The 72,089-nt window shown below is 38.4% G+C and overlaps 1 protein-coding gene and 1 long non-coding RNA gene across 3 annotated transcripts; both read left to right on the top strand.

Moving 5' to 3' along the window:
* Positions 1–23,265: 23,265 nt before the first annotated feature.
* LOC104111203 (uncharacterized) lies at positions 23,266–41,631 on the top strand. 2 transcript variants are annotated; one of them, XM_009620849.4, is made up of 5 exons: positions 23,266–23,596; positions 23,685–23,788; positions 23,853–23,966; positions 41,253–41,336; positions 41,418–41,631. In XM_009620849.4, the coding sequence occupies exons 1-5, from the start codon at positions 23,341–23,343 to the stop codon at positions 41,472–41,474; spliced, it is 615 nt and encodes a 204-aa protein (XP_009619144.1). In that variant the 5' UTR covers positions 23,266–23,340; the 3' UTR covers positions 41,475–41,631. The 2 variants fall into 2 exon arrangements, with proteins under 2 accessions (XP_009619144.1, XP_009619145.1); XM_009620850.4 differs by having other exon boundaries at positions 23,271–23,596; positions 23,688–23,788.
* Positions 36,994–39,656, top strand: LOC138903578 (uncharacterized). Its single transcript, XR_011412863.1, has 2 exons — positions 36,994–37,287; positions 37,753–39,656. It is a non-coding gene; the product is annotated as an uncharacterized lncRNA (long non-coding RNA).
* Positions 41,632–72,089: the final 30,458 nt, after the last annotated feature.

A 72,089-nucleotide genomic window follows, 5' to 3' on the forward strand; every position in this document is an offset into this window, starting at 1 on the left:
GTAGCATGTGCCCTTCCTCGGTCTCTACCTCAGCCCCGGCCTCCCGCGGCTTTAGCAGGGGGTGCTGGTGTCTGCTCAACTGATCCCGTAGCGTGTGTCCTCACCATCTGTGAGAGAATAGAAGAGTAAAGGTTCAGACTTTGGAATATCAAATTGACATGATTGAGAATGAATGAAACTGATGTTTCCTAACAGCTCGGTAATCTCTCAAAGATAAGTACAGACGTCTCTGTACCGATCTGCAAGACTCTACTAAACTTGCTCGGACTCGTAGAACATATGAACCTAGAGCTACGATACCAACTTGTCACGACCTAGTAAGTATCAAGACTAACCTCGGTGAAGTAGTGATGAGGTTCAAGTCATGTGATACTCACTAGTCAAAATAACCTGTGCAAAAAAACAAAAGATTGGCAACAAAAAGTATAACGGAAATAACAATAATAATCTCAATGGAACAAATGATAACAGTTAAAAGCAAGAAAACGACTCAGCTTCAACAACAAGTCATTAAATAGAAATACACACATATGGCCCCACATACCCATATTATCAGTCACACTCGCACGAAAAAGACCTCGTGCCACATTATCAATCGCATTTGCGTGACAAAGACCTCATACTAATATCACTCACCCTCGCACGGAAAAGACTTCATTCTCACACGACAAAGACCTTGTCCTACAACATAATCACACTCAAACGGAAGAGACCTCATGCGCATATGGAAAATACCTCATGCCAATATCAATCACACTCGCACGAAAGAGAACTCTTTCTCGCATGACAAAGACCTTGTGCTCGCACAGAAAAGAGCTCGTGCCAATATCAATCACACTCACATAAAAAAGACCTCGTGCTCGCATGACAAATACCTCGTGCCAATATCAAACACACTCGCATGGAAGAGACCTCGTGCTCGCACAACAAATACCTCGTGCCAATGCCCAAACAATCCATTCAATATGTCCATATGTGCCACAAAATCACAAACAATAGTGCCAAAGTTTTTACATGGATATGAGTTCATAATTTATCAATAGTACACAAGGACATGAAAAATAGTAAAAATGCGGATGGGTATTTAACGAATAAAGTACTACTACGGCTAAAAACAAGTGCAGTGATCATGTTCACATAGCCAGAAAGTGATTAAGCATGGTTAATATACAATACATCCTCAAATTAAGACATATTAATAGCCTAAGGTCTTTTTCTGTCACAAACCACAAATAGCACCCGTGTGCACACTCGTCACCTCGTGTACACGACGCATTTCACATAACACAAATAAGCAATTACGGCCAAATCCTAACGGGTATTCCCCCACATAAGGTTAGGCAAGATGTTTATCTCAAACAAGCCAAATCAATACTCTAGAAAGCCCTTGCCTCTCGAATTGGCCTCCGAATGGGTTAACTCTAGCCCAAAACAACTCAATAATATCAAATACGGCTATGAAAATCGATTCCAATTAATAGAGCTCCAACCTTTATCAAAAATAAAAAATTCAACTAAAAAGTCAACCCGGGCTCGCCTCATGAAACTCGATAAAAGTCATAAATTCCGAACACCCATTCGAATACGAGCCCAACGATACAAGTTTTATCCAAGTCCGACTTGAAATTGGGGTTCAAATCTCCATTTTTTATTTTAGAAAGGTTTTGCCAAAATCCCTAATTTTCTTCACCAAGATTCATCATTCAAATGCTAAAGATCAAGGATGGAATCATGAATAATAACCAAATCCGAGTCAAAAACACTTACCCCAATTCAAATCGTGAACCCCCCCCCCCCCAACCACCAAATTGCCCTAATCCGAGCTCCTAATCTCAAAATATGGTTTTGATGACGTCCAAATCCACTACTAAAAGGTAAATGGACACGGTCGCATGCAATATAATTTACCCAACTATGAGTCGGGGTCGAATCCCACAGAGAACAATATGTAGGCGATTAGACATGTAAACGAATTATCACTTATTATGCTAAGCGAAACACTTAAAAATATTTTAAGAAAATATTTATAACTAATTGCAAAAATATAAACTACCCTAGAAAGCAAGTAAAATGATCAATGGCGATAAGCATGGATGCATTGGGAATTACACTCAAGTAACGATCCAATATATTTCACAATTTTATAAACATGAAACATATTTTGAATTGCAATATATGGGTATGTGTGTATTTTATTAATTAACCTCGAGTAATAATTCTATATTAGCTTCTCTCGAAGACTAACACGACTTCCTAATTGAATTATCCCTACAACAATTAAGAGATTAAGCACACCCGAATATGGCTATAAGTAGTTCATCCTATCCCTAGGTAGAATCTATAAAATGAGGGTTAACGCCTCAAGTTCTTGTTAATTAATCTTTCCCAACCCCGAATTATCTTTTCAAAAATTAATTCGAAGTGAATGGGTGAGTCCTAGGGTTAGCTAATCCCTTTGGAAATATTTAATAACAAGAATAATTAAAGAAATAATAACTCACTTCACAATAAGTAAAAATCGTTCAATACATACCCACACTTTAAATATGAATATTCCCATAAATAAGATTTAAATGCTGGAAAAAATACTACACACTTAGATATTTAATACAAAGTAAGGAAATGAAGAATTGAAAATAAATGGGTAAGAAATTCTCAACCAAAAGCTCCAAGTCTTCAAGACCCAAGTGTGTGTGCAAGACCCCTAACTCCAAAAATGCCACAAGCTGCCAAGGCTGCTTCCAGATGCCAAAAGATACCTTACAAATGAGCTAGGTCGTGTATTAGATGGTTTGGGGGTAAAATATGTGAAATTCTAGAACTGCCCAGTTTTTTTCCGCCTATTTGTTCTTCGCATTCGTGATTATACCTTCGCGTTCGCGAAGGTTTGTTGCCTTCATCTTCGCGTTCGCAATTATACCTTCGCGTTCGCGAAGGTTTGTTGCCTTCATCTTCACGTTCGCGACTTACCCTTCGCGTTCGCGAAGGTTTGTTTTCTCCAGCTTCGCGTTCGCGATGGTTTGTTTCCTCAAGTTTCGCGTTCGCGTACAATACTTCGTGTTCGCGAAGGTTTTTTTTCCTGAAGCTATGCGTTTGCGTTTATCCCTTCGCGTTAATGAATAGTAATTTACTGGGCAGTTTTCCTGTTTGCATTTTAGCTCCTTTTTGACTCGTTTTCACTTGGTTTCTTCACAATCACTTCTAAATCACATAAAACCTGTAAAATGAATGTAAACGACATTAACCACGCGATTTACTCAATCAAACATAGCAAAAATCTAAGATTAACGACGATACCAATTTATCAGGTTTAAAAACTCAACCCTCGAAATAGAGTATTTAATATATCTGCCCAGTTATACACTTTACGATCGCGGGATCCACATCGCGATCGATAAGGCCAAACTCTAGCCCAACTGCTGCCCCTTCTTCGCGAACGCACCTGTTGAGACTACGTGAATGCGATAGCTTACACGCAAACGCGATGGGCAAGCGCATGACACCATCCAACCACCCTTCTTCTACGTGAACGCGACACCCATGCCACGAATGCGAAGGCCACTGCCCACCATTCTCCACGAACGAGATACACCCATTGCGAACGCATTGAGAAAATATCACTGGTCACCAAAACACACTCCGCGATCACGGTGCTTTTTCTGCGATCTCGATGAACATCAGAGCATCGGAAAAATCAGCAACTTCAAACATGAGAGAAATGGTTCGAAACTCATCACAAACACATCCGAGGCCCCCAGTACCCCATCCAGTCACACCAGCCAATCCCAAAATATAACATGGACCTATTCGAGGCCTCAAATCACATAAAATAACATCAAAACCATGAATCACGCCTCAATTCAAACTTAATGAACTAATCCAAATTTTCGAATTCCAAATCTACGCTGAATATGCCTAAACAACTCGGAATGACTCCAAATTTTACACATAAGTCATCAATCACCACACAAACCTATTCCAAGGCTCGGAATCCCAAATGGACATGGATAACCATAAAGTCAACTATGTGTCAAACCTATAAACTTCTAAACCTTCAAATTGTCAACTTTCGCCAATTAGAACCAAATCAACCTAGGAACCTCCAAATCTAAATCCGTACATATGCCTAAGTCCAAAATCACCATCCGTACATAACGTAACTATCAAAACTTTGATCCGAGGTCAAATACACAAAAGTCAAACTTGGTCAACACTTCCAACTTAAGCTTCTAAACTAGGAACTAACAATGCAACATGCCAAATTATCATCAAAAGATATATGCTCAGAATTCATCAACAAAGTGCACAAGGACATAATAATAATAATAATAATAATAATAATAATAATAATAATAATAATAAAATACGGATAGTGTTCGATATATAAAGCACTATTACGGCAAAATAAATTGTAGCAACCAAGTTCACGTAGTCATAAAATTATTATGCACATTTCATATAAGGCATTATAAGGTATATTAGAAGCCTAAAGTCTAATACGGTCATAAAACACACATAGCACCCATTTACACGCTTGTCATCTCGCGTACGCATCACTTTTCACATATCACAATTAGGCAAATAAGGCCAAATCTTAAGGGTTATTCCCGCACAAAAGATTAGACAATATACTTACCTCAACAAATCCAAATCAAACTTCTAAAATAGCTTTCCCTTAGAAATCAGCTCCGACCAGTTCGAATCTAGCCATAAACAACTCAATAACATAAAACAATGCTATAGGAACAATTTCAAATAATAAAGCTCCAATCTTTATCCAATTCCCAAAAAGTCAATAAAATTCAATCCCAGGCTCACATGGTCAAAACCTAAGTCAAGGGGTAGAGATCCCGACTTAGGGTTCAAAATATGATATAATGAGCTATAATCCTGAAATGGCTCTTAATAACTAGCTGCAGAAGGCGCAAATGAGACCAAGATGTTCGCACATGCGACATTCGCAAATGTGAACAAAGGCCCTCAAATGCAAACTGGTTCCCTGAGCAACGGACCTCGCAATTGTGACCAGAAACCTCGCAAAAGATACCAAGTGCATAAATGCTAAGCTCCCTTCGCAAAAGCGGATGTTGCAATTGCGACACCAGCTTCGTAAATACGAAGCTGGCCTTCAGTACTACACATCGCAAATGCGATCAAGAGTCCACATGCAGACCTAGAAGATGCGAGCAGAACATTGCAAATGCAATGTCTGCAGCACCAACAATATGCGATCTTCCAAAATCAATCCACAACTCATCTGAAACTCACCCGAGCTCAGGCCCACATCAAATATCCACACAAGTATATAAATGACATACGAACTAGCGTGTAAGGTCAAAACATCAAAATAATATCCACAACCACAAATCAAACGCCAAAACACATGATGCATGCCTTCAAGGTCATGAACTTCAAATATTCACAACCAAGAGTCTGATTCATGCCTAACCAACTCGGAATGCAACCAAACTTTGCACACAAGTTTCAAATGACAAAAAGACCTACTCCAAGTCTTGGAACAACACTCTGACCATGATAGCATCAAAGTCAACTCCCTCTCAAACTCTTGAACTTTCCAAACCTTCAAATTGCCACCTTTCAACAAATAAAGCCATAACATCTTAGGAACCTCCAAATCCAAATTCCTACATGAGCCTAAGTCTAAAATCACCATACGAATGTATTGGAACTATCAAATCACAAATCGGAGGTCGTTTACACAAAAAACAAAACTTTTTAAATCTTACAACTTAAGCTCCAACAATGTAACTATAAATGTTCCAATTCACTTCAAAACCTTTCCAGAACCAAACCAACTATTCCCACAAGTTATAAAATATCAACCAAGCATACGAGAAACAGAAAATGAGGAAATGAGGCGTAAATACATAAAATGACCGGCGGGTTTTTACATTCTCCCCCTCTTAAATAAATGTTCGTCCTCGAACGAGTTTAGAGTCTTACCTGAAATGTCAAAAAGGTGAGGATATATGCTCCGTATATCATGCTCGGTCTCCCAAGTATCCTCCTCGACTAGTTGACCTCTCCATTGCACCTTCACTAACGCGATCTCCTTAGATCTGAGCTTCTGAACCTGCCGATCCAAAATGGCCACCGACTCCTCCTCATAAACCAGATTCTCATCCAACTGCACTGTGCTGAAGTCCCAAATATGTGACTTATCTTCATGATACTTCTGAATCATAGAAACATGGAACACCGGATGAATTCCCAAAAGACTAAGAGGCAAAGCAAGTCTATAAGCAACCTCACCAACTCTCTCCAACACCTCAAAAGAACAAATAAACCTTGAACTCATCTTTCCCTTCTTCCCAAATCTCATCATGCCCTTCATAGGTGAAACTCTAAGAAGAATCTTCTCGCCTTCCATGAAAGCTACATCACGAACCTTTCGATCAACATAAATCTTCTGCATGGACTGAGCTATGAAAAGTCTCTCCTGAATCAACTTCACCTCCTCCAAAGCATCACGAACCAAGTCTGCACCTAATAACCTACCCTCGTTGGGCTAATCGACCAACCTCAGAATAATATCTCCTCCCATATAAGGCCTTATATGGAGCCATCTTGATGCTTCACTGGTAGCTGTTGTTGTAAGCAAACTCCGCTAATTATGGAAACTAGTTCCACTGGCCTCCGAAGTTAATAGTACATGCCCTCACATATCCTCCAAAGCTCTGAATGGTCTGCTTAGATTGCCCATCCGTCTAAGGGTGAAATGTAGTACTCCACTTGACTACATGCCCAACTCACGTTGAATGACTCTCTAAAAGTGCAAAGTAAACTGGATTTCACGGTCTGAGATGATAGAGACAGGTACACCATTAAAGTGATCAATCTCCCTATGTCACGACCCCAAAATCCCACCTTAGGTAGTCGTGATGGCATCTAGTCTCTAAGACTAGGTAAGCCTAACACACATTGAGAATTTAACATAAATAATGACTAAGATATTAAATTAAGTTGATAAATGACATAATAACCATAAGTGAACAACAATAGTATAATCTCCAAAATTCGGTGGTACAAAGTCATAAGCTCTACTGAATATACTAGGAATCTCTAATACAATACAGTAGAAAAGACAATAACAGAAGGCGACTCCGAGGCCTGTGAACATCAAAAAGGTATACCTTGAAGTCTCCAAAATATATGGGTCAACTCACTTATGTCCAGTACAAGCAGAAGTACCTGGATCTGCACAAAAATATAAAAAAATATAGCATGAGTATACCACAACGGTACCTAGTAAGTATCAAGCCTATCCTCGGCATTGTAGTGACGAGGTCAGGTCAAGACATCTACTAGACATAGAAACTAGTGCAAAATATCTATATAATCTAACAACAGGGAAGTAAAGGCAATTAAATGACAATAAGGAAATTTATCAATACAACGCTAGCAACGGAGTTAAAAGCAATAAATGACAACAAGCGAGTACATATACTAAATACATCAAATAAACAATCACAATCAAAATACAAATGGAATGAATTAAGGAAACAAAAACAATAACCGTTCACATCAACAAGCCTTTCCAATATAGAACGTACAACATCACAACCGAGGTATCACACCTCATAATCATATTTCACAAGTCACAATCACAATCTTCCATATATCGCCGTGTGAGCCTTGTATATATATTTAAAAAAAATATTTTTTTCCGAAATAGCTTCACGCGCTTTAGCCCCCTTATCTCACTGCGTTGCTTCAAGTAATTTCCTTACTAGCAACATGCGTATAGATCCCACCTTACCTCACCGCATGCGTTTCAATACCCACCCTTATACCACCACATGCGTATCAATATCACTACATAATAACCAACTCGTACCACACATTCCCATATGCCACAACATTGCCAAAATCAACAATATCAATGTCACCACAACACATAGCCCACGTCTCAACCACAATATGCACACGAATTTCAATAACAACGAAATGAATGAGAAATAACTCAACAAGGAAAGGTATTTCAATAACCAACAACTTCAACCACAACATGTTAATATCTCTCAATAACTACAACTTCAATAACTCAATAATAAAGGTATTTCTATGAAATGGCATCTTCAATTTCTATTGCATACCATAAGCCTAACAATGAAAGAGGTAGCATGAAATAGCAACTACGACTAAATGCATGAGAATAACTCAACAATGGAAAGAATAACATGTAACAACAACTACTAATAAATGCATATAAGGGAAAACTCGACAAAGAAAACTAGAACATGTAATAATAACTTCAATTAAAGCATGTAAGAATAAACTTGACAATGAAAGATAGAACAAGTATCAAAAACTTCAATTAAATGCTTAGAAGAGACCTAAGAGCCTAAACTGGTCAAATACCATATTTAAGCTCATGTACACACTCGTCACCTCATGCACACATCTTCCACAAAAATCAAGTAGTAAAATCAAATCCAATCCTAAGAGGTAGTTCCCATACACAAAGTTAGGCAAGATACTTACCTCAACTAGGCCAAATCAACACTCAAAAATAGATTTTCCCTTAAAGTTCGCCTCCACATGGTCAAATCTAACAAAAAATGACTTAATATCATCAAACAATGCAAGAGAAACCAATTACGATTCATAAAGCTATGACCTTTATTCAATTCCCTAAAAGTACAAAAGTCAACCCCGGGCCCGCCCGGTCAAAACCCGAGTCCCAAGCTAGATCTAGACTACCCATAATCCTATGACTCTATATATGTATTTTGTTTTAAAATCCGAGTCCAATTCGACTCTCAAATCCCAAATTTTTATTTTTCAAAACATAGACAAAAATCCCCAAAATTTCTCTTATATTTTCATCAATTTGATACTAAATCTTATATGTAATCATTTAATATAATTGAAAATTGATCAAAATCACTTACCTAATAGTTGTATGTGAAAATCCCTCTACAAAATTGCCTCTTACAGAGTCTAGCATTCTAAAATATGAAAATGAGACTAAAATCCCGTTTTCCAGCCCTTTTGTTCAGCTGCAGATGCCGCAAATGCGACCTTGGGTTCGCATTTGCGAACCCTCTCTATGCGGAACAGGGATCGCAAAAGAGAACCATGACAGCCCACACAGATGTAGCAATTACGATGGCAGCCTCCTTCGTAAAAGCGACACAATGGTCGCAAATGCGATCCAATCCTATATCGTCTTCGCAAATGTGAAGAGGGAGTTGCATTTGTGTGACATCTGGACCTCCCCTGCCCTCTTTGCAATTGCGATGTCGGTGCTCGCAATTACGACAACTGCAGCACAAGCACACCAACAACCTATAACCAACTCAATCCAATCTGAACCATCATACAAACTCGATCGCGTGATGAAAATACCAAAATAACATCCGGAACTATGAATCAGACATCAAAACACATGAAATTCAAAAAGAAAACTCAAGAACCTCTAGAATCACAACCAAGCGTCTGAATCCTATCAAACAAACTCTGAATCACACCAAATTTTGTAGACAAGACACAAATAGCAAAATGGACCATTCCAAAACCAAAATCCGAACACGATAGCCATAAAGTCAACTGAAGGTCAAACTTAAGGAAATTTCTAAACCTCAAATTGCCAACTTTCGGCAAAACATGACAAATCAACCTAGGGACCTCCAAATAAAATTTCGGGCATACACCCAAGTCCAAAATTACGATACGAACCTATTAGAGCCATAAAAATACCATTCCGGGGTCGTTTTCATAAAAGTCAAACTTAGGTCAATATTTCCAACTTAAGATTCTAAACTAAAACCAAAGGGTCCAAATAATTCCAAAACTTCTCCGAAATGAAACCAACTATCCCCACAAGTCATAAAACTACAAATACACATATGTGGAGCATCAAAATGGAAAACGGGGCTTAAATACACAAAACATCTGATCGAGCCGTTACATACACCCTAATGTAGATTTTAGCCAACTGCTCTGAGGTGTAGGAAGTCATGACCGGAATGAAATGCGCCGACTTTGCCAACCGATCAAGAATGATGTAAATGGAATCAAACTTCCTAAAATCCCATGGCAACCCTTCCAAAAAATCCATAGTAATGCGCTCCTAGTTCCCCTCTGGTATATCAATCTTCTGAAGCAACACAAGCAAGGATCCTACTCAGCTCTGAAATACCCAATCTCACCAATATGTTGTCCAACGCCTGAACATCCATAACTAAAGGCCTTTCCACAGCTGGAACAAATGCTAAACTCCCCATAATATCTGCATTTCTACTCAAGGAGTCTGCTACCACATTAACCTTCCCAAAATGATAGAGAATAATGATATCATAATCTTTCAACAACTCTAACCACCTCCGCTACCTCAAATTTAAATCTTCCTATTTAAACAGATGATGAAGACTCTGATAATCTGTATACACCTCACAAGACACGCCACTGGATAGTTCCTCTCATGGAGATTCAACTGGCGCGATGCATAGTTAATCACCCTACTTTATATGTGTTTAGTGGTAACACTTTTGGGGTTTAACAGTCTGCATGACTTGGTTGATTTAAAGGGGTTTAGTTATAATATCTTGGTTATATGTATATAGATTTCGAAGAGTTTGCAATGATTTTGACCACGACTTGTAGTTGGTGTCTTCTACATGCATGGGAAGTTATTGCGTGTTGTGATTTCCCATGAATTGATCTAAGAGGAATGTTTCTGGTCAATAGAGTGTGTATCCTATTCGTGATTCAAAGTTGATAATGAGATCCTTGTATTTTTGTATAATAGCATGATAAATGCGACGAGTTGTGTTGAATTGGGATTTAATGGGCAATGTGGTAATAAATGGTGATTTTACCACTTATTCTAGCCCCTTTGATTTAGTTTTGTATCATTTAATTATAATATGAGGTTATTTATGATGTGCATCGCTAGTATTTTAGGTACAATGAGCATGAACTGAACTGAAATCAAATAAAGTGTAATTGAGCAAAAAGAGTTGAAGACGTGAAAATGCACCAAGTGATCTCGCATTTACAGGGTAATCATTGCATCTACGAACTCGCATTTGCGAGGAGGAGCCCGTATCTACAAAAAGGTAGATGTTCCACTGAGATCGCATCTGTGACAACCCTTCTGCATTTGCGAAGGCATTTCTGTGCTAGAATGTGTGCATCTGCGATCATGCTTCTACGTTGTAAAGTCTGAATATGCAGAGTAACAATATCCCACAAGACTCGCATATGCGAGCAGGTTTCCGTATTTGCGAAACCACACCTGCAATGATTCTTCTGCAGGTGCGACCAATGGATTTCAGTTCTGGACAAACTTGACATTTCATATTTGTTTTATCCCAAACCCAAAACTACTCGGCCTAACCTTTTAGAAACATATCTTTGGCTGAAAATATAATATTTGGAGCTAGGGTTCTTGCACCACACTTGGGGGTTGAAGATTTGAAGACTTTGAATAAATTTCTTACTCTTTTTCTCATTTCTTCAATTCTTTATTATGTATTGAATATCTAAGTGTGTAGCATTTTATTTCAATACTTGAACCTTGTTTATGAAAATATTCATTGTTAAAGTTTGGATTAAAACTCTTGTTATGCTTATGTATTGAATAATTTTTATTAATTATTAAGTGAGTTAATTTTTTCTTTACTCTTTTTTTTAATATTTTCAAAGGGATTAGCTAACCCTAAGATTTGCCCATTAACTTCGAATTAATCTTGGAAAAGGCAAAATCGGGGTTGGAAAAGATTAATTAATAAGAACTTGAGACGTTAACCCTCATTTTATAGATTCTACCTAGGGATAGGATTGAACTACTTGTAGCTACATTCGGGTGTACTTAATTCTCTTAATTGTCTTAGCGATAATTCAATTAGAAAGTCTTGTTAGTTTTTGAAAGAAGCTAATATAGAATTATTATCCAATCCTGATTGACATAAACTCGTTCATATTTGTAAAATCATGAAATACATTGAATTGTTACTTGAGAGTGATTTCCCTTGTATCCACGCTTGTAGCCATTGATCATTTTACTTGATTTCTAGGTTATTTTACATTTCCGCATTAGTGATAATTCTCTTACTTGCTTAATCACCTACATAGTGTTCCCCGTGGGATTCGACCTTGACTCATAGTTGGATAAATTGTATTGCATGTGTTCGTGTACACTTACTCTTTGAGGAGTGGATTTAGACGTTATCAATTTTGGCGCCGTTGTCGGGGAACAATTTGATGCATTTATGTTATTTGGGAAGTAAACGTACATACTTTGGTCCAAACTTATGAATATTTGTGTAGTTATTTTTCTTTTCTTAATTGTTCTCTTGTTTATTTTCTTAGTTTTTGTGAATGACATCACATAATGAAAATTGGTGGGATGATAGTTTTTCACACTTTGATGACCCTTGGCCTTATTATGGAGGATTACACTCATGAAAAAATTATTTAAATTCTCCCGGGGAGAATTGTGTGCACAATTTCAAACCCATGAATGAGGTATATCTGATAGGTATGGAAGTCAAACTGGCATTGGGCTAGTTGTGCTTATTTGTCCTTCCCTTCCCTGAACCCCCGCTATGCGATTCTGCTTTTTGTGGTGATAATTATAGGGATATGGAAGTAGAGGAAATAGATCATGGTCAAAATAGAGAGTTCAAACTCACGATAGAATGCCTACTTGAAGGAGGAAATGAAAAGCAAAAAGTCTTGGAGGAGTACTTGGAAAACGGTCTCCAAAATGGCTTGACACTTGAAAATGAAAATCCTTCTTGGGAACATGAACAAAACCAAGAAAAAGTCTCAAATGTTCAAAGTGAGAGGATAATGCTCATGTTGGAGGCCATTCTTGAAAATAGGAGAAGCGAAATATGGCAGTCGAGGACTTAACAAGCATTAAATAAGAATGATGAGACTATCCGCACCTTTGGAATATCAAATGAACCATTGGTTGAGACTCAAAATGCTTACCAAGTCAAGAGTGTGGAAAGAGGTCAGGAAAAGTCTAACTTTGTGGAAGAAAGCAAGCTTCATTTTGAGGAATAAAAAATTAAGCATCCGCCAACCGACTCCATGCTTATTGGTGATACTGAAAAAGAAATGGAATTAGAGTCCACTGACGTCATTGAAATTATGGTTGACATTGACTCTAGTTTGAGGGAAAAGAGGATGTAAAAATTCGGGCAAATTTGCAATTTCGGAGGTTGATGTCTCATTCCAAGCATTCCAAGTTAGGTGTCCAATACATATCCTCCAAGTGAAGATAAAAGTGGTAAAGTTGACTCGCATCGTGCCACAACATTAATTGCGACGCTTGGTGGGAGGAAACCTATCATTTTCAAAAATTTGAGATGTATTTGATTTTTTTTTAGAATAGTATATTGTATTATTTTTTGACTAATTTGCAAAGTCTTATAATTTTTGGAGTTGGATTGGGCAGGTTGAGATGTTGGAGACAAGCCAAAATAGTGGTTGCCTAGTTTTTTTCTATCAGATAACTAGTGCATCAGCACCTACAAAAATTAATGTGGAGATACGAAACCGTAGAAGTCATGCACCATATCGCAGATGCGCATTTTACGCAGAAGCGAATTTAAAACCGCAGAAGAGGTCGCGTAGAAGCGATTAATTTTCGCAGGTGCGGCGGATTTGTTAAAGGGGAAAACTTCTCCTTCATCAGGTAACATCCCTCTAATACGCTTCCTGTAAAATCAACGCACACGCACAATCCACTTTCATATTTTGTTCCCCGTTCAAGAAACAGTCAAGGGTCTCGAGTCTAAGATTCTCAAGTATACTCCTCTTCTCTCTCTTCGCAGTTGAATTCACTCGCTTACTCTTCTTCACCTCTGTCGTATCCCCTATCTCCCCTATCCTTTGCTGAGATGAGTAAGGTGGTTTCTAATTGTTGTTTGGTTACCGTTGAATTCTATTCCTATGAGTACGACTTTGTGGGATAGGGCCTAGAAACTTGAAGGCCAGAATTTTAGTTATAATTGTCCACCAAGTGTTTGTGAAAATGCCCAACCGATCTTTGAATGTTAGTTGCCGTAAAATCATGTGTAATGTTACGCGGCGCCTTCCTGAAGTTCCTTGGAAGGGCAACGTAAGGCTAAGCAACTGATGTCAGTGCGATTGTTGTCCGCCAACTAAGGTCCCCTTCGTACGCTAGACTAGATTGTCAGTGCCGTACGGGAAAACCAATGTCGTGATCAATTGAAGGAGAGAGCGAAAAAGAGAATTGAGAATGAAAGAAAGCTTGATTGCATTGAATGAAAGCTATTACAGAAAAATGTGTCGGGGGGGGGGGGGGGGGGGAGACACCAGTACAGAGAATTGTTTGCTTGCTTGAAAGTTTGATTGCTTGGTCCCCCTTAATAATGCTTAAAAAAAATAAACCAAAGTTACATCACTAGACCTGTGAAAGCTGGAAAATCACACTTAAAGAAAATACAGTAAAACTACTCTATATTTACAATGAAAATGACTTAGTCTTCTACAAAGCAGAAACAAGTCCGTTGGCAGCAACTTTGTCTTTAGCATCAGGGTCTGCGCGCGCGACGCTGTTGGCATCTGCCTGTGGCTGGGCGCTGGCGATGGCTATTGGTGGGGCGACAGAGGCACATGCGCGCTTGTCACTTGGAGCTGCCGAGACCACGGGGCCGACCGTGGCGACAGGCGTTGGGAAGCTGGCCAAGACGCCACGGGGTGCGTCCAAAGGGTCATGGGGCATAGTTGGAAAGTCGCCCATGACATTCTCCCCCACCTGAGTGGGCGACGTCCTTTACGCCTTCCTTGCAAGGTAATCATTAATCAGGCTCTTGTAGGCTTTGAGGTTTGTTCCCCTCTCCCAAGTATTCTCCTCTGCATCACATCCCTGCCATTTCACTAAGAACTCCTGGTGATCTCTTCTTGAGGCGTGAATCACTCGATCATCAAGAATAGCTTCAGCACGCCTTTTCCCGGTTGAATTGGGACCTTGAATACTTGGTATTGAGAATTGTCTTCGTGAAGGATCCTCCATATCTTCCCGAAAAGGTTTCAAGAGAATGACATGGAAAACAGGATGGATTTTCCACCAAACTGGGGTATCCACCCGGTATGCAACTTTCCCAATGCGCCTTTCAATGGACAAGGGTCCAATATATTTTTGCAATAGGCGAGGGTCATGGACCCCTGCAAACAAGTACCGCTTTGGGATTTTGACCATCACTTTGTCTCCCACTTGGTATTCAACAAAGCGGAGATTCTGATCAGCATGCCTCTTCATCCGCTTTTGGGCTTTGACAAGATAGCTCCGCACTATCTCCAAATTTTGATTCCATTCTTTTGAGAAGCTAGCATCCCGAGGAGATTTTGACATGTTTGGTGCATTCACTGTGTGTGGGAGTAGCGATTGCTATCCGGTAACAATTTCAAAAGCGCTTTTGTTGGTACTTGAGCTCTTTTGTAAAATGAAACATAGTTGAGCAGCATCCAGAAGCTTCACCCAGTTCTTCTACGATCCGGTCACAAAGTGCCGGAGATATTCCTCTAGCATGCCATTGAATTGCTCCGTCTGGCCATCAGATTGTGGATGAAAACTTGAGCTATGACTCAATTTTGACCCGAGACACTTAAAGAGTTGGATCCAAAAATTGCTAGTGAAGCGTGAGTCGCGATCACTAACAATGTCTTTAGGTAGGCCCCAATATTTGACGACATGAGAGAAGAATAGTCGAGCTGTATCTTATGCTGATATATATTGTGGGGCTGCTATAAAGGTAGCATACTTGGAAAACTGATCCACCACAACCAAGATAGTTGTGAAATCTCCGACCTTGGGCAATCCGGTGATGAAGTCCAGGGAAACGCTTTCCCAAGGTCCTTTTGGGACAAATAGTGGTTCCAAGAGCCCTGCCTATGTCATGCGGTCTGACTTATCCTTCTGGCATACTAGACAAGTCTTCACATACTGAGCGACGTCATCGACCATTTGAGGCCAATAATATGCACTGCGAAGCAATACCATGGTGCGTTCCTTACCGGGATGACCGGCCCACAAAGTATCATGGCATTCCGCCAGAAGAGCCCTTCGTAGATCTCCTCCTTTAGGAACATAAAGTCGGTTCCCTTTCACTTTCAGGAAACCATCTTCGGTGTAGAACTGACAAGTCTTGCCTTGTCCTACCAAATCAACCAAATACTGTATAGCAGGATCCTTGATGAGTAGATCTTGTATCTGGTCTTTTATGGTGGAGGTTACTTCGCTTCCCTTTAGGGAGGCGAGTACACACACCGATGCTAGATCAGCTCTCCGACTGAGTGCATCAGCAACATGATTGGTCTTCCCACTTCGATACTCTAGGTTGAAGTGAAATTCCGCTAGGAGTTCCTGCCACCTAGCTTGTCGACCATTCAGCTTTGGCTGGGTCATGAAATGGCTAACGACTGTGTTGTCTGTCTTGACCACGAATAGGGCTCCTAGTAGGTAATGCCTCCAAAGGCGTAAGCAATGAACGACAGCTAATAATTCTTTCTCATGGGCGGCATAGCGCCGCTCTGCATCCTTCAGTTTTCGGCTCTCGTACGCTACGGGATGCCCTTCTTGTAGCAATACTCCACTAAGTGCATAGTCGGAGGCATCCGTTTGCACTTCGAATGTCTTGGCCAAGTCAGGGAGGGCCAATACTGGGCTAGTAGACATAGCCATTTTCAATGCGTCGAAGGCCTCTGCCCGTTTGGGGCCCCAATCCCTAATATGACCTTCTTGAGAAGTTCTGTCAGCGGCACTGCAATAAGGGAGTAACTTTTCACAAAACTCCGATAGAAGTTGCATAGGCCAAGGAACGACCTCAAGGCGTGTATATCCTTAGGAGGCGGCCATTCTATGATGGCCTGAATCTTCTGCTGGTCCATCTTGATCCGTCCTTCCTTGATGACATGTCCGAGGAAGTCAATTTGTTTCTGAGCAAATGAGCACTTGGATAGCTTGGCATATAATTCGTGCTCCCGCAATCGGGCTAGGACCTTCCGCAAATGCTCCAAGTGTTCTTCCAGTGTCTGGCTATATACCACAATGTCATCCAAATAAACCATGACGAATTCATCAATGTATTCTCGGAAGACTTGGTTCATCAAGGTGCAAAATGTGGCTGGCGCGTTAGTCAAGCCAAAAGGCATAACTAGGAAGTCGTACGACCCATATCTTGTCACACAGGTCGTCTTGTGCTCATCACCCTATGCAATCCAAACTTGCCAATAACCTGTCCTCAGGTCTATTTTGGTGAATACCGTCGCACCACCCAGTCTATCAAACAAGTCTGCCATTAGCAGAATAGGGTACTTGTTTTTCACGGTTATTTTGTTTAGAGCCCGGTAATCCACACAGAGTCGTAAACTACCATCATGTTTCTTTTGGAATAACACAGGGGACCCATATGAGGACTTGGAGGGCACGATGATCCATGTGTCTAGCATTTCCGTCAATTGTCTCCGAAGCTCGGTGAGTTCGGGTTGTGACATTCTGTACGGCGCCCGGGCAGGTGGCTTCACACCCGGCACTAACTCAATCTCATGGTCCACAGTTCGCCTAGGCGGAAGATGCTTTGGCATGTCTTATGGCATGATGTCTTCAAATTCCAGAAGCAACTCCTTCACGGGTGCTGGAATGGGACCCGAGGAGCGTTCTATATCTTCCATGTAGAGGGTAGCCAGGAACGTGGGTTCATGTCTTTTTACCCCTTCTTTAACTGCAAGGCCGAGATATTCTTGGCGTCCATCTTCATGGGAATGCACAGAATAATGCAGGGCTTAGATCCATTTTCTCCCATCATCAGTAGCAAGTCTGCATATGGTGCGGGCATGGTATTGGTCTGTCTCAGGAATTCCAACCCCACTATCAACTCGAAGTCATCTATAATCACCACGCGCAGGTTGAACTTTCCTTCATAAGGGCCAAGTTTCACCGGTACTTCTTTGGCTATTCCATCCACTGGCTGAGGTGGTGAGTTGATAGCCTTGACACGACCTTTGCCCTTTCCTACAACTAGGACAAGGCACTCCACTTGAGTCGAGGCTAAGTAGTTGTGGGTAGCACCCGTGTCTATTATCGCCCGAATGGGCTTGCCATTTACCTTCATGTCAACAATGTTCAGCATAAGCGCAGAGAATTCCCGCACGTAATATCGCACTGATTTGGTCTGGCGAAGCTCCCGTAACTTCCTCCTAGCATTGTACTCAACATTTTCGGGGAAGAACTGTAGGCGAATGGCTGCCTTCAGTTCTGCCCATGTCTAGAGGGCATCTTCACCAGCCTTGATGGCTTCGTATTTCACTCGCCACCAGAGTTTGGCATCACCCTGAAGATACATGGCAGCAGTTGCTACCTTCTTAGCTTCTTCTAGGCCCCCCACAATATTGAAGTATTGTTCGATGTCGAAGATTTTTCCACTTCTTTGGCATTCCGAGCTCCACTATATGGCTTTGTATCAGGAATTTTTAGTTTTTGGGCCACATGGGTGAGGTTAACAATACCCCCGATTTGGTTTCCACCTCCTCGAAGCAGGCCTTGTAAAGCAGCATTGACAACGTTGAGCTGGCCTGTCAAGTTGTCTATAGTTTGTTGCATGGCAGTCACCCTGTATGCCTCTTGTTCCATGTTGGCTAAATCCTCGGCGCGCTCCTGTTGGAGGACCTCAAATTTACCAAAAGTTTCAGCTGCCTTTGTGGCTGCCGTTTGCCGGTCTCCTTCAGAGTCGCGACTGATGTTTTCTATATCAACTTCGGCCTGGATCAGTCTATAGTCCAGGTCATCCAACCTTTGCACTAGGATGGTCTTTAGGTCAGGCACCATTTCCACGATGGGCCGTAATGCGTCAATCGTTCCCTCAAGGGTCGTGATGCGATCCCCATAATTCACCATGGTCAGAAATGGTGGTAATTGCAATATAATCCCTCGTCCGATGTCGAGCCTAGGCTCTGATACCAACTGTTACGCGGCGCCTTCTTGAAGTTCCTTGGAAGGGCGACGTAAGGCTAAGCAACCGATGTCAGTGCGATTGCTGTTCGCAAACTGAGGTCCCCTCCGTACGCTAGACTAGATTGTCAGTGCCGTACGGGAAAACCAATGTCGTGATCAATTGAAAGAGAGAGCAGAAAAGAGAATTGAGAATGAAAGAAAGCTTGATTGCATTGAATAAACGCTATTACAGAAAAACAACACGGTGTCGGGGGGAGAGACACTAGTACAAAGAATTGTTTGCTTGCTTGGTCCCCCCTAATATTGCTTAAAAAAAATAAACCAAAATTACATCACTAGACCTATGAAAGCTGGAAAATCACACTTAAAGAAAATACAATAAAACTACTCTATATTTACAATGAAAATGACTTAGTCTTCTACAAAGCAGAAACAAGTTCGTTGGCAGCAACTTTGTCTTTAGCATTAGGGTCTGCGCGCACGGCGCTGTTAGCATCTGCCTGTGGCTGGGCGCTGGCGATGGCTATCGTTGGGCGACAGAGGCACATGCGCGCTTGTCACTTGGAGCTACCGAGATCACGGGGCCGACCATGGTGACGGGCGTTGGGAAGCTGGCCAAGATGCCACGGAGCGCGTCGAAGGGGTCATGGGGCATAGTTGGAAGGCCGCCCATGACAGTAATCAAGTCTCTTATTCATGTATGCACAAGTTTATAAGTCTTGAGTATAAATTTGTTCCAAAATCATGATTGAGGTGGAAACAAAATCGGCAGTTTTCTGGGATTTTAAAAACTTGAAGAACATTGCTTCTGCAAAAAAAAAAAATGCCTTAGATGTGACACCGCACCTACGTTGATAATTATGCAGGTGCAAAACTCTGTTGAACAATGAAGCATCGCAGAAGCGGAACTTTTTCCGCAGAAGTATTTCTGCACCTGCGCTTGTTTTTCTGCAAGTGCAATGGCTGTGTAAAAATTCTGCAAAATAGTAGATTTGAAACTAAGGCTTGCTGGGCCTATTCCGTTTGATTCTTTGACTAAGTTGCAGTGTTTTAAATTGCTTAATACGATTTTAAAGCTCGGCTAATTTGGTTTTTATTTTTTAGGTACTTTGAGCCTTGAAAATGATTCCTAACATGAATGAAAATACGACACATGGCCATGAAAATGAAGAAGAGTTTGCAGAAGAGCAATATAATACTGTTAGATTCATGTACGCTAATTGCCATCGCCAGTACCATGACAACCTTCTTATAAAGAGGGTCCTACTTGAAAAGGAAATTTTCGAGGAAAGATTGGCCGAGCTACTCCTAGACTTCTATGGCCATCTAGAGACCACAAGTTAGATGTTGGTTCCCTAAGTACACGCAAGTATACGTGGCCGTCAAGTAATAAAGTGACTTGAAAGTTGGATGTCGAACTCACAGAGACTTAGATCAATCGTTAACTCAGCAAACTAAAATTAGTTAATTGTCCAAGATAATCAAGAGTGATGTTATTCTATTAATCTACTATTGCAGAAATTAAACAAGTAACAACTAATTTATCAAGAATGCAAATGTGTATGATGAGATTTTAATTCAGAGGAGATGAAAATTCCAGGGTTGTGGTTGGTTTATCAATCCTATTAAGTTCAATAATTCCAGATTATGTATGGTTGCTAATTAACCGGATCGTTTATATGAATAACATGTTCCCACAATTCTACTCGCCTGCCCACAATATATCAATCCTATATTCCTATGGTATTGAGTTTATCATGAACGAATATAATACGATATTCAACTAAGCAAGACTGCTAGGTATATTCCTATCCTAAATGCGAAATTTTTTTCCGAGCCACGGGTTCAGAAACAAGCTCTATTTAATTCTACTATAATCTAAACACGACTTTCCCAAGCATAGCATAGATAGTAGAGTGAATTGGTAGCTACAACAATTCACAAGTTGAAACTAGAATTAAAAAAACAACGACAAGATGATAATCCGAGTTAACGAAGATATAATTAATAAACGTTAATAATCATGTCAACCACAACACTAGAAACTAGAGTGCTTAGCCACTTATGTTCGTAGTAACAACTTTTCAAGTATTTTGCATAAACAAATTATAAAGAAAAGATGAAGGACTGAAGAACTCGATGATTTTCTCCTCCAAAGAATGTTTCCAACGTCTTCTCTCCTTCCAAAATAGTCTCCTTAGGTCTAAGGTATGTCAAAAGTCTCTCAAAATAACGTTTTTACATGTATTTATACCAAGTTGGGTTGGGCCTAGACGAAATCTCCCTTTCCTAGCCGAAATAGAAAAACTTGCACACTTATTACTTTTCATGCGTCGCACTAGTGCTTTTTCATGTCAGACCAAAAAGCTCAGTCTCTGAACTTTGGAAAATTCTGACATAAAATTACACTAATGCGTCGCACTGTGCGACCCTCGCACTAGTGCATTTCTTCAGCAGTTGCTTCTTCCTTGAATTTTGACGTCCAGAATTGATCCTCGACCCCCGAACACGATCCCGGCTTAATCCCTTGGGCTTTTACTCGCACTTCAAAGCTCCAAATAACTTGAATTAGCTCCATAACATCTACATAAGTCGGAATTGCTCCTACAAGGCATAAAATACACAATAAGTGCAAAACACTAACAATTAAAGTTCAAACACAATTAAAGTGTAGCAAATACGCAATTATAGCCTATCATCATTGGACGTGCTTCATGACCACTCCGTGCGTTGCTAATGAGGAATGGGTTAGAGGGTTTTATGCCTACCTTAAGCATACAAACTTCGACAACCTAGAACTTACCATAAGGGGCAAGATAATGAGATTTGGATGGGAGCAGATAAATGATATCTATGGGCTTGCAAGCCATCCGCTCGAGCCAATGCGAGAAAAAGATATATGCTCAAATGGAGGTTGGCTAGTATCTAATCTTTGTCTCGCATGCAAGAACATGAGATGGGCCAACAAGAGGAAACGCATAAAATATATTGATTTCATAGCTGAGGTTCATTGCGACTTAGTCAATATGTCAATATAAGTGCTTTTGTTAACGAGAAGACTACCTGATATGTTGCTTCCTTCCACTAATGATTTGGTAAGCTCTGCTTTTGACCGTTGATTTTTCCTTCCTTATTATTCAGGAAGTTAGTTATTTTATTTAGTATTTATTTTGAGGATTAGCCAGGAACTCTATGCCTGAGCAGCACACAAAGTACTTTTGTAGAGAATTCATAGACTTGGTTTAGTTGGATTATGGATTATCACAGTACTCAAACTTTATTTTTAGTCTTTTCAGTTATCCGAAGATTGTTAATTTTGATTAACTAAGAATTTTTTAAGTTAAGTTGCTTATTATAAATGCAAAATGGAAAATTTAATAAGAAAGTGCAGGTTAGAATAGTCATGTTGGTTTGCTCAGTCAAGTTAGGGCACCGTATGCCGATGGTAACTTGATCAGAAACGGGTCGAGACACTTTTTAGTTTCTATTGTGTCCATAAGATGGTAATAATAAGAAGCAGCATGAAACAAAACAGTCTGAAGGCAAAGATACAGCCTCAACCAATCTTGAAGTAGAAATTTTAATTTGTAGGCTTAACTTTTGTGTTTGTCTCATAACAAGAGCGCATAAACATTAATGTTAGTAAAGCTTTGCCCAGAACTGAAGGTTTAAAATATGAGTAGTTAAAACCAAGACAGTCTAAAGTTTTGATTTTAAGTTTAGGTCTTCAAACTTCAAACCTTCATATTTGAAGTTGTCATCTGGCATAGGATGGTCTAAAGTTATTGGTGTTAAGTTAGGGTTATGTTTATCCAAAAATTCTACATAGTGACGACTAAGGGTGACAAAATGGTTAAAAGAAAATAGTTATCCACTCATATTATCCATTAAAAAGTGAGTTGGATAATGAACTTTTTAAAAACGGATCGAATATGGATAAGAACCATATTATCCACTTAAAAAATGAATAACTAATGGGTTTAGCTTTTACATTTGTAAAGCCTCAAATTGGGGTTCCTCAAGTTTGGGAGATTAGGAATTCTCCCAAACGTACTCATATTCAAGAAGCCATGGATAATATGATATCCATATTATCCGCCGGATAACCCGTTTTTATCCGTTTTAAATACGGATCGGGTTGGATAACTTATTCGTTTTTAAATTACCCATTTTCGACCTGTTCATGCCCGACCCGACTCGACCCGTTTGACACCCCTATAGTAGTGTGTCACTGATGACTAAATTTTAAATAGTTTTTAAAAAGCGGCTATGCTTTAAACGTGCCAGAACAAGCCGTTATGTGGTGTCATTTCTTTGCAACACAGAGAATAAAGCTCTCAGATATATAGTATATATCAAGATAAGAGACAAAGACCACCAACAAAATGGCGTGTGGGAATCTCGGAAGCATTTTCCTGACGGAAACATGGAGACCTCTTCCCCGGAAATCAACTTGGGCATTTTTTCATACTCAGAAATGCACCAAAACCAATTTAATAAGATGTGGCTGTAATTTCATCAATTCCCAAAATTATAAAAGAAGTCAGTATCTGAAGTGCTCTAACAATAAAAGCCCATTGGCATCTGAGGGTGACTCTGAACAAGGTCCTCCTCAAGAAGCTGTCCTTAAGGCCATCTCAGGTCAACCCAAATTCTATCTTTTTTCTTTTAATTTAGTAATACAAGATAGATGTTTAACTTACATTGAAATTATTTTTGAATTTATTAGAAGTGTCCAAGAGTGAAGGGAGGGTTGGACAAACAACGAATGTCATAATTGGAGGCACAGTGCAGGATGATGCTACTAATGAGTGGCTTGCTCTCGATAAAAAGGTGCGTTTTCCTAAATGGATACAACCCTTTCTTCATTTTGCAATATTTATTTTTTACTTGACAGGTGAATTCTTACCCTACTGAAAGAGGATTTACAGCTATTGGTACTGGAGGTGATGATTTTGTGCAGGCTATGGTTGTTGCTGTTGAATCAGTGATACAACAGCCCATCTCTGAGGTAAGTGAAAATGATAATACACTAGTTTTGCACCTATTTAGATTTGGATGACTATATTACTTATTAAATTTGAAGATTTAGGACTTGGGAAATTTTGGGGATTACATAACTAGCCTGAGTTGGTATTTTGTCTTCCAAAGTGTAAATCTGATGATGGCAGGATTATCTTTTTCTAGTGCTATATAGCCCATTGGCACATGCTATTTGGTATTAATTGAAATCAAGTTAATGAACTAGCTAGAACTGTGTGAATAAGTAGCAACTTAGCTATGTTATTAAGAAGGATCATCGAATTAAGAATGCTTGTATGATAAAGTAATAGGAGAAGTCGTGAGGTTGCCTTTGAAATGAGGTTGTCTGTGCTTAGATGCAATTTTCATTACAATATAATATTATGCATTGCCCAACAATTTTTGCCATTGGTAATTTGCTTGAATGTTGAGTTGGAAACTATGAGATAAAAACTCAAATGAATGTGAAGTTATATTTTCCTTCAACTTAGCAAGTTCATATGAGACATTAAGGCTTTAACGATCTTCCACGATGCGGAACACAACTGCTCCTTAGCTTACCATAAGATTCATTTAAAGCATTTAGCTTAAAAGAAACATAGTGTGAATAGCCCAGATGCTTTGGTCTAGTGGTAAGAGCACAATACGTGATGCATGGGTTAGGCACATATCACGTGTTCGATCCATGTTGCAGACAAAAGCATGGTATTTAAGTGAGAAGAGTAGAGAGGACCCATTATCCACTGAATTTCGAACATTGCACCACTAGCCTCGGGGATTTCTCGGTTATTAAAAAAAATTATTAGTGTAACTCTTAGTAGCTAGACTAAACTAATGAAAATTTTGATAGTCTATGATAGAATTCTGCTTTCTAATATAATAAAAGCAGCTGAAATTTTGAAAAAACGAAGAACCGAGAGAAATGAACCGTGAAATTATGAGCTTTTGAGTTTCTTCAACTTAGCCAAGACAATCAACCCACTTCCTTAAACAAAATACAAAATGTAAAGCGTTCTTCACTAATTTCCGAGGCGAACTTTGAAGAATCAAGGAGCTGGATTACTGTCACGACCCAAAATCCCACCAAAGATCGTGATGACATCTAATACACTGGCTACACGATCAGCAGTTACAACTACCAAATATTCAATAACAATAGTAAGAATTATAACAATTTGCTAAATTAGGTTTATGCCATAGATAATAAATCTTATATTGAAGTAAAAGTACGGAACAACATACAACCCCCAGAAATGGTGTCACCAAGTACATGAGTTCTACTGAGTGCTAAATACAAAGGTTTGAAGTAAATACAATATTGTTCAAATCAAGTAACAGTAATAAAGATAAGGAAGGGAACTCCAAGGCCCGCAAACGGATATGCAACACTACCTCGAGTCTGCAATGTCCACAGCTAACCACCTCTATGAACTCCGCTGGTACCAATAACTAATCTGCATAAGAAATGCAGAAGTGTAGCATGCGTATATCCGACCCAATGTACTCAGTAAGTATCGAGCCTAACCTCAACGAAGTAGTGACGAGGCTAAGACATGACACTTACTTTATAAGCCGGTGCAAGTAATAAACAGAAAACAAAACAAGAGAAAAGGCGCTAAGTAATAAAAGGGATCAAATAAGAGAACTAATAAACAAATTTCACGGATATAACAACATAAGCATAACCTTATGAACCAATTCCACAAGGGAGAAGTAATACAGAAAAAATAAGCACAAGATATCATATCCGTTGCGGCGAGCAACCTGATCCCATAAAAATAAAGTTGCGGAGTGCAACCCGATCCAATAGCCATATCGTTGTGCCGTGCAATCTGATCCATCCATACCAAACATATGTGTATCAACGACAAACATTGTAGAATGCATATATATATATATATATATATATATATATATATATATATATATATATATATATGGGAAGATGAGTAAACATATTACACTACGGAAATGATAAACATGACTAAGGTGCAATAGGCAACCAACATATCAAAAGACATCTCGCTTATGTCCGACAACAAGGCCTAAACATGTTCACTAACATGTGAATAATTGCGTGGTCTCATAACCCATTATAGCATACACAAATAATACATTGAAACGAACAAAAGCATGAATAATACTAACTCTACCCGAGCATGCTATAACCTTGGCGTACATATATACGCTCGTCACCACGCATACACATCGCCCCCAACACACAAAGCACATATCACATAGCACATAAAACCATTTACAAGTAGTTTTCCTCAAGTCGAGGTCAACCAAGAAACTTGCCTCTTCCTGGAACAAGTTTAACAATCCAATACCACTTTTCCTTCAGAATTCACCTCCAACCGTCTCAAATCTAGCCATATGATACTCAATAATGTCAAATAAAGTCATAAAAACCAATTCCATGCAATAAACTTCAATCTTTAATCTATTCTAAAAAGTCAATAAAAGTCAACCCGAGCCCACATGGTCAAAACCCGAGTCTAGGACTAGATCCCGTTAACCCATAACCCCACTACAACAACAACAATAATAAAAAACCGAGTGTAATCCTACAAGTGGGGTCTGGGAGGTAGTGTATACGTAGACTTTACCCCTACTTTAAGAAAGTAGAGAGGTTATTTCCGGTAGACCCTCGGCCCAGGAAAGATAAAAGGAAGGAGCAACAACAAGCAAACCGATCAGAAAACCGAAGCGAAATAACAAAACTAACACTAAGTAATGCAATCAGAAAACCGGAGCAATAGAAACAACAAATAATAACAGAAATCTAAGAATAAAAAAATACAAGACTGACACTAAGTAATGCATTAAAGCTACTGGTGCAAGCAAGGATAACGCTCGACTACCTAACCCCCTCTACCTTAATTCTCAACCTCCACACCTTCCTATTCACAATCATGTCCTCAGTAAGCTGGAGCATCACGATGTCTTGCCTAATTACCTCTCCCCGATACTTCTTCGGCCTACTTCTACCTATTTTTAGGCCCTCCAAGACCAACCTCTCACACCTCCTCACTGGGGCATCCGTGCCTCTCATCTTCACATGCCCGAACCATATAAGTCTCGCTTCCCGCATCTTGTCCTCTATAGGGGCCACACCTACCTTATCCCGAATAGCTTCATTTCTAATTTTATCTAACCTGGTATGCTCGCACATCCATCTCAACATCGTCATTCTAGCCACCTTCATCATCTGACATGGGAGTTCTTGACTGGCAATACTCAGTCCCATACAACATAGTCAGTCTGACTACCGTTCTATAGAACTTACCTTTAAGTTTGGTGGCACATTTTTATCACACAAAATACCGGAAGCGAGCATCCATTTCATCTACCCGGCCCCAATACGATACGTGACATGCTCGTCAATCTGCCCATTCCCTTATATAACTGACCCAAAGGTACTTGAAACTCTCTCCTAGGGAAGACTTGTGGATCAAGCCTCACGACTTCGTCCACTTCCTGAGTCGGACCACTGAACTTGCACTCTAAGTATTCTGTCTTGGTCCTGCTCAACTTGAAACCATTAGACTGCAGGGTTTGTCTCCAAACCTTTAACCTCTCATTAACACCGTCTTGCGTCTCGTCAATCAGTACAATGTCATATGCAAATAACATGCACCACGATACCTCTCCTTGAATGTGGCGCGTCAGTGCTTGGATCGCCAGGGCAAATAAAATGGGCTGACGGCTGACCCTTGGTGCAACCCTATCACAATTGGAAGTATTTCAAGTCCCCTCCTACTGCCCTCTTCCGAGTCTTCGCTCTATCATACATGCCCTTAATAGCCAAGAACACTTCTAGCCTCCAAACATCTCCATAGAACTTCTCTCGACACTTTATCGTAAGCCTTCTTTAAGTCGATAAAACCATATGTAAACCCCTCTTCCTCTCCCTATATTGCTCCAGTAATCTCCTAACAAGGTGAAAACCCATAACCCCACGAACCCAAATATGTGACTAGATTCCAAATTCGTAAAAATCGGTAATCAAAACCTCAAAATACACTCTCTTAAGTTGTAGACAAAAATCCCAAATTTCACTTTAAAATTCCATGTTCTTGGTGTAGAAATCCATGGGGAATCAAGATATACGATCAAAATCAAGTGAAAATTACTTACCCTTGAGAGTGTAGTGAAATCCCTCTTCAAAATCTCCTCTTCTCATTTTCCAAAACTCAAAAATGGTAAAAAATGAGCGAAGTTCCGAAATTTGGACTTAAAAATACCCCTGCCAGCATTACTCTCGCGATCGCGGTCACAACCCACGCGATCACGATGCGCAAAAGTCCACCACCTGACCACCCTCCTATGCGATCGTGGACAGAGCCACGCAATTGCGAAGCTTCACCTGACACACCTACGTGATCGCAGATGCAACCACACGATAACGAAGCACTAGCACTCACCCCTAGTCGTCAGACTTCTCTATGCGATCGCGAGAGACCCCACACGACCACGATGCTCACTCAGCCAACACTTTGCGATCACATGCCTCTTCTACACGATCGCAAAGAACAAATCCTCACCTGCCAAACTTCTTCTACACGAACACGACCTAATCCTCACGTTCGCAATGCACATATACACTAGTAAAACCAGCAATCTTAAACATGCTCCGGATGGTCCGAAACTCACCCGAGCCCTCCGAGACTCCATCCAAATATTCCAACAAGTTCATAAACACTAATCGAACATATCAAAGGCCTCAAAACACATATAGAATCATCTCCATCTAAGAATCGAATGCCAAACCACGCATTGAGCTCTCTTAAGTTCATAAGCTCCTATACTTCCAACCAAGCGTCCGATTCATACCTAGATACCTCGGATCTCCACCAAATTTTACATACAAGTTCCATTCAGCTACACAAATCTATCCATAGTCCCATGATACCAATCGAAATCCGATAATATCAAAGTCAACTATTAGTCAAACTTATGAACTCCAAAGATCCGTCAAAATGCCAACTTTCGAGAAATGGTGCCAACTCCTCTTAGGAACCTCCAAAACCAAATCTATGTACAAAATCATCATATGAACCTATTGAAACCTTCAAATCCGGATTCCTCGGTCGTTTACTTAAAAGTCATACCTTGGTCAATTCTTACAACTTAAAGCTTTCAACATAGAACTAAGTGTTCCAACCACTCTCGAACCCCACGAAAATCAAACCACCAATCTACGCAAGTCATATAACTTCAAATGGACCCACAGGAAGCAACAAATAGGGGATCGGGGTTCTAGAACTCAAAACGACTGGCGGGGTCGTTACAATTACCGCCATAGGTTAAACCTGAGTGGATTATGAACCATATATGCCTTGTCTTTGGAAATATAACTATCATCCTTGTCCGCAGTATGAGCTCTTCCATCCTTTCGCAAAAGAAAGAAAGAAAAAAAGGAATTGTTGCTATGGTTGGGCACTGTGACTGACATGGGAGAGAATACTGCAGCTAACTAGATGAAGGTAAATAAAGGAAGATCCAACTGCAAGCCTGCAGGTTTACGCATAAAAGGTCCACGAAAGAAGGGCTATAATATCTTGGGCCTTGAGCTCAATAAAGTTGGAGCTAGTCCAAGCTGTAGTGGAGCATGACGTGTTGGTTCACTTGCAGTGCTGCTACAGTTGGCATTTTTTATTGGTATATCATTATCACAATATTAAATGATTGTGGAATTAAATCCTAGAGTAATAGGCTAGACAAGTTTCTGCAAATGCAGGTGTTTACTTCATACCCAGCCCTTTGGTCCAGTGAATTGATCAATTACATATTATGGCCCCTGTCTGAAACCTGCAACATTATAAGACAAAGAGGGTGTTATTTTTTACATTGACATACACAAGGCAAAGAAGAGGATCATATTAAGCAAATGTGGTGCAGATTTTCCTTGTATCCCCTAGTGTGTCTTATTAGGTTGTTTGGGATTCTGTACGAAATTTCTCAAAATTATGTGTAACCCCCTCCTGCATCCCCCCCCCCCCCCCCAAAACCAAAAAAAAAAAGAAAAAAAGAAAGAGGAAAAAGGGAAATGAGATACAAGCAATAGTTGACACCGAGCTAATACGTAGCCGGTGGGAGTGGGCGTCTATCTAAGTTGCGCGGACTCTTCGATTTTGGTGCCGTCCCCGTCCGGATACGGTCAACTGACTTCGGACACTTTGACCGGAGTCCATCGACAAATTTGGGAGAAAAATTGAGATTTTGATTTCTCAAAATCAAAAATAAAACAGATTTAGAACAATGAAAGAATAATGTCCATCTTGCAGAATGAAAGATTGAATTGTACAATATTCATCTAAGTTTTTCACAAAATATCTCTCAAAATTTACAATATTTTTATAGCTCTATTTTTTATTAGCCGAATCCCCCGCACTCGTATCCATATCCGGATCCGCACCCCCGAATCTTAAAATTTAGATTTTGCCGAATCCGATACTCGGATCCGTCCCGTATCGGATACCCGCACCCGAGTCCGAGCAACTTAGGCGTCTGTTAACGTGCATGGATTGGGCATAAGTGTGAGCTCAAAGAGATAATTCTAAGAGCTGGAAAATGGCGAACAAAGTTGGTTTCTGGGGTTAAAGAGAAAGAAGAGGTGTTGAGGAATTATCAGCTTGCTTAAGGAGATGATGTCACAAAAGCCAATGATTCCCTAGTGAACCAACTATTTTGTATCATTGGAGTACCAAATAATGTGTATGTCATATGTCCTTATACAATAGACCTTGTCCCTAAGATCTCTGATTTATTTTTCAATGTGAACTATGTCATTCCAATGACATAAAAGGATTCAGGAGAACCTGACTAACCATACAGTGAGATATCTGGTCGTGTGAGAGATAATTCTAAGAGCTAAAAAATGGCGAACAAAGATGGTTTCTGGGGCTAAAGAGAAAGAAGAGGTGTTGAGGAATTATCAGCTTGATTAAGGAGATGATGTCACACAAGCCAATGATTCCCTAGTGAACCAACTATTTTGTATCATTGGAGTACCAAATAATGTGTATGTCCTATGTCCTTATACAATAGACCTTGTCCCTAAGATCCCTGATTTACTTTTGAATGTAAAATATGTCATTCCAATGACTTCAAAGGATTCAGGAGAAACTGACTAGCCATACAGTAAGATATCTGGTCATGTGAGAGAGATAATTCTAAGAGCTGGAAAATGGCGAACAAAGATGGTTTCTGGGGTTAAAGAGAAAGAAGAGGTGTTGAGGAATTATCAGCTTGATTAATGAGATGATGTCACATAAGCCAATGATTCCCTAGTGAACCAACTATTTTGTATCATTGGAGTACCAAATAATGTGTATGTGTCACGGGCCCGTTTCCTTACTCTCGCCAACGGCACCGAATTGCCCGTGCGGCGCCTACAGTTCCCCTCGCTGCAGGCCAGCCTATCTCCTTTCCCTGGTTTTCAAGCACGATCCTGTGCCTGTGGTGAAGCCTGCCTGGAAGGCATGCTCCAACTTGTGCCGCCCGTAAGATGTCTAAGCACTTGGACCTAGACATGTCGTGGCACTTCTCGTCTTAGGATCATAATCCATGCGCGCCCTGGGAGTTGGCTTAGGACATGTCTTGTCCTTCGCTTAAGACTGAGCATCGCTCTCGCGTGCACAGCCCAATCCTCAAGCTTGACACTCGCCTAGTGCATCCGCATTCGGCTTGTGCTTCGTCCGAGTAAGGCAACCTTTAGTCTTTGGCCATTGTCATGCGCGTCTTTCGTGCCATGCCCATACATAGCCCTCGCGACACATTTCCATCCCGAATAGTGCAGTGTCGCCCCACAACTGCACGTTTAGGCCAACGGACCCTTGCTCGCATGGTTGAACCCAAGCCATGCTCACAAGTCGACACATGATGCCCCTAAGATAGGTGCATCAAGTATCCAATTAGCACGGGGGTCTCGTCCAACATTTCGGCAGCCCGCGGGGCACAACCGTCCCACATATCAACCTCCAGCGCCCGTTTGGTGCCCAACGCTAGCCCGAAGGCGTCGCGCCGTCCATAGAGCTCCCTAACTCGTATGGATACCTAGGATACTCCTTTGAGTCATCCAGGCAGGCCCTTGAGGTTGCCCTCAAGGTAGCTCATTCAATACGGCTTGGTGGCAGCACGTATAGGGGAGGCAGGTCGGAGCTTTCATCACCTATACACCCCTTATATATGCTTAAAATTAAAAAGTCCAAGTTACTTGAGTAGACAAGTCTACGTCAGACAATCAGAAGAGCCTTTTCTCACCAGTTCTTGGCCGAAGTCACAACCCCAAAGTGCGGGTTGTGACATCCTCCCACACTTATTATGTCCTCGTCCCTGATGACACATTATGGCCTAAGACATCCCGGAGTCTGCCCCCTTAGGTATGTACATTTCGGCCCCCTTTGTCTTGTGGGTTGGACTTCCTTGAAGTCCTCCTTAAAAGGAGTCGTGCCCCATGCACTTCTCCCCCAAGTATCTTCCAAGCGTGCCTCTGCATTTCACCTCCTTTCGGTGTTCACTTGGAAAGTGCCTCCGCACTTGCACCCTCTAGTGTCTAACTTTGTGATTGACCCACACTAGTCAATCACACCATGACTCTCACGGCCTTCATATCCGTCTGAAGCTTTTCCTTCAATGGTAAGCACATCAACGTGCTCTTTGGCGCGTCTCTAGTAGCTCAATCGCTCACATAGCCTTATAACGCCCTCCGGCATAGCTCCCGTAGCCTTTCGCTCCCGTAGCTTTTCCTTGCCCTCAGTACCTTTGAAGATGTGTTCGCTTCCGGACTCACAACTTCGCCCTTATGCCTCTTATAGGAGGGATCCTCCCACACTCAATGTGGAGGATACTTCTTAGCGCTGTCGTCCCACTTGGTATTCGGCCAACTCTTGGACGACTCTTGGTGAGTACTACATTCTCAAAGTTATAGCATCGCCGCATTTCCGAACAAAGCTCTTTGTTTTCCAGCTGTTACTTCCTCAGTAAGTACCCAATGTTCCCGGTAGTAGGTTACTACTCGCCCTATAGACAGGTACTCTCTTGGTCCTGCTAGCACGGCTTCCCGGTCCGGTTGTGCCTCGCACTTGGACTCTCAATGGTCCCCAATCATTCGGCGTACTCCTTTCCAGAATGATGACATCTTCCAACTTGGAAATCCGCCCAATTCTGAAGCTTCGCTATGCCCTCGAATTCGTCTCCTCACCTTGGCAATGCCCTCAGGCAGTCCAAAAGTCTATCTCGTAGGGAAGACACTCAACTGATGCGTCGCGCGCATCCTTGGCAAGATCTCTGCTATGATCATGCCCAAAGTTTATAGTCCATGGCTCCCACTCGTTGCAATATGGTTGCTCGACCCGGCAAACATGGCCTTCTCTTGACCATCCGACTCATCGGCATATTACCACATTCAGTAGCACCCTAGACTTTCGAAAGAAAGTGGAATCACCCATTTATTTCCTCGACCAGCAGTATCGGGTTCTCGATCTCTGGTGGCATATGAACATCAATCTCTGCTTTGACATGATCTCCACACTGACATCCAAAATGCACTCGCCATCTCCACCCTTGCCTTGACATTGTGCCATGGCATAGTATGGCCTTAATCAGCTCTGATACCACATGTCACGGGCCCGTTTCCTTACGCTCGCCAGCGGCACCGAATTGCCCGTGCACTGCCTGTAGTTCCCCTCGCTGCAGGCTAGCCTATCTCCTTTCCCAGGTTTTCAAGCACTATCCTGTACCTGTGGTAAGCATGCATGGAAGACATGCTCCAACTTGTGCCGCCCGTAAGATGTCTAAGCACTTGGCCCTAGACATGTCGTGGCGCTTCTCGTCTTAGGATCATAATCCATGCGCGCCCTGGGGGTTGACTTAGGACATGTCTTGTCCTTCGCTTAAGACTGAGCATCGCTCTCGCGTGCATAACCCAATCCTCAAGCTTGACACTCGCCTAGTGCATCCGCAACCGGCTTGTGCTTCGCCCGAGTAAGGCAACCTTTAGTCCTTGGCCATTGTCATGCGCGTCTTTCGTGCCATGCCCATACATAGCCCTCGCGACACACTTCTATCCCGAATAGTGCAGTGTCGCCCCACAACTGCACGTTTAGGCCAACAGACCCTTGCTCGCATGGTTGAACCCAAGCCATGCTCACAAGTCGACACATGATGCCCCTAAGATAGGTGCATCAAGTATCCAATTGGCACGGGGGTCTCGTCCAACATTTCGGCAGCCCGCGGGGCACATTCGTCCCACATATCAACCTCCACCGCCCATTTGGTGCCCAACGCTAGCCCGAAGGCGTCGCGCCGTCCATAGAGTTCCCTAACTCGTGTGGATACCTAGGACACTCCTTTGAGTCATCCAGGCAGGCCCTTGAGGTTGCCCTCAAGGTAGCTCATTCAATACGGCTTGGTGGCAGCATGTATGGGGGAGGCAGGTCGGAGCTTTCATCACCTATACCCCCCTATGCTTAAAATTAAAAAGTCCAAGTTACCTGAGTAGACAAGTTTACGTCAGACAATCAGAAGAGCCTTTTCTCACCAGTTCTTGGACGAAGTCACAACTCCAAAGTGCGGGTTGTGACAGTATGTCCTATGTCCTTACACAATAGACCTTGTCCCTAAGATCCCTGATTTATTTTTGAATGTGAAATATGTCATTCCAATGACTTCAGGAGAAACTGACTAGCCATACAGTAAGATATACGGTCGTGTGACGGAGAGATAATCAAGCTAGCCTACAAGTCCCCGGTATCGACTTGAATCCTCTAGAAGGTGGGTTCCTGTGCAGTGTTGAGAACATGTTTCTCAAAAAGTTTTCTTGTGTGCGGCCCAGGTTCGAGTCTGTTTTAGATCACTAATCTTTATTTGTCTTCATCAAAAAAATCCTCTAGAGGCTCTCATGTCTCAAAACAAGTTTATCTTATCAATTTCTTCCAAGATATCCAAAGCATACTCTTTTTTTGGTGAAATGATGATAACATTGCTAGAATATGTCCCGTTAGTGTCTAGGAGCCATCTTACTTTACCCAAGTTTTTGGTCTGGACATGACTAGAACAATGCTATTTAGTTAACTAATGTCTTTCATGATCATACCTGTATGATAATGTTATGAACATAAACATGCAAGAAAATACCTTCGCCTCGAAAAATGCTTGTAAAAATACTGAATGATTTGCTTCACTCGAACGCACGCTAAATTGTTGGACAGCAGTGATACACCACCCAAACCATGTCTTTGGGGATTAATGGAAAATATAGAGCGATGACATAGTCTACACACTAATTCAGACTCCCCTGTTGAGTAAAGAAGCACTATAATTGTTCCATTTAAAACTTCTCAGAAAGCTCTCAATGTAAAAAAGCATTTTTAGTGTCCAATTGATGAAGTGGCGAATGGAACATGGGCTATATAAATAAGGAGATGAGCAGATGCAATTTTAGCCATCTAAGAGAAAGTATCAGTATAATCGATACCATTTATCTAGGTGTATCCTTTGACACTAGTCGATCTTTAAGACAATCAACTCTTTACATCTCACCTTCATTGTAAACATCCATTTTTCATCTCACCTTCATTTTAAACATCCAAAATAATCGTCTTGATATTTGTGATCATGTAAAGTAGTTATTTCTTCAATCTTACCTATGCATCACAGATGAGACCATTTGTTTTGTAAAGTAGAGATACTTAGATGTTCCTAGTTATCAGAATAATTCGTGGATGTAAAAGCAACAAAAGGTTTTGGTATGGATTGGTGATACAAGTTCTGTGACTAGCGTCCAATTCCACTCAGCTGTCCAGGCCTGCACATGACAGTCAATCAAGAAAGTTTTAGAATAATTAATGTTATCGGTCAAACCTAATCGATATAAATTATATAGATATGCAGGTGCAAAGAGGATAGAAGTTAAAGTGTAAATTAAGGAAGAGTATGAGACTCATACATTCCTTTAACTATAGTTTTTGATGCATTAAGCTAAGGTGATAATCCAAGAGGACAAAGGAAATAGATTGCAGAGAAAATGTTTTTGTTAATTGAGATGTGATTGAATGAACCAAAGTAGAATCCTTGATGCACAGGATGAAGACTGCGTCATTTAAGCGAATAGATTACTACATTGGCCTATGCTAGCAGACTAGCAACTGGATGACGATGACGACTCGATTGTCCTTGAACCCCTCACTTTTTAATTAAGTAGAGAATTGTAGAAGAAAGGGGATCACATACTGAAAAAGAGATTAATCTCTTTTAAGCTCCATTAACTAACAACATAGAGAATTCAAAGGCAATTGAAATTCAAAGGCAATGGTTTGAAGGCATTTAAACTCGAAGCAGAAATGGTTGAAGCAACTCAGATGAAGGAGAGAGAAATAAAAAAAGCACAAAATCGAAGCAAGAAATGAGCTGATGAAAAAAGCATTGGTAGTTGCTTGAACCTAAACAGGCTAAATTGTTGAGATTCAGGGTGTGTTTGGTGAAAATGTTTTCCAATTTTCCCATGTTTGGTTGGTTTAAATATTTTGGAAAACATTTTCCTTATGAACTTATTTTTCTCCAATTGGAGGAAAATGTTTTCCTTATCAAGAGAAGGGAAAACATTTTCCAAAACTTTTCTCAACCTTCCCCACCTTATTCCCCACCCTTACCAATCCACCCCACACCCACCTACCTAACCCCACCCCATGCCTACCCACTCCACCCCCACTCTCAGAAAAGGTTTTGTTTTTTCAAATTTCAGTTTTTTTTTTCGTCATCACCCACCCTACTAACCCCCTCGCAATTTTTTTTTTTTTGTTTTACTTTTTATTTTTTTTGTAATTTCAAATTTCTGTTTTTTCGTTTTTCTGCACCATTTTTTCTGCGCCCCTCACCCCGCACAAAAAAGTAAAATTACTTTTTTTTTGTAATTTAAAATTTTTGTTTTTTCGTTTTTCTGCACCCCCGCCGCCCCTGCCCCCTCCCCGGGAAAAAAATATTTTTTTTATATATTTTCAGTTTTAGTTTTTTCATCTTTCGGTTTACATGTTCGAAATTTTACAAGTTCCAAAGTTATGAGTTCAGAGGTTTATATGCTTGGAAGTTTACGCGTACCAAACACCGGAAAATAAATAAGATTACTACTTGTTTTCCAAGAAAACATTTTCCGTTATATCAAACACACCCTCAAGAGAGTGGTAGTTAGTCGGAATGATGATAAGGGCTTGGATGATCTCGGTGGAATGATTGCTTTCAAAAGAGATCCGTATGAGATGGTTCACGCGTTGGCGCATATGAAACAAGGAGGTTGAGATGGCACGTGGGTTGTGCACATACATCCTAAATTGCTCGGACACGGGTGCGAATCTAGAGGTCGAATCTTTCGAGATGTAAATTCTAAGATTCGGAGATACGGATCCTAGTACGGATATGAGTGCAGGGATCCGGCTAAAAATAATCCAAAAAATAAAATAAAATAAAAGATCTCTAAATTATGAGAAATTTTGTAGAATACTTATGTATAACTTGTAAAGTGTGTATTTTTGTTTATTCTCCAATTGTAGATAAGTAAATGATTGATTTCCTAGATAAGGTATGCTATTTTCTTCAAATCTACCCTAGTTTTGGTTCTGATTCCAGGAATCAAATTGTATCTCGTCTCAAATTTTTCCGTTCGTTGTGGTCAAAGTACCCAAAATTGTTGGACCAGATCCGGTACGGATCCCATACCCACACCTATACTAGTGTCGTGTCGACACGGGTGCGGCACCTAAATTCCCGTGTCGGAGCAACTTAGCATACATCTTCCTGTGAGGAGCCATTGCTTACGGTGCTTGGGCATCCAATCTGAGTGGTTTGTGTTGTTCGGAGATTGCTAGATAGTGATGAATCGAAGCTTCCTCCTTCGGACCATCTTTGCTTACAGTGCTTGGGCATCCATACGTGCTTGTTATTTTATATCAAAATAGGGACACAACATCCTAGTATGTGAAGAAATAAGAAAGAAACTTTTGGTATCTTTCCAACTTAATTATTCCCTAAAGTTATAATGGTTTTAAATGGCATTTATCCATGTTGTAAAATAGGAAAATATTTCATGACTACAAGCATGTACTCATCCCAATCGATATGTAACCATCCTAATTGATTCTTAACAGATACTCTTAATGGTGGTCAACTTAGTTCGGCTGCATTAGTTTCTTTTATGGAAAATTGTAAAATTGAGGGCTTGAAGAGCTCTCTGATAGTTTCCGACTGTCCGAGCAAGTAAATTGTTGTTCCTCGAGGTCAAAATGCTAACTTTTGGTGACCTTCCCCTGCTAGTGGATGATATTATATGTAGTGTAAGCTCCAAAGCATTAAGTATGCTGCCAATCGGGTGCTCTTATATATCAGCTCTTATCAGGAAAATTGTAAACCCAAAGACTTGCCAGTTTCTGACTATCCAAACAATTCTACTTTTCCTTGAGGTCCATACGCTAACCATTAGGCAGTAACCTTTTTTTGTTAGGAGATCATTAAAATGTGTTGTAATTTACCATCTTCCGGTACCTCGTGTAAGCTTAAACTTGTCAGCTTTTATATATTAGCTCTTATTAGGAAAATGAAAATAAGGGCTAGCCAGTTATTGACTGTCCAAGCAAGTATACTGCTTTTTTTTATGGGTCCATATGCTAGCTGTTAGGACACGACCCAAAACCACCTCTGATCGTGATGACACCTAACCCACTTGTTAGGCAAGCCAATCATAAACAATATCGCAACAAGATAACGAATTACGGAATAATACAAGCCTAAAAGCCAAATATCATAAATAAAGACTGCCAATACAATCAATCCCCCAGAATTGGTAATACAGAGTCATGAGCTCTACAACAGGAGTAGTAGTCTGGTAATCTAAAAATACTGTCTGACTAACAACAGTAACAGAAATAGGAAGAGACGCAAATGACTGCGATCGGAATGCATTACCTTGTCTCTCAGCAGCTCAACAATAATCCAGCACAACTCTTAGCTAGGTCCCACACTTGGATCTCCACAATTAAGTGTAGAGTGTAGTATGAGTACAACCAATCCTATGTACTTAGCAAGTATCATGACTAACCTCGGAGAAGTAGTGGCTAGAATCACCAATGATACTCACGTGATAAATCTGTACAGTTCATGATACATACGAATACACAGTAACAATAACAGAATCTACGCATGAATGCAAATAAAGCCAACAGTGCACATGGAGAAGATATGCACTAGTTTCGTAATAGAATAATGTTCCAACATATAGAGAAGATATGCAAATAATAGGCATGTTAAGTCACACAGAGAGAGACATCTAGAGAAGATACATACTGTGTATTATTTCATCGACAGAAACGACAATATATAAAGAAGCATTAATACAAGTACGGAGCTAGCATATAGTGGAGATACGCAGTAAAAGTCATGTATACACCTAAGGATTTACATATAGAGAAAATACACAAAAACTCAACACTGAAACATGAGAGGACGACCCTAGGGGGGTGGATCCTTATCCACACGCTGCATGGACAACTCATGTGGCATAGTCAGAACATCCGCACGGACAATTCACGTGCCATAGTCATAACATCCGCACGGACAATTCACGTGCCATAGTCAACTCAACCCGCACGAACAACTCACGTGCTGTCAAACCAGTCCATAACACAAACATATACAAGAATCCATATATAAATTCAATGGATATCAAATCACGTACTTCTGGACTGATCAAATAGCATGCTAACATGTATGCATGTGCGAAGTGTACAAATACTGCTCAAATTAGGCGGTTACGCCACATAACAATGAGTATCATGTTCAAACAGGGACAAGCAAACCTACACATGATCTCTAGCATGATTTACGAGGTTACGTAGTCATACAACCATATAAAGCATGATATCAAGAATTACAATATCCCAAACAATGCATAACATAGCCCAAGAACTACCTCGAACATGGATAAACCAGTGCACGCACATAGGTTCAACCCCTTGCATGTATGCTACCTCAGTACGTAGCCAACATCAATAACTTAAGCAACTAGTGCCTCAATCCAGTTTTGGCAAGACATTTACCTCAAACGAGTCAAGTCAATGCTCCAAAAATGCCTTCCTATGTGAATCGACCTCCGAACGGCTCGAATCTAGTCAAATAACATACTACGTTGTCAAATAATGCTTTAGGAAACAATAACGGAGCAATAAAGCTCAATCGTTAATCAAATACATAAAGTCAACCCAAAAAGTCAACTCGGGTCAGCATCCCGAAACCCGACAAAAGTCACAAATCCCAATTATTCATTTCAATATGAGTTCAAATATACAAGTTTCACTCAAATCCAACTTCAAATCGGGGTTCAAATCCCAAATAATCACTCTCCAAAATCTAGTACAAAACCCCCCAATTTTTCTCCTTCAAATCCATATTCCAAGTGCACAAAACAATGGGGAATCAAGATCTAACATCAAAATCAAGTAGAGATTACTTACCCTCTAAAGTGTGGTGAAAATCCCTCCAAAAGCCGCCTCTAGCCGAGCTCCAAATCTCCAAACAATGAAGAATGAGCTAAACCTTCGAATTATAACACTGTCCAGCGATTTTCGCATTTGCGGACAATTCTGTCGCTTCTGGGACACCGCTTCCTTAAAAAGAAATGAGTGAAAAAGCACAAAGGAATAGGATAAATGAGGATGTATTCTTAGAAACAAAGGTACATGTGTTACAAAAGGAACATGTGTTTATGCCTGTAAGTGCGTGGAGAGGATATGAGGACTTGGTAAAACAAATGTATAGGCAATAAGTATATCATGGAAATCTGAAATTATTGACTTCTAAATACCAAAGTGGCAAGTGCAAAATTCACTATTCTATTCATGCACGCGGCTTTTATTTTAAACAACAGAAAGATCAACTACTATATGTATATCAAATACTATGGGAATGCTTGGTTTTGAAGACAAGTTATGCTGCGATTAGTTATGTTGGGATTAGTTATATTGGGATTAGTTATCCTGGTATTATTTCTTATTGACTGTTTGGTATGTTGTATTAATCATGAGATTATGAATTATACTGTTTTATCCCGGGAATACTATTCCATCTCCTGGGAAGTATAAGCATCTCGATACTATTTTTAATTCTAGGATAACTTATCCCAAAATTAGTAACCAAACAAGGGATGAGGCAATACTAAATTTTAATCCCAGGATTATTTTTGCTTAACTTGATCCAAAATTTGAGATGTTTCTGCTTTTCTATGCAGGGCAAGGTGAGGCAGAAGTTATCTTCAGGGGGGAAATATGTATCAGTGAACATTGGGCCAATTCAGGTTGTTTCTAGTGAGCAGGTATATCTATTGCACCTTAAATACGACAATCTACTCCTTCGTTTTCATTATAATGACATGCAATTTCATTGCACTCTCCAGGTACAAGCTGTATACAACGCCATGAGAAAAGATGACAGGATGAAATACTTTTTGTAAATGACTTTCTTCTGTAACCTTTGTATAGAATTGAATTACCTAGGCATTATGATGATTCATGCTTTTCGTTTCACCCTTTCCCCCCCTAATATGTCGTAGTATTTATTATTATAATTAAATGTTCTTTGATTAACTACGAAATAATTTTAGCCTTAAATTGAGTAGATATCTTTAAAAGATCATGAGATTTATATAGTTGTCGGACTCTTTTAGTCAATAGTGATCTCTTCCCTAATGTTGTAAGGAATACGTCATACTGAGATACAACCAAAACAATTATGCCTCAATTTTAGGTAAGTTGAAAAGGTGAGATGCTGGAACAAATTTCCTAGTAAAGATACATGGCCATAACCTTGCTTGACTCGTGGTAGCTGGGTTTGACCCTACCAACTACTCCAGGTAGAGCTCATAATATATTGACCCTACCATCTACTGCGTCCCACTTGTATTTATATTATGGTTATCACTAGAATCATTGTGTAAGAATGTTCCACAGTGGTTAAAGGATTGTATTGTTATCTTCTTATTGGGCAACTCACCTAATGAGCTCTATTTTCTTAATACGGGTTTCAAAGCCAGATTCACCCTATTCTCTATATATCTAACATTGGGCATCATGTAATATTGTCCGCTCTTCAGATGTCCTATCTTGGCGTGCAGAGGGGAGGATGGATTTTAGAATGTCTCACATTGTATGAAGAAATGAGATGTATCCAGAGGCGAAACTATTATTTGAAGTTTATGGGTTCATTATTTTAGTTTTCTTAAGTAACTGGGTTCTAAGCTAATAATTTGTACATATTATAATAGTTTTTTAAGACAAATTCAAAGTTTGGACCAAAGTTATTGGATTTTGCTGAACTCGTAACTTGGTCTCTGGCTTTGTCCCTGATTGTATCCTTATATGGTTTTGGACAATTTTAATTCCATGATCCAGTTTGTGGGGTTGAGCTAGGTAAAGGTTGATTTTTTCTAAGCAATTGTTAGTCTGATATACAAAATACACAGTAAGCTCAAGAACAATCCAGTTCAATGGCACGTCAGCTTGGTAGTTAAAAGTTAGTTAGGGGTTAGTTGAAGTTAGTTAGGCAGTTAGAGAAAGATTCCTTAAGTTGTAATAAACAATAGTCAACTCTCAATTCTTATATAGCATTGTAATTCATAGCTACAAATCATAATTAGAACTATTACATTTCTCTCTCTCTCTCTCTCTCTCTCTCTCTCTCTCTCTCTCTCTCTCTCTCTCTACACTTCTTTACAATTCCATAACTGGACTTCTCGAGTTTTCTGTAACTCCTGAATAACTGCCTGATCTTCGAATTCCTTATTGAATTTCTGCAATTGAGTTAACAGTGGTATCAGAGCTAATCATCCTCGGCAGTTATGGCGAAAGGTGTTCGATCAAATGACATCAACAGAAGAACCAGGGGATTTACGTGAATTGATGCAGAAATTAATCGCAGATGTTTGGGCTTTAGCTGGAGAGGTCTCAAATATGAAACGTTTGGACCAAACTGTTCTTGAACTAAAGGAACAGTTGACTCATTCTGGAGAAAATCGAAGGAATAAAACTATGATACAACATGAAGGTTAACTATCTGATGAAAGGTCACCAAGAGAAAAGAGTCCAGCCAGTTATAACCATCACAACTCCAATTTCTCGAGGTGGTCGAGGATGGAATTCTTGAGGTTTAATGGGGAAGATCTGAAGTCCTGGCTGTTCAAAATTGAGCAATTCTTCTCCATGGAGAAGGTTCATACTGAAGAAAGGGTGGAGGTGGCTGCAATGCAGTTAGAAGGTGAAGTTATACAGTGACATTTAACATTTATGAGGTATAGGCAATATTTCCAACCGGCTACATAGACTGAGTATGTGATGGCATTGGTGGAAAGATTTGGAGTCGATTTTGACGATCCTATGGAAGAGATCAAGAAGAACAGAACAAACAAGTACTGTCAAGGAGTACCAAGTTGTTTTTGAAAGGAATCTCACCAGAGTTAGTCTGACACAAGAAAATGCCATCAGTTATTTTCTTGGTGGACTGAAACATGAGTTGAATATTGTTGTAAAACTCACCAATCCCACTACCTTACACAGGTGTACAAAACGGCTAGAATGCAAGAGGCTTATTTAGCTGCTATTAGACACCCTTCTTAGTAAACAATGCACCAACCAGTGTTCCCAGAAGGATCACAGATCAAAGAAATAATAGCAAATCATTGTTACCAACTCCTAGCCAAGGTAATGCTGAAACTTCTAAGGGATTCAAAAGAAGGACTCTGAGTCTAGACGAGATGAATGAAAAAAGCGCTAAAGGTCTATGCTACTTTTGCAATGAAAAATATATAGTGGGACATAAATGTAAGAATTTGAAACAGATATACTTACTTGAACTAGAAGAACCAGAAGAGGAGCTGTTTTCAGAGGAATCAATGAATGAATTAGAAGAGCAAGAGATGGAATTGTCACAACCAATGGAGCAGGTGAGAATTTCCATTTATGCTCTGAATGGATCTTTGGGGTACATGACACTAAGAGTGACTGGGTATCATCTCAAAAGCCTTTGCACATGTTAGTGGACACAGGAAGCTCTCACAATATTATGGACCCTGAGTTAGTGGAGAGATTAAAATGCCCTGTGAGAGCAACTACACCACAACTAGTAGCAGCAGCCAATGGAAACATATTGAAGGTGGATAGAGTTGGCAAAATCTGTTGGCTTCTACATGGAGTTCAATGGTTATTAATATTGGGGGATATAAAAATGAACTTCAGAACACTCACCATGGAGTTCTATTACAAAGGAAGGAAGCATGTACTTAGAGGATCAGGAAAGTAAATTCTGACTCTTGGAGCTGGAAAGTTGGCTAGAATTTCAGGTAAACAATCTGAATTATACATGATACAAGTAATGCCTGCTATATGTAATGAAGTACAATGCTATTCTTTGGAAACTAAAGAGACATTTAAACAAGATCCTAGGCTACTGAACTTGTTAAATGAGTTTAGGGAGTTGTTCAAAGAACCTACACAATTACCACCATCTAGAGGAGTGTTTGATCATAGGATTGTCCTTCAAGCTGGAACCGAACCTATAAACAAAAGACCATATAGATATCCCTCAGTTAAGAAGGATGTTATTAAAACCTTAGTAAAATAGATGCTAGATCAAGGTATTATCCAGCCAAGTAGCAGCCCTTTTGCTGCACCTGTAGGTTTGATTGTTAAGAAAGATGGTACTTGGAGGTTGTGCATTGATTATAGGGATTTGAACAAACAGACAGTAAAAAAACAAATTTCTTATTCCTATTGTAGAAGGTCTACTGGATGAACTAGGAGGATCCAAAATCTTCTCAAAGATAGACTTGAGGTCTGGTTATCATCAACTAAGGATGGCAGTTGAGGATGTACCAAAGACTGCTTTTAGAACTCATGCCGGTCATTATGAGTATTTAGTAATGCCCTTTGGGTTGTCAAATGCCCCGGCAACTTTTCAAGGATTAATGAACTCAGTTTTCCAGAAGTTCCTTAGGAAGTATGTCTTAGTCCTTTTTGATGACATACTGATATATAGCAGCAATATGGATGACCATCTGTTACATTTGAAATCTGTTTTTGGAGAAATGAAGAAGCATCAACTATTTGCTAAGCAGAGCAAATGTTTCTTTGGGGTTCAAAAGATAGAATATTTGGGGCATTTTGTTACTGCTGAAGGGGTTTCAACAAATCCTCAAAAGGTAGAAGTTGTGAAGGAGTGGCCCTTAACTACTAATGTTAAACAACTTCAAGGATTCCTTGGGCTAGCTGGTTACTACATGAGGTTTATCAGAGGGTTTGGTACCATTAGCAAGCCACTAACTGACCTTCTCAAGAAAGATAATTTCAAATGGTCACCTGCTGCTTCAGTAGCCTTTGAACAGCTGAAGACTGCATTGATTCAGGCTCCAGTTTTGGCATTGCCTAATGCTAACAAGACCTTTATTGTTGAAATTGATGTAAGTGGACATGGTATATGGGCTGTTTTAATGCAATAGGGACATCCTATTGCTTTTATCAGCAAAACACTCTCTCCCAGATATGGAGTCATCTTAGTCATAGTGGATAGATTGAGTAAATATGGTCATTTTATCCCTTTGAAACATCCATATACTGCTCAGTCCATGGCTAAGGTATTCATAGAGGTCATATACAAACTACATGGACTACCAGATTTCATAGTGAGTGACAGAGATGCAGTATTTTTAAGCACATTTTGGCAGGAGTTATTTGCAATTCAGGGAGTTCAATTAAACACCTCAACAACTTATCATCCTCAATTAAATGGCCAAACTGAGGTCCTAAATAGGTGCTTAGAGACATATCTAAGATGTTTCTGCTCTGAAGAAGTCGCATATTGGTGTTCCTATTTACACATGGCTGAGTATTGGTATAACACTTCCTTCCACACTGCCATAAAAACTACAGCTTATGAGGCACTTTATGGCAGGCCACCACCATTTCACTTGCCCTATTTACCAGGAAAATCAGCTTCCACTGAGGTTGATAACACCTTACTTAATAGGGAGATGAAGCTTCAATTATTGCAGCATCACCTATTGAGAGCTCAACTCAGGATGAAACAACAAGCTGACAATCATAGAAGTGACAAGAATTTTGAAGTGGGAGATTGGGTATACTTCAAGGCTTAACCTTACAGACAAGTGACCATTACATCACAGCCTTTCCACAAATTGGCTTCCAAATATTATGGACCCTCCCAGATTGCTAAAAAAGTAGGCCCTCTGGCATACACCCTCTTATTCCCACTATCAGTTAAAATACACCCCACTGTGCATGTTTCTCTCCTGAAAAAATTCTATGAGTTACCTACACAAGTTACTTACCCCCTACCAATGACATTGCTCGTCCTCATTGCTCTGAGCCAGAATCTATTATGCAATGAAGGATGATAAAGAAGGGAAATAAGGTTGTTGCTCAGGTTTTGGTTAAATGGGCAGGGTTGCCAGCTGATAGTGCTACATGAGAGTTCTTTAATGCCTTGAAGATTAGGTTCCCTCACTTTGCAGGGATCTTCTGCAGGAGGGAGTATTGATATACAAAATACACAGTAAGCTCAAGAACAATCCAGTTCAATGCCACGTCAGCTTGGTAGTTAAAAGTTAGTTATGGGTCAGCTGAAGTTAGTTAGGCAGTTAGAGAAAGATTCACTGCTAAAAATCCGCTAAAAACCGACCAAATATTTCCGACCAACGTTGGTCGGTCAAAAAAAGCGAACAAAAACCGTCTGGCTTGGACGGAAACTGGAATTTTTTTTATTATATTTTTTTAAAACTAAATACCGACCAACGTTGGTCGGTAAATTGGTCAACGAACTGACCCAGCTGGTCAGACAAGAAATTTTTGGATTACCGACCAACGTTGGTTGGTAATCTGGACCCAATTTTTAAAATTTTAATAATTATTTTATTATTTAAAATGTTTTATAATATTTAAGAATTTATATTTAAATTTACCGACCAACGTTGGTCGGTTAATACAGGGGAAGCATTTACCGACCAACTTTTGTCGGTAATTGTTATTTTCTGCAAAATAGCCGACCAAAGTTGGTCGGTTATTACGTCAACATTGGTCAAACTTTTATATTACTTTTATATTTACTATCTAAATAATATAAATGTAATTCATTAACACTTTTGTAATACAAATAATGAATACACTAATATATATACTATATATAACATGCTATATATGTAGTTGAAGTAGTACAACGAAGCGTGTTATATATATATCACACACACACACAAACATATACTATAACATGCTATATATATAGTTAAAGTATTACAATGAAGTGTGTGTGTATATATATAGAGGTATAGCCGTATATATATAAGAACATGAAGCGCTAGGACCACGGGGTCGGGTTCTTTTAGGGATAGACTTGTGAAGATCCTAATTAGTATATATAATTTATCATTAAATATATCTATTTGTAAATTGATTCATCGACTTATAACTTACTTAGATGCATCGATGAATTTTAAAAACAAAACGTTTGACATATATCAACTAATAGTAAAAACAAAACGTCTCGACCTATATCGATTAATCTATGTCATGCATTATTAGTGATGAATGAATGAAAAATAGAAGAATTAATATTAAACATCTTTGACATATATATATAAATAATTAATACTAAACATCTTTGACATATATATATATATATATATATGGATCACAAATTAAATAAACGAAAGAAGTTATTAGTATTAAGTAAACGAGTTAAATTAATAGGTCAAACATGGTCAAACTTTAACAAGCTATATATATACACACTAACATATACTATAACAAGCTATATATATATAGTTAAAGTATTACAGTGAAGTGTGTTTGTGTGTGTGTGTATATATATATATATATATATATATATATATATATATATATATATATATATATATATATATATATAAGAACACGAAGCGCTAGGATCACAGGGTCGGGTTCTTTTAGGGATAGACTTGGGAAGATACTAATTAGTATATGTACTTTATCATCAAATATATCTATTTGTAAATTGATTCATCGACTTATAACTTACTTAGATGTATCGATAAATATTAATCGATGACTCATCAAAACGTCTCGACCTATATATCGATTAATCTATGTCATGCATTATTAGTGATGAACGAATAAAAAAAGAAGTTATTAGCATCAATTACAATATAGTGTATGTGTATGTGTGAGAGAGAAATTACTCACATACTTAATTATAACTTAGAAAATTTACTTAGATAGATGCTATTATAATTTATTAAAAGTAAATAGTTAATATAATTATTTATAAAGATTATGCTTATAGTTTATAATTATTTATAATAATTGTATAGTTAAATAAAATAAATGCTTATAGTTTATAATATTTTAATAAAAAATACAAAAAAAAGAATTTAATTTTTTTAAAAAAAAAACCGACCAAAGTTGGTCGGTTTTTGGTCAAACGGTCAACACTTAATGTACCGACCAAAATTACCGACCAACTTTGGTCGGTAATTCTGAAATCAGAATTGAAAACCGGGGGAACCCCCATTTCTCTCTTATCTTCCCCTCTCCTTCTCTATTTCCCTCACTCAATACCTTCCCTTCTCCTTCTCTATTTCCCTCACATAAATCCCATTCCCCACTCCGCGTCGCCTCCGCCCAGTCCCCGCCGTCGCCGCGCCGTCGCCGCTGCCACTACCACTGCCACTGCCGCCCCTTTCCTTCTCCATTTCCTAAAAATTCTAGGTTTGAATTACAACCCATTTATTTATTATTTCTAGGTTTATTTAATTAGTTATGAATTAGTTTCAATTGATTAGTGTTTCAATTATTTGAACATTGCATTTTATTGAGGATTAGGGTTTAGGTCTTGTTTTAATTAGTTTTGTTAATTAGTTTTATTAACTAATTAGTTTTGTTAATTAGTCAATTAGTTATGAATTAGTTTAGTTTAGGGTATGGGTTGAATTTCTTTAGTTTAGTTAGTTTATGTTTAAACTCGTAGGATATTGAATAGTTTAGTTAGAATCTAGGGTTTACGATTTGTTCTTGTAAATCGAACTTTTAGGGTATGAGTTGAATTTCTTTAGTTTAGTTAGTTTATGTTTAAACTCATAGGATATGAATTGAAATTTTAGTTTTTAGGATTTGTTCTTGTGAATTGAACTTTTAGGATATGAATTGAACTTTTAAGATATGAATTGGATCTTTTGGATACGAATTGAACTTTTAGGATATAAATTGGTGTAATTAGGAAAAAATAATTATCTTGAATTAACTAAAAAAGATATAATTAATTTATAATTGTAGAATAAATTAATTTATTCGTGTGAATCGAACTTTTAGGGTATGAGTTGAATTTCTTTAGTTTAGTTAGTTTATGTTTAAACTCGTAGGATATGAATTGAAATTTTAGTTTTTAGAATTTGTTCTTGTGAATTAAACTTTTAGGATATGAATTGAACATTTAGTATATGAATTGGACCTTTTGGATATGAATTGAACTTTTAGGATATAAATTGGTATAATTAGGAAAAAATAATTATTTTAAATTAACTAAAAAAGATATAATTAATTTATAATTGTAGAATAAATTAATTTATTCTTGTGAATTGAACTTTTAGGGTATGGGTTGAATTTCTTTAGTTTAGTTAGTTTATGTTTAAACTCGTAGGATATGAATTGAAGTTTTAGTTTTTAAGATTTGTTCTTGTGAATTGAACTTTTAGGATATGAATTGAACTTTTAGGATATGAATTGGACCTTTTGGATATGAATTGAACTTTTAAGATATAAATTGGTGTAATTAGGAAAATATAATTATCTTGAATTAACTAAAAAGATATAATTAATTTATAATTGTAGAATAAATTAATTTGTTCTTGTAAATCGAACTTTTAGGGTATGTGTTGAATTTCTTTAGTTTAGTTAGTTTATGTTTAAACTCGTAGGTTATGAATTGAAATTTTAATTTTAAGGATTTGTTCTTGTGAATTGAACTTTTAAGATATGAATTGGACCTTTTGGATATGAATTGGACTTTTAGGATATAAATTGGTGTAATTAGGAAAAAATAATTATCTTGAATTAACTAAAAAAGATATAATTAATTTATAATTATAGAATAAATTAATTTGTTCTTGTTTTATTTGTATAGATGGAACATCGTACTTGGATTTACAATAGGAATTATCCTAATCGGCGGGGATTGCGGGAGGATTTTGTAGAAGGGGTTGATGACGTTATTAGACATGCAATGTCACTTCCACCATACCAAAGTGAAGGAGTAATTAGATGCCCTTGTGTCAGGTGCGATTGTATGAAGTTTAAAAAACCGGAGGAAATTAAACTTCATCTTTATAGGAAGGGGTTTATAGAGAATTACTTTGTGTGGACTAATCATGGAGAGATCGATGGTAGCCGTGGGATATTTCATAACATGGTTGTTGGTGAAAGTAGTAGGTCAGTGGAGAATACAAATCTTGATTCTAGAATTCAGGATATGGTTGCGGATGCTTTTGGGATGCACTTCAGGGGTGAGCCCAATGAAAATGTTGAACAAACTCCTAATGATGACGCAAAATATTTTTATGAACAGTTAGAGGAAGCTAGCCATCCACTACGTGAAGGAAGTCCTCACTCTGAGCTGTCTGTTGCAGTTAGATTACTAAGTATCAAATCTGATTGGAATATTTCTCAAGCAGCTATGGACTCTTTCATTGACCTTATGAGTGAACTAGTTGACCCTAATATCAACTTACCTGGTGATTTTTATAAGGCAAAGAAATTGGTTTCTAAGTTAGGACTTTCGTCAATGAGAATTGATTGTTGTGAAGATGGTTGCATGTTATATTATAAAGATGATGCAACTTTATATAGTTGTAAATTTTGCGAAAAGCCTCGTTTCAAGAGGCTTTCCAGCGGGAATATGGTCGCTGTCAAGGCGATGCATTATTTACCTCTTATACCTAGGTTAAAGAGGTTATATGCGTCGATGAGTTCTGCTCCTCATATGAGATGACACTCTGAAAATAGAAGACTACCTGGTGTTATGTGTCATCTTTCAGATGGAAAAGCTTGGAAGCACTTTGATAGGACATATCCATATTTTGCTAGTGAACCAAGGAACATTCGGTTAGGTCTGTGTGCAGATAGGACATTCGGTTGCCAGTGAACCAAGGAACATACTGATTTAATTTAAAATAATATAGGGTCGCTACCAAAGTAACGTGGAGGAATTCATCCGTAGTCATCCAACTGGTGAATCGGGTGAGCCAACCCAACCTTCGGACGAGGATGCTGAAAGAATATGGTTGGAGTCTGTTGGCTGTCTAAAATAGGGGAAGGTATACAAGCTTCCTACTAAAAACTTCCTTCGCTATAAGTGTGGAATGCGAGGAATAGGGACTTCCTCGCAAGACGAGCAACTTAATAGGGAGAGCCTCTCCGCTATGCGGGAAATAGTGACAAAGCTCACATCCGAGCTAGAATCGGCCAAGGAAAGAGAAAGGCTTAGAGATGCTCAATTCCTTGGCATGCAAGCTCAGATAAGAACTCTCCTATCTAGTGGAGCTTTTCCGTTGCCCCGATCTCGTGAGTCATCTCTAGAGGATCGACCTCCACATGATCGTTCCTCCCATCCTGCTCGTGATCGTTCCTCCCGTCCTCCCCGTGATCGTTCCTCCCGTCCTCCCCGTGATCGTTCTTTCCGTCCTCCACAAGACCGTTCTCTATACCGTCTTGTAAATGAAAGTTCATCAAACGGTGATGATGATGTTGTAGAAAATATCCCTTGACTTTTATATACTTTGAACTAGACAAATAGAACCAGTTTTGAACTAGTTGTAATTAGTTTTATCTTGATTTTGGATTTTTATGTTCAATTGAACTTTAATTTGTTAGTTTTAAAGTATTTATTGAATATTTTGGTTGTTGTTGTGTTGTTGTTGTTGTGTTATTGTTGTTGTGTTGTTGTTGTTGTTGTTGTTGTTATTAGGTGTATTGGTATGCTGGCAGGTGGTGTAGCTGCCAAAACAGGCATTTTATACCAAAATTAAACCCAGAAAAATCGACCAAAATTGGTAGATTTTTAATTAAAAAAAAATTATTCCAAAATACCGACCAAAGTTGGTCGGTTAATGAACATTGAATTCCCAGAATTCAACATTACCGACCAACTTTGGTCGGTATTTTGCCTGCACTGTTGAGGTTACCGACCATAGTTGGTCGGTAATGTTTAATTTTAATTATTTTAAAAAAAATATATATTTTCAATTACCGACCAAAGTTGGTCGATTTTTTTAAATTTTAATAATTAATAAAAAAAACATAATTTAGTTAAACCGACCAACTTTGGTCGGTAAAATTAAATTAATAAAATATGTTTCCGACCAAAGTTGGTCGGTATGTACTTAAACTTGTCAGATGGTCGTTTTAAGCTACCGACCAAAGTTGGTTGGTAAGCCATTCCGACCATCAAAACACCGTCCACACCTTAATGGTCGCATTTTGGTCGGTAATTGACTATAACCGACCAACTTTGGTCGATTTTTAGTGAATTTCTAGTAGTGATTCCTTCAGTTGTAATAAACAGTAGTCAACTCTTAATTCTTATATAGCATTGTAATTCAAAGTTACAAATCATAATCAGAACTATTACATTTTTCTCTATCTCTCTCTCTCTCTACACTTTTTCTTCTTTATAATTCCATAGCTGGACTTCTCGAGTTATCTGTAACTCCTGAACAACTGCTCGATCCTCGAATCCCTTGTTGAATTCCTGCAATTGAGTTAACAGTGTCTTAGAATTGTGGTCAGTGGCGGAGCCACGTTGAAGCAAGGGGTGTCAAGCGATACCCCTTCGCCGAAAAATTACACTATTTTGCTAGATTATTTTATTTTATTTTATGTATATTTACTATACGTTGACTTCCCTTCACTTTTCGATGTATCTAATTATTTATATTTTGACACTCCTTGATGAAAATTCTGGATACGCCACTGACTATGGTGCGTGTGTGTATAGAGATATGTGGAGGTCAGAACAGTGTAACAAGGTCAGGCAATTTTAGAGGTGCTTATTTAAATGCATCATAATTCAAAAGCCAGATTTGATTTTGTTGATTAAGCTTCCAAGTTAATCTGGGACGTCCTATAATGAATTTAAACACTTTACAACATCCTGGAGGTTGGAAGTTGTCCCCAGCTCAATGGTGCTACAACTCCCTTTCAAAACAAATGTCTTCATCCTCTTGACTCTTTTTACTCCCAGTTTCGCACAAGAAAAAAGAAATATGAGAAGTGGAAACCTTATAATTTTACATTGTTGTACTATATAGAAGCATGGAATAAGATTCTAAGTTCGACGTGTGTGCTTTAGGTTATTTTAATATTTATCGATGGCATTTTAGTCAATTTACATATTAGCTGATATATCGTCTCAAATTATCTGTCGTGTTTCTCTTTTACACGTCCCTTAAGAAACATTAATTAGGAGGAAGGTTGGATTATTTTACCCTTATTTATATCTTAAGATATAATCTCTTTTCATTAAATATTTATTCTATTTATGTGCTATCTTCATTTTCGAGAATAATTATAATTAAAAGTAAAATAAAAAAAATAATTTATTTTATCTTGAACTTGTAAAATGATAATTATTTTAGATAGCACGAGAGATAATTTAATACGGAGGGAGTACATCCCTTTGCGGCTTTCGTGCCTACAGCCAGCACATAGCCACCTCACAGTTTCCTCCATTCTACTTTCCCGGTTCCATTCTATTCCTTTACGAGTTAATTTATGTCTTTTCATATTACTCTTTCAAATTTCAGGTAAGTTACTCCTATTCTTGGCCAAATCTTCTTTTTTTCTTCAATTTACACGTACGTATGATGTTCTGTCACAAGGATTACTGCATATAGATGTTCGTAACACGCGACTAGCAATTCTAGGAAGATTTTTTCGTGTTTAAAATTTATTTACATGTCAAAGATCGGATCTAAGACGTACCTGGCGAGGAGAGTCTCATTTCAAAAATTTCTTCGATAGTACGAAGACTCTGCGCCTATCCATACCGAGACTGATCCTTGCTATGAACTCTTTGATCAATGAAACCCGCGAACAAATTGAATGAAAAATATTATGTTAAAATTTTTCTCATAAATCTCAACTCAAAAGTAGAAGAACAAGAAATAATTTTCTTGTAATAGTATTTTTTCACTTGACTTTGTATTGCACTCTCACTTTCATAAAGTGATTTTCTTTTCAAGACTTACTATGGCATCTTTCCTCCATCACCCTTTATATAGCATTAATTACCTATAAAACCTTTTCCTATTTAATTGAGGTAATGATTTACTTAGGGATAGCAAAGGGACGGTGCGGGTGCGAGGCGATGCGGTTTTACAGCTATGCGGGGGTTGCGGGTTTAAGGCTATGCAGGGCGAGGCGGGTTAAAATAATTATTTTAAAAAATGATGCGGTGCGGAGCAGGTTGTGGGTCTATGCGGGTTTAAGCCAAATTTTATGTATACTGTTTTCAATCTTTTATCTTAATCTCTTTTCCCCAATATCCTTCAAATATCTGTACCTTTATAAGCTTTTACGTGCTTGTTATTTTATATCTTTAATTGAAAAATAGGTTAAAGCTTCTACTTTTAGAATTATGCGTCTCTTAAGCCAGAAAAAAAAAAGAGAAAATTATTCGTTTTACTAGCACCTGAAGATGTTTTAAAGCAAATATATTTAGTTTCTTTTTCTTTTGGAGTGTTCTTACAATTTTTGAAAACTTTTCAGAGTTTGAAGCCTGCAATTTTTCCTAATTAAATTATAAGATCATAAATTTTGAAGCACCAAAGGTAAAATCAACCCACTGAAAAAAAAAATAGCAACAACATATAAAAGTTTCTCCATTGCATATGTTTCCTATATACAAAGAGTTTTAGTTAAGGAGTCGAAGCAAGAAAATGTAGAAGGAAAAAAGTGAGTATATTAATTTAGGCTAAAAAATCAAAATAATATCTAAAGCTGAAAACAATATAAAAATAGTGTTGACTAAATGACCTCTGAAGTTAGAAAAGATTTTCCATCGAATTAAAAAAAAAATAAGAATGAAAAATACGGCTTGCAGTGCGGGCAGTGTGGGGCGGATTTATACGGGTATATGCGGGGTGGGATGAAAATAGAAAATTTTGCTATGCGGGATGATGTGGTGCGGTTAAGGTTTGCACTGCAACCGTCCCGTCCCACTGCCATCTCTAAATTTACTTGGAATATAAGTTTATTCCAAAATAAACATCATGGAATATTATATGGAAAATTTGAGATTCCAATCAGTGGTTAACGTGACCATTGGATCTTTATGGACTTTCCATAAGTCTGATTCCTAATTGGGCTTTCTCGAGTATTACTCAATATTGTTTTTCCAGAAATTTACCCAGAATTCAAATTCCCTAGCGAATAGTTCACGTTGCCAACGTCTCTTTTAAAATCCAATTCCAAATTGGATTTACTTAATAAGACTATTAATATTTGCATACATTACTCAAATAAATAATAATTATAAATATCAAATATATATCTCAACCAAGAGATATAATTCAATTTTCTTTTCCAAATAGAAAATTTCAATTTGTTCATAATATTAATTATATTCTTTGTACTAGTAAAGAATATATTAATATTTCATTTGGACTGATAATTTTACTTATTTGACTTATTAAATCTTTAATTTAATTATCAAATAATAAAGTAATTAATCCTTTAGCAATGATCAGAACACTCGTTAGTGTGCGGCACCGTATGTTCAATACTAAGCCGGTAGTAAATTGATCACATCAATATACTAATTAGGGTTGCGTCTATCAACACTCCTTAATAATCAGATAGAATGAAGTATACAATTTACTCTCAAGAACCAGTAGAAGAATAATATAGTAATTCCTTCAGTCCTTATAGCTCTGGGTCACCCTAGGATATGGTTCACCTGTCAAATCCTAATAGGCAACCAACTATATGTTCATGTCAAATATAATCGATCATTGAATGATCTAAGAAACTCTTTTCTTCTTTCATTCAATTGCCTTGGCCAAGGTCTTAATTTGATCGTTTATAATTCATGACAACATGGAGGTTAAATTCATTACCAAGAGTTGACATATTCCATCTTGATCAATCACTAATTCTACAAGTATTTAATCGTACCCAATATCCTTTCAACTATCACCGTATGGCCATAGATGTCTAATATAAAAGCACAATAAATAACTTATCAATTAGTATGACGATCTCATGTCAAAGGAAATCCTTACATCACATTCTTCAAGAGAATATCTTATTGACAGTTTATGGTAATTCTAATCATTAGGAATTATCTAATGAGTCGGTTGAATGATCATATCTCTATATGCATAATATATCCATGTGATTTAGTCAATGAGATCAACTAATCTTTATACCATAAAGACGATCACATAAATATTAATCTAACCAGATTACTAGTATCCAAGTTAATAATCCTACGATCAAGAACAAATTTAGATAAAATTTTAAGAAACTTTACTCTCGTGATCATGATCTCAATCATGATGATAAGTCTCAAAATATAATCAAGGACCTTATCAAGTTAATAAAATAATCAATAATACCGATGATAAAAGAATATCAGATGCCATATATATTTTATATCAAATAACGTTCACAAAATATGTTCAATTCATCAAACATGAGATTGTATCTAGGGCATATATGTTATATCCCTAACAATCTCCCACTTGCATTAGAGCCAATCGCTCTTATACTTTAATCCCAATTTTCACTTGTGCTTGTCAAATTCCTTTGCTCCAAGAGCTTTAGTGAATGGGTCTGCAGCATTTTCCTTTTCATCAATCTTTTGAATCTCGACGTCTCCACGTTTAATGATTTCTCTTATCAAGTAATACCTTTGTAGAACGTGTTTGAATTTTTGGCGTGATCTTGGTTCTTTTGTGTCACGACCCGAAATTTCCACCCTCGGGACCGTGATGGCTCCTAATATTTAACTTGCTAGGCAAGCCAATGTTAGATGTAGTTATTAACCATTTTAATTAATGAAAATAAAATAAAAACCAATAAGCTAAATAAACTAAAATAAAGTAGATAAATCTGATAAACATCGATATCCAAATACAAATCCCAGAACTGGTGTCACGAATACACGAGCGTTTAGAGTACTACAAATAATTGTCTGAATGAAAGCATAATTGTCTGAATCGAAATAAACAACTAGAGTAATGTAGAAGGGGACTTCAGGGTTGTGAACGATGTGCAGTTGTACCTCAAGTCTCCGTTAAGCACCGAATCTGAGCAATCTACTGACCGCCGCTAGGACCGACTCCAAAATTTTCACAAGAAGTACAGAGTGTAGTATAAGTACAACCGACCCCATGTACTTTGTAAGTGCCGAGCGTAACCTCGACGAAGTAGTGACAAGGCTAAGGCGGGTCACTTACAATAACCTGTACACAGAAAAGGAAAACAGGAAAGGTAAGGCTGTTAACTTCTGAAGAAGAACTCAATTCTAATAATCAGAGAACCCGGAATAACCGATCTTATAATTTCATGTAACAACACTAGAAATCAACACAATAACAACAATGAATACAACACACAGAATTCGTTGCGGTGCACAACCTGATCCCACCGTACACACATAATCCTCCTTTATTTCTCCATATCAATATCAAAATCACATATAAAATCCGTTGCGGCGCGCAACCTGATCCCACCATGTCATCATAATCAATATCATAATCCTCTCTTATTTTACCATGTCACAATTTATCAATATCAGGCATAACGTGTACAACCGTTGCGGTGAGCAACCCGATCCCACCATATCAATATGAAAATCCTCCCTATTCCACCATATGACAGCCATTGCGGCGTGCAACCCGATCCATAAACAAATTCAATAAATGTAATCAATCCAACAACTCAATTCACAAGAATCTCTAGGATTAAAGAATATGAAAGCAAAACAATAAAGGAACCACGTACTAATCAAATGAATGCTACAAGTAATACAAGAGAAACAAAACAAGCCAAGTATGTAGCAGTTAAAGTGTACAAGTAAGAAAATTAAGGCAAGTAACAATTAATCATGGAGTCATAGAAGGAACGAACATTTCAATACAAGAATAATTAATAAAAAGTAACAAGTTACGGCATTGAAAGCAATTAAAGCATGTAACAATTAAGACATAGAATAAGATAATTCATAAAATACGAGAAGGCATGGAAACAATTATTTTGACGGTGTATATACACTCGTCACCTAACATATACGCCGTTACACATGTAATTCACATAACATATAGTTTAAGGGTCCCTAATTCTCTCAAATCAAGGTTAGACCCAACACTTACCTCGCTCCGCAAGTAAATCAAAGTTCAACTGGGGCCTTTCCTCTAAATTCGCCTCCAAACCAATCAAATCTAACCAAAATCAACTTAATATCAACAAACAATGCTAGAAAAATCAATTACAATAGATATAGCTAAGTTCTTTACACTTTCCCCAAAAACTCAACAAAAGTCCACCTGGGGCCCTTCCAGTCAAAATCCAGTTCCAATGGTAGTTTCCGACTACCCATGACCCTACGAGTTCATATATGTGATTAGTTTCAAAATTCGAGTCCAGACCGACTCTCAAAACTCAATTTCTTATTTTTTAAAAAACTTGACAAAGTTTCACAAAATTTCACTTTGATTCACATGATTTTGATGTTAAAATCTAAGATAAGTTGATGGAATATGATTAGAAATGGATTAGAATCACTCACCCAAAGTTTATAGATGAAATTCCCTCTTCAAAATTGCCTTCTACCGAGCCTGGGTTCTAAAATATGAAAATGAGGCTGAAAATCCCGTCCCTTAGCTATTTGTCCAGGCGCATCCGCAAATGTGAAGAAGTTATCGCAAATGCGAACTCCCCACATCTCTGCTGTCATCGCATTTGTGATGATGCGTTCGCAAATGCGAATACGGACAGGTCGCAAAAGCGATCAAATGATCGCAAATTCGATCCCTGCTGCTCCCAGGCCATCTTCCCAATTGCGAACAAAATGTTCGCAAATGCAATCATCACAGACTTGGACATTTGTCACAAATGCGACCTCTGATCTCGCATTTGTGAGACCTCCACGCCAGGTCATACCAGCAACTACGAAACTCTCCAAAACGCGTCCGAAACTCACCCGAGCCCTCAGGGCTCCAAACCAAACATCCACACAAGTATAAAAACATCATATAAACTTGCGCGCACGATCAAAACATCAAAATAACACCTAGAACTATAGATCGGACATCAAATGCATGAAAATTTTAAAGAAACTCAAGAACATGCAAATTTACAGCCGGATGTCCGAATCACGTCAAATTAACTCCGTTTTGCATCATATTTTGCAGACAAGTCATAAATGGTGAAATGAACCTATTCCAAGTTCCGAAACTGAAATCCAAATCCGGTAGTAACAAAGTCAACCTATGGTCAAACTTATGAATTCTTTTAGTCTTCAAATTACTAATTTTCAACAAACCACGTTAAATCAAGTTAGGGAGTTTCGAATCCGATTTCGGGCATATGCCCAAGTCCCAAACAACAATACGGACCTACAAGGACCATCAAAATACATATCCGGGTCCGTTTACACAAAATATTGATTGTAGTCAACTTAAATAAGTTTAAAGGCAAAATTTCACTTTTTCTTAGATTTTTCACATAAAAACTTTCCGGAACAAGACACGGACTGCGCACACAATTTGAGAAATACTAAACGGAGCTCGTCGAGGTCTCGAAACACAGAAATGAAGGCTAAAACTCAAAATAACCTATCGGGTCATCACATTCTCCACCTCTAAAACAAATGTTGGACTGGTGAAAAGGTGTGGATATCTACTCCGCATGCCGGACTCGGACTCCCAGGTGGCTGCCTCGATCGACTAACCTCTCCACTGCACTGTAACTAAAGGATAACTCTTAAACCTCAACTTCCGGACCTGCCGGGCTAGAATTGACACTGGCTCCTCCTCATAAGTCAAATCCTTGTCTAATTGGACTAAGCTAAAATCTAACACATGGGATGGATCACCGTGATACTTTCGGAGTGTGGACACATGGAACATCAGATGGACTGCTGATAAACTAAGTAGCAATGCAAGTCTATAGGCCACCTCACCCACTCTCTCAAGAATCTCAAAGGGTCCGATATACCTAGGGCTCAACTTGCCCTTCTTTCCGAACCTCATTACACCCTTCATGGGTAAAACCCAGAGCAATACTGTAAGGCCCCGTAAATTTCCGGCAAGTAATTTAAGGTTCCGTAGTGCATATGTAGGCTAATGTATTGTATTTTTGAACTTTTTGGGTTGAACAGTACGTTGGAGAGTTGAATCATTTTGACTTCGCGTCACCCAGCTCCTAGCGCGCTAAACCGTGCTATGTCTCTCTCGAAGCCTAGTCAGTAGCGCGCTAGACCATGCTATATCCCTCGCGAAGTCTAGTCTATAGCGCGCTATACCGTGCTATATCCTTCACGAATCTTGGTCTGTAGTGCGCTAGACCGTGCTATATCCCTCGCGAAGTCTAGTCTGTAGCTCGTTGCAGAGTTTGCCTAGCCTGGTCTATAGCGCGATCCGAAATTCGGAGGGTCTATTCTTCTATTTTTATAACCCGACCCTATGTTGATTAAAAGTCCTCGCGGCTCGTTTTGAAGGCAAAAATCTAACATTTTAGAGAGAAGAGGGGAGTGTTCTAGAGAGAGAAAAGGAAGCCCCAAATGATTTGTTCATCAATATCTTGTCCAAGCTTTGAAATTCAATAAGAAATCTCCCAAGATTTTCACCCAAGAGGTAAGGTTCTAACCCTAGTCTTCAATTTTGAGTTTGGGTAGAAGATGTGTAATTGGGAGTATGATTCTTGGGTATGAGAGTTGTTATTTATGCATGCATGTAGCTATGAGGATGGTGGGGAGGTCATTGAACTAGTATGAGTAAACTCTTGGTATTGAATTAGTTGTTGAGTGAAGGAAATCTTGTGGAAGAACCTTGTAATAAAATTCACACACCTAGTGTTTGATAAAATGCTCAAATGAGCTAAAACCATGAAAATCTTCCTAATTTGTGTTCATTTTTGTTATGTCTCAAAATAGATCGAAGTTTCTAGGATTTTCGGAACATTGTAGTAATTTAAGAAAAGCTCAAAGCGAGGTATGTTGGCTAAAATACTCTCTTAGAATCGAAATCCATAATGTTCCCGTAAGTTTCAAGTATGGTTGGCTCAAGTTCCTAATTCCCCTGTTCCGAGTTGTTTCTAATAAATTCGATTATCTCGAGTAAGCAAAGTGTTGAAAGATGTATGTATTCAAAATGTGTTCTAATTACTCCTATCACATTATGTTATCCTTCGGGAATGTGTCCAAGAATGATATGTGTATTAAAATGTTATGGCTTTGAATCGTGTTTGATGCCAAATTGTGGGAGAAAACCTCGATGTGAAAGAAGTGGGTTGAAGATGTAAAGTGTGGCCACCGTGCCGATAATGAAAGTTATACTTGTGTCTAATAGTGCCAATAAAATGAAATGATGTGAGAAAGGTTATGAAATTAACCTTGGTTCAACTGTTCCAAATGGACCTCGAAAATAGATTTGCCTAAAAGCTTATGTCCTCAAGTCGTGCCCCAATGTGGCTGTTTTAACTAATGCCATGCTTTGTAAGTATTTCAATGTGTTTTAAGCTTTTACATATTCATGAGTTGAAATTGTGTATTGCTCTTTTGGGGAAAAGTATTTCAAGAATAAATGGTGTGTCACTCATTTATGATTTTAACTTGTGCTGCGATTGCTAATCATCTTGCTCCATTCTTTCGAAAGGAAACTATTGTGTTTAAAGAATTCATTACTAGTGAACTTAAAGTTATGATTTTCGGAATATTCTATATGTTGATGCTTATGATGATTCTCCTTGAAAGTAAAGAAATAAAAGTGTGGAATATGAAATACGACCATTGTGCCATGAAAAAAGAATATATGTATGGCCAAGAGAGCCAATAAAATAATAATGTTGTAAGTGGTTGAAAGTACCAATGAGGCAATATACGGTATGAAAGGTTATGTGGTAAATGCATTTGTATTGTTGTTTCCTTTGTATACAAATCAAAAAATGTGTTTTGTAGGAGTATCGTTAGTCACCGAGGAATGGTCGGTTAAAATAACCTAACCCCGAAACTACACATGCCGGTGTAGGAGTGCATTGTGATTATTCCCCTTATTTGGGATGAAATTGATGTGATGAGAATATTCCCCTTAATTGGGATGAGATGATTGCTAGCAGAGGGTGATGTCGATCCACACAACATTGTGGTGAGACAGCCTAGCTGATCGGGTCTTGATCGTACGCCATGCCGCACACATGGTGGTGATGGTACTTGAGATTGTGACTGAGATAATGATTGTGATTGTGGTTGATGTTTTCGGATGAGACAGCTTAGCTGATCGGTCCATGATCAGACTCCGTGCTAAATTCACGGTGGTATATCTGTACTAAAGATCTCCCAACGAAAAATAATATTATCTTTGTATTTTGGAAATTATTATGTTTTAACTTGGCATTTGGATATCATTGATTGTTGATTGTTGATTGTTGTTTCCATGGTTTTTCCTTTCTTACATTGGCATTATATTTTGAAAGAGGACATTTAACTTTACATACAAGTAATATTTCATATGTACTAACGACCCTTTTGCCAGGGCGGTGCATCTTCAATGGATGCAGGTGGTTCATCAGCGGGCAACTTTGGTCCTCGTTAGCAGTTACTCCCTTTTCAGCAGGTTTTGGTGAGCCCTACTCTATTCCGGGCCTGATGTCATTTCATCTTGTACATTGTGTTTTGAGGTATAACCAGGGCCTTGTTGCCGGCACTTCCATATTACTCTTTTATTATACTTATAGGCTTCGTAGACAGATTGTGGTTGGTTTTTGATATTGGAAATTGAACTAGAAGTGTTGGTATTTGGCAAACATGTTTTTTTATTATATCTATAAGCTCGCAATATTTTGGAAATAGTAAATGAATTTCTTTTGAGAAATGGGAAAAGAATAGGAAACATTTCACTCTCCTCATATATATATATATCTCTTGATATAGATTTTATATTATTCATGGGTGAGATTGGATAGAAGGCATCAAGTAGGCTTACTCGACCGGGTTATCTTGGTTGAGCACCGGTCGTGTTCCCCGAGGTCGGGGCCTGACAAGCTTGGTATGAGTCTAAGACTTTAAACTTTCCTAGGATGTCTCGGAGAAGTGTCTAGTAGAGTTCTTCTTACCGATGTGTTGTCGACCACATCTATAATTAAGAGGCTACTTGGTACTCCAGATCATGCGATAGAGCTCAAGATAGAAAGCTAATTTCCTCATCATGTCTCATTTTCCATATGAGTAACCCACGGGTTCGAGGCAACAAGTAGGAAATAAAAGAACCAGTTGCTAGGGGAAGTGTCCTTGTTCCTATTAATGTCACCACGCCACCGGATCATGTGGTGAGAGCACCTAAGAAATGAAAGAGGGTTGTTTGTACCAATAAGCCGGAGTGTTTGATTTATAAGAAGCGCCACTTGGGGATGTGTTGGATAACTCTTGAAATATGTTATGGTTGTATAAAGAGGGGGCACAAGAAGAACAAATGCCCTAGGTTGGGTACACCTAGCCTGGTCTGCCCGATATGCGGGCGAGAACATTTTGCGTTGTGTTGTGAGTATGCTCAAGAGTGTGTTAGGGGTGGAAGGCTTGGGAAATTCCAAAGGCCTACACAACAAACTGGTATAGAGATTGTTACTCCCGCCATGAAGTCTTGGAGGAAGGATAGGGGAATGTTTTTGATGTATGCAAAAAGGGTAAATATCAGGTTAGTGGAGCGAGTTATTTTAGTGGACCTCATCCCCGTTGCGTGAAGTGTAGGAGATATCATTCGGGGGTATGTCACTATGGTACCAATGTATGTTATGGATGTGGAGTCGAGAGGCATCAGTAAAGGTACTGCCCTATCAACCTAAAATCACTAAGTAATGCACTCATTAGTACATCATTATGAACACCACATAATTTTCCTGGTTGTATATGAACATCCATATTGAAGAGCCTTCAAAAACATGGTCTGAACAAGACGTTGAATCACAAAACATTGCATGTACTTACTTTCTGAACGAGACGCATTATTCGTGAAGCCACTCTATCACAAATTCTCTTATTTACAACCTCTTGTAGAATTGAGCTCTATAATTATTTCCTTGAATTGAGTTATAACCCTAGGCTAATACTTCCCACTTGCTTTCCTAAATTCTCAACAAGGGACTATACCTGATGAATTTCTTAAAGAACCTTTTGATTCAAATGGATAACACCTACTCACTTATACCTATGCACGCACCATCGTAATATTTACCTACGTGGTATCAAATCTAATGTAAAGAACCCTATTATTGACATCCTTCTTCAGTCACTCTTTCTCTTTCCGGTGTATGTGGCTCCTATAGTTGGTACCGTCACTTTAATCCATTGTGAATATTATCATTAATCCTTTTCACTCTCTAGTAGCATGAAAGCATATCTCAACACCTATCATATGTATACCTGCCAATTGAAAGGGGCCACTTATCCGCATAAAGTTTTTGAGAAATTTGAGATTTTCACAAATTCGTCACAGGAAGATCTTTTTGTTCACCCATCTCAGTATGACTTTCATGTCCACCTAGATCCTGCCTCAGTTAGTAACTCACTTTGTTCCTAGTATTGTAGTTGCCCATGAAGTGGCCTGGTATTGCAGCTTGAGAGTTATTATGGAAAAAACATGTCTAGCTCATAGCAAAGTGTTCATTATCTCTAACCAATACATGATTTCATCCCAACATTAAGATGTCCTAGCTACATAGTTTCACTTGTGTGTGGTTGAAAGTTAAGCAGCCTTATCATGACTTTTCCTTCCCCACCTCAGGTAGATGTTTCAGATTCTGGCACATATGATGAGCATGTTGATTTGAAAGACAAGTTTTTCGTATCTCTAGTCCTCTCATATATGATCAACTATTATGATAACGACAAGGTCGGGAATCCAAACTAGAGTAAGAATTTAAAAAGTAAATGCGGAAGCAATAACAATAAGGAATTGAACAACTAGAACTATATGCCAGAAAATAAAGGATAAGGGAAAATTCAAGGAAAGAATTCCAAGAACTTCCAAGAACGCAAGTTCTATAGCCTTTACAAGATCAAAGCAACAACATCTTGATTTATTGAAGAAATCAAACGCCTTTACTTAAAAGCAAATCAAAACAATAGATTCGGATCTTGACCGCTTTACGAGTAACTTGAGACAACAATTAATAACTAGTACTAATTGCCTTCTAAGAATACCACAAAGGAATCAAAGATATCACAATAGAGAAGTAATCTTACTACCTTGAACTATGAACTAGTAAAGGTTGAAAGATAAATCTCAAAGCACAATTAACAAAGGTTCAAAAGAACTCTCAAAGTATGATATACTTAATCAATAATGAAGTGTCTCAATGAATGAGAAGAACTCCTTATTTATAGGAGTACTAAGGCATAAAAAGTCATTACAATTAGGTAGGGGGCTGCTAAGGGGTAACAAAGTCATCAAAATTAGGTAGGGTGGTTGCTAAGAAATAAGAAAAGCCACAAAATTAGGTAGGGGCGGCCAAATCCCTTTGGGGCAGATTTGGGCCTTAAAACTACTAGTTTGGGTCATTGGTTTGGACTCCAAATTGGGCTCCATTTCAAACACCCCCATTTGGACCTTTTTTAAGCTTATTTTGGGCTCTTCTGGGTACCCTTTTGCTAGATTTCAAGGGCCGAGTTCGGGACTCAATCTTCCTCCTCTTGGACTTCAATTTGGGCCACCAAATAATTGTAAAACTTGTATAATTTATCTCCTTTGGTCTTGAGCTCGTCCTCCACAATTAAAAGCTTCTTTATTTTTACTTGAAGTCTAATGGCCTTATTTTGCAACTCTTTAGCTTGACATATTGTTAAAGGCCATCTTTGAGATTCCAAAACTTCATCCTTGTCCTTGAATAGAGTTGAGCTTCCTAGGATGCTATCATTCCCCTCTTCTTGAAGAAAATTCGTCCTCGAATTTCGACCTTGCAAGAAAAAGAAAATACGCCCTTGTAAATGGCATCCACTAATCTGAAAAACTAGTAGGAATAAAATAAGATAGTGACCATGTGTCCATTTAACCCAATTAATCCTAATAGGTGTAAATAAAGCATATGGATATCATCATCCCTACAAAATTTATGCCTACCTAGATCAATACAATAAAAACCTCTCGTAGATGCGCCATGCAATGGAACTTGCAATTCGATCTTGTCGGTAAGGTAGTCCATAGGTATACATGACAAAGAAATTATAAAAGATTGACCACACATCCATTTAATATAAGTATCTCTACCACATGTATCAAAGAAGATACTTTCATGATATAGCCAACTATCTACAATTACAAATCTCATGGATTCCTCTACATGAAAGAGTATTTGATCATAAGTGTTACAACAATCATGCATATAATCTTTACTAGTAACAAATACTTTTACAAGATCACAATGAACATGACTTGAAGAATGACTCCCCATCACACAATAAAAATTACATTCAAGCAATTTATCACATGAAAACTCATTAGCCACTTGAATAAGAGAAGAAGAAATATTTAACTCATTCACAAGCCTCTTCTCATAAATTTCATACCTCTTTCCACCAAGTTAGAATACATAATCATCTATGTCATACACAATTTCAAATGGAAGCAAATTACTCTTGCACTTTAACTTAGATATTACAGTTAATGACTTGATGTGCATCAAAATATCATCATCCACAAAAAGTATAAAGTCACCAACATAAGAAATAAGAGTATAATTCATTACTTTCAAAAATACCTTAGGTGTTCTAGAAAGGCCAAGAATGCAAATAAACCAATTATACATACCATACTTGGATTTATTTACCAATGGAACATCATCACCTTGTATTCTTTTATGGCTCCAACTTAGCAATGCTTTTAGGCAACTCCATGTCATAACACTGTAAATAAGAATGAAAATAGTCAAAAGGTTCAATAACAAAGAATTTAACCAAGCTTTTATCTTCCACCATCCAACAAGAATAGATATCGCCAAATTCATGTTGGAATCCAATTGGATCTTTTGCCACCATCTCCTGCGCCTCACCACCCCTTTCAAAAGGTATTTCAGCACGTGGTTGCACAAAATCACAAGAACTAAAACAAGAAAGAGTTAATGGGTTAGGAAGTAAAGAAACTTTTTTCTTGCTTACACTCTCTTTGGCTTTTATCACAAGACTAACGTTTTCCTCACCCTTAGCCTCTTTTCTCTCACTAAAGAGTTTTTCTTTGCTTTCACTCAATCCCTCTTGCTTTTCTCTCTCTACCTCACAGACTTTGTTCATCTCATTACCTTCTCTCTTTTCTTTTCTTTCAATATCACTCTTTACCTCACTTGACATCCCACTCTTTTCACTTAAGACAACCTCTCCTTTTTCCTCTCTTGGAATGTCAACATGCACTCCCTTACTCCTCTTATTCTTTTCTCTCTCATATTTTTTCATATTCTCTTTAACAATCTTTTCATCTTCATAAATTTGTGAGGGAGTCAAAGGCCCAAGAATGAGTTTCTTCCCATTAATCTCAAAAGAGTATCTATTTTTTTCAATACTATATGAAGCACTTCTATAGACATACCATGGCCATCCCAACAAGATATGAAAACTATTCATCGGAATGACATCACACCAAATCACATCCTCATACCTTCCAATACAGAATGGCAAGAACACTCTTTTACACTCTTTTATGTTCAACACAAGGCAAGTTCAATTTCTCAACCATATAAGTGCTAATTAAGTTATAGCCAAATGCTTTGTCAATTCTAAGGGCATAAATTGCAGACATCACTTTAGCTCTTATTTGAAAAATAACTTTACCATTGTCTTCCTTCAATTCGGTATACTGTAAGTTCGACTTTTCAAGTTGTTGAGTCATAGCTTTCCTCCTTCCACTATAACTACCTGTTTGAGACATCTTGACATAGATTAAGGGAAATATGTATCTCTCAAATTTGCCTTTTTCCTTATAATGCTCTCACCTCTCTTGCCTTTTTTCCCTCTCGAAATAACCTTTGAACAAAATACTATGTAGATTTATAGTTAAACCCAACTCGTATGAAGTTCTTAGTAGTAAAATTCAAATATTTTGGGGAACAAATGAAAGAAGAACCAAATCCTAGAACTATTAGGCTCGGGTGAAACAAGACACGAACAAAAAGGAAATAATTATATATTTAGATTAGAAAGAGTAAGAAAAATTGAATTTTTGTCTTATCTTTGAAATTTGGGATCCCCTCTTCTTGTTTCCTTTGATAGTTTTTGGAAACAAATTAGATACAAAAGAAAGTTCCTGGAGAGCAAGCAATTGTTTTTTAAACTATTTTTTTGTTTTTTTTTTAACTATTTTTTTTGCTCTTAGTATTTAAGAAATCCCCAGAATTATCAAGATTGAAACCTTGATAGAACCGCTCTGGTACCACTTGATAACGACAAGGTCGGGAATCCAAACTAGAGTAAGAATTTGAAAAGTAAATGCGGAAGCAATAACAATAAGGAATTGAACAACTAGAACTATAGGCCAGAAAATAAAGGATAAGGAAAAATTCAAGAAAAGAATTCCAAGAACTTCCAAGAACGCAAGTTCTATAGCCTTTACAAGATCAAAGCAACAACATCTTGATTTATTGAAGAAATCAAATGCCTTTACTTAAAAACAAATCAAAATAATAGATTCGGATCTTGACCGCTTTACGAGTAACTTGAGACAATAATTAATAACTAGTATTAATCGCCTTCTAAGAATACCACAAAGGAATCAAAGATATCATAATAGAAAAGTAATCTTACTACCTTAAACTATGAATTAGTAAAGGTTGAAAGATAAATCTCAAAACACAATTAACAAAGGTTCAAAAGAACTCTCAAAGTATGATATACTTAATCAATAATGAAGTGTCTCAATGAATGAGAAGAAATCCTTATTTATAGGAGTACTAAGGCATAAAAAGTCATTACAATTAGGTAGGGGGCTGCTAAGGGATAACAAAGTCATCAAAATTAGGTAGGGTGGTTGCTAAGAAATAAGAAAAGTCACAAAATTAGGTAGGGGCGGCCAAATCCCTTTGGGGCAGATTTGGGCCTTAAAACTACTAGTTTGGGTCATTGGTTTGGACTCCAATTGGGCTCCATTTCAAACACCCCCATTTGGACCTCTTTTAAGCTCATTTTGGGCTCTTCTGGGTACCCTTTTGCTAGATTTCAAGGGCCGAGTTCGGGACTCAATCTTCCTCCTCTTGGACTTCAATTTGGGCCACCAAATAATTGTAAAACTTGTATAATTTATCTCCTTTGGTCTTGAGCTCGTCCTCCACAATTAAAAGCTTCTTTATTTGCACTTGAAGTCTAATGGCCTTATTTTGCAACTCTTTAGCTTGACATATTGTTAAAGGCCATCTTTGAGATTCCAAAGCTTCATCCTTGTCCTTGAATAGAGTTGAGCTTCCGAGGATGCTATCATATTAGGAAGGGTTAAGCTGTCAGAATGATAATAGTCTTACAAGTGTTCAACTTCTTTTTCAACCTCATGGGCTTGTGGCATATCTATTCCTTGTGTCAGTTAATGTTAAGAGCGTAATGCAACTTCGTGTATTTTGAAACCCATATCATATTCAGGGTGCCAGAATATTCTCATTTCGAGTTAAACGGATTTTCCTTACACTCCAGGAGATGACTGGTGTCACGTACCTGGCTATTTCTCCTTGAGGCTTACTATTGCCGAACAAGGCACATATGGAATGAAACAATTGTTGATGTCCTTTTCATAACTCATAGTCTTCCAAGAATAACTGATGCTAATGTATTTGTCCTCCCGATCATGCCTCCCATATATCACATGTCTAAAATGACTCACTTCTTTTACATCTTAAGATCATGTACATAGTTCCCACTTTATCAATGCCTACTAGGCAACTTTATGCCTCATTTGTCGAATCGATAATATCATCACAATGATTAACCATGTCAGCGCTGTTGGTAATAACCTTCATATCTCTTAGGATATAACCTCCTGAAATGCCCTTCTCAACACCTTGATGGATTCTTGAATAATTTTAGCTCAAACTCAAAACCTCGTTGTTCCTATTTATAGTAAGACTATGGGGGCTGGAGGTTCAAACATGTCAAAGAAGAAGCATCATCCCATGATCAAACATATTAGGTAGGAAATTTTGTGGTTATATTCATGCTAGCACATCTTAGAGTAATTGTTGAAGGTCGCCAAGTAGTTTGGGTATTCGTAGTAGAGACTTAGAGTTGAAGAAAGTAAACAGGTTATTCTTAGGATTTTCTCCATGAAGATATTATGTGAATTGCTAATAAATGTAAAGTATGTGTAGTCACATTAGGCCTTATGAAAGCTTGAAGGAAATATGCCGAAATATGAGTATGATGTTTCCCCATCATTGTCCTCCATGTACCCGGTGTTTCATGTGTCTATATCTAAGAAGGTAGTTGGAATTCCTTTGTCTACCATTCTGGTGAAAGCTAGTGAAGGTAAAGTTAATGGATAACTAGACTATGAAAGGTAGTTAATTGTCATCCTTGTTAGATAAGTTCGAAAGTTGAGATTGCCTCCGTCGTGTGTTATGGCGAAGTCTGTGAGTCGACGAGGCCACCTCGAAGGCCGAAAGTGTTAAGGAAAGAAAATGTTCTCACTTGATTGTATAGTCAAATGATTGTGAATCTAAAGGTACTTTCTATGTGTTATGATTTAAATATGTGCAGCTCTTGTTCAGATATCACTTTTGATAATATAATGCATGTAATGTTGAGATTAGTGTTGCTAATATATATATATATTGTGATGCTTTGTCAAGTTGTGAATGTGTTGTTAGGAGCGGTTTTGGTGATTCTCTAGCAGGTGGATATGCCCAATTACAGAGGAGACTCTGCCGGAATTTCTGAAAAATTTGGGAGTTAGTCAAATTTGGGAGCTTCAGATGTGTGAGAGAAGAGATGTTTTATGTTAGGTATTTGGGGCGGACTCTACTCCTCATTCGAGGATGAATAATCCTAAGTGGGCAGAGTATGTAAAGCCCCATAAATTTTAGGCAAGTAATTTATGGTTCTGTGGTGCCTATGTAGGCTAATGTATTGTATTTTCGCTTTTTTTGAGTTGAACAATGCATTGGGGAGTTGAATCATTTTGGCCTCGCATCGCCCAGCTCCTAGCACGCCAGACCAGGCAATATCCCTTGGGAAGTCTGGTCTGTAGCACGCTAGACCATGCTATATCCCTTGCGAAGCCTAGTCTGTAGCTCGCTACAGAGCTTGCCTAGCCTGGTCTATAGCGCGATCCAGAATTTGGAGGGTCCATTCTTCTATTTTTATAACCCGATCCTACTTTGATTAAAAGCCCTTGGGGCTCGTTTTGAAGGCAAAACTCTGACATTTTAGAGAGAAGATGGGAGTATTCTAGAGAGAGATAAGGAAGCCCCAAGTACTTTGTTCATCAAGATCTTGTCCAAGCTTTGAAATTCAACAAGAAATCTCACAAGATTTTCACCCAAGAGGTAAGGTTCTAACCCTAGTCTTCAATTTCGAGTTTGGGTAGAATATGGGTAATTGGGAGTATGATTCTTGGGTATGAGAGTTGTTATTTATGCATGCATATAGGTATGAGGATGGTGGGGAGGTAATTGAACTAGTATGAGTAAACTCTTAGTATTGAATTGGTTGTGGAGTGAAGGAAATCTTGTAGAAGAACCTTGTAATCACATTCGCATACCTAGTGTTTGATATAATGCTCAAATGAGCTGAAACCATGAATATCTTCCTAATTTGTGTTCAATTTTGTTATGTCTCAAAATAGATTGAAGTTGCT

The sequence above is a fragment of the Nicotiana tomentosiformis genome, chromosome 12 (genome assembly GCF_000390325.3).
Source record: "Nicotiana tomentosiformis chromosome 12, ASM39032v3, whole genome shotgun sequence".
NCBI lineage: Eukaryota > Viridiplantae > Streptophyta > Magnoliopsida > Solanales > Solanaceae > Nicotiana > Nicotiana tomentosiformis.

Coding starts and splice junctions, on each gene's coding strand:
- LOC104111203 (XM_009620849.4), top strand. CDS start 23,341: ATGGCGTGTGGGAATCTCGGAAGCATTTTCCTGACGGAAACATGGAGA. Junction 23,967..41,252: donor TACAACAGCCCATCTCTGAG/GTAAGTGAAAAT, acceptor TTTTCTATGCAG/GGCAAGGTGAGGCAGAAGTT. Junction 41,337..41,417: donor AGGTTGTTTCTAGTGAGCAG/GTATATCTATTG, acceptor TGCACTCTCCAG/GTACAAGCTGTATACAACGC.